General features: G+C 46.3%; 2 protein-coding genes and 2 pseudogenes across 2 annotated transcripts in view; 2 read left to right on the top strand and 2 right to left on the bottom strand.

Moving 5' to 3' along the window:
- Positions 1-9171: 9171 nt before the first annotated feature.
- Positions 9172-14014, bottom strand: LOC147268783 (axonemal dynein light intermediate polypeptide 1 pseudogene; annotated as a pseudogene).
- A 9432-nt stretch (positions 14015-23446) lies between these two features.
- On the top strand, positions 23447-30227 carry LOC147268782 (uncharacterized). Its single transcript, XM_086192946.1, has 9 exons — positions 23447-23530; positions 26389-26513; positions 27891-27979; positions 28234-28336; positions 28497-28629; positions 28722-28873; positions 28959-29161; positions 29343-29489; positions 29665-30227. Exons 1-9 carry the CDS (start codon positions 23515-23517, stop codon positions 29999-30001), a joined length of 1305 nt encoding a protein of 434 aa, XP_086049072.1. The 5' UTR covers positions 23447-23514; the 3' UTR covers positions 30002-30227.
- A 12855-nt stretch (positions 30228-43082) lies between these two features.
- On the bottom strand, positions 43083-47704 carry LOC147268781 (axonemal dynein light intermediate polypeptide 1 pseudogene; annotated as a pseudogene).
- A 9702-nt stretch (positions 47705-57406) lies between these two features.
- The window catches only part of LOC147268780 (uncharacterized), a 6780-nt gene continuing 1995 nt past the window's right edge, over positions 57407-62191 (top strand). Inside the window, exons 1-3 of the mRNA XM_086192921.1 lie at positions 57407-57490; positions 60349-60473; positions 61850-61938. Of these exons, the coding sequence (XP_086049047.1) occupies positions 57475-57490; positions 60349-60473; positions 61850-61938 (230 nt within the window). The 5' untranslated portion in view covers positions 57407-57474. The remainder of the gene's footprint in view (positions 57491-60348; positions 60474-61849; positions 61939-62191) is intronic.

The raw sequence follows: 62191 nt of genomic DNA, 5'->3' as shown, positions 1-62191 counted from the left end.
CTGTACAACCACCAGAATGACCTGTATCCATACCTGCACCTGGAGGGGGCGGGGCTTCACCTGGAAATGGGTGGGAGTTAAACCAGATGTGGGTGCAGCTTAACATGGAGGAATGTGTTATTTGTTGAATTGCTTTCAAGAAATGAAGTCACTGATCAGAAGTTGCTGCATTTATTGTTTCTTTGAAAATTGTTTCAAAACCCTCAGGTTCAGCTTCAGATGTTTTGATCAGAAGACTAAATTAACTTTTTCCATAACAGTGTCAGATTGAGCTTCTAGTGCCACTGACTTGATGCTGGCTGACTGGAACGTAGAGCAGCTGACTGCTGGTTGGAGTCACTGGCACACAAGTTACACTCTGAATCACTCGTTGTCCTGAGTAGAGAAGAGTTCCAGATCAAATGAAAAGACAAGAAGAGAGAGAGAGAGAGAGAGAGTGTGTGTGTGTGTGTGTGTGTGTGTGTGTGCAGGTGACGTCAACAGACAGACATCTGCATAGGACAGACATTAAGGGGGAGTAGAATTTCTTCTTAAAGACCTTTTAATGATAGAGACTGGATCTGAAGAATTGAAGTTGAATGTATTTTCTTGTAAAGAGGGAGTGTTTTACAATGCAACACACACGTGAAGTTCTCAAAGAAAAGGCTGACTTTGGAGCGCTAACAGTTGAGTTTATGTCCCTCACACCTGGGCGTTTCTGCCTCCTCCTGTTTCCTCACACACTCCACAGACATCATCACACATCTTTCCAGTCCTCCCAGTAACGGCCAGCTTCAGGTCTTTGAATCAAGGTGACATCTTCCAGACTGTCTCTAGACCCTTTATTCCCTTATGACCCCGCTAACTGATGCAATGCTGGCCTCCCACCATGAATCTTATCTGTTCTTACTGTCTATGCAAACTGCAGGACGAACCAGAACCTTCATCATGGCTGTGAAGAAGCACACACTCAGTCTGATTCTGAGACATCTCATCACAATAGAATCCTAATTCTTCTAAGAGTGGTATTTCTTTGAGGCCCGATGACGGTTGGGTTTAGTTGATTCCTGTTTGAATGACCTGACAGTGGGACTGGTGATCTGGGGACGCTGCAGTTCTTGCTGTGACTTTGAAGGAAGCACCTGGTCTACGTTTCTATCGATCTGCAGCCTGACGGTGATCCGATGGAGAAGAAAATAAAGCCCAGCTTCATTCAGCCGTGTCCAAGCACCGGATCAGCTGACCTGCAGCTGTCTGCTGATTTGTTCCTTTCCCAACAGAAGCAGGTTGATGGAGGAAGAAATCCTAAACAGTGAACAAACAGCAATGACAGAAGTGAATCCTGGACATAGAGAAGTTGCGTCTGCGCTTGGCAACGAGGAAACGCGTCTTTCCTCTGCGTGATGACAGTCTGATTGAAATCTGCAGTCGCCTGTCATGTGGAGAAGTTATTTCTGCGTTTGTGTCTCCTCATCACTACGTGAATGAGTTCAGAATCTAATCTTGGGGTTTGTCTTTGTATACTTGGTTTCTTCTGATGTTTACGGGCTCTTATGATGTGTTTGGTCGTCTCCACTTTGTCTTTGCAGGTTTTCAACCATCCCATCATCTGCCATGGTCACTGCCGACCTTCAACCTTTACAAGCATTAGCGTCATGTCATCTGCATTAATCGGGATCGATGGCTTCCTCCAGTGACAGAGTGTTGGGTTGGTGTACAATCGTCTCCCTCTGTCAGAACCTTTGGTTGCAGTTCCAGCTGGCATCCACAAGGTGGAGGCAGGGGACCATTTTATGACTGTCCTGACTTCACGCCAACCCTGAGCAGCTCTCCTTCACTGCCACTGTTGTACTGTATATTGTATTAGTTCAGATCAGATCCAAAAGATAAAATATGTCCAGTTTGGAGGACGGCACCAGAATACAAAGGGGTTTACACAGATTTACAGGATTTTGATCAGAAACAACCACAAGTTTACATTTTTGTTTTCCCCGTTGTTTTCCTCTGTTCTCTCCCTCCCCTCATGTGTGTTCCACATTGAGACAGACACCATCAGCGCGTTAGAAGTGGAAGGCACTTGACCTGATACCCCCTTCACCCCTGGAACACATTATGTAACTGGTGCAGCTTTCTGATGATCATTTTGAGCCTCCTTGTTGTTGAGTAATCCTGCATTTATTCTCAGGATTACAACAAACAGGAAGAGCTCCTGTCAGGCTTTGCCACATTTTAATGAAGTGTTTACTGTTCGCTGCAGCTTGCACATCAGATTAGAATGGACCACACTCACTAACTCAGGGCCGGGGCCATGTGGAGTCACACGGAGGAGCAATTCTGGTCCAATAAATCCAACCTGACACAAAACCTGACTGGTTTAGTAGCCATGCTACTACACATGGCTCAGACTTGTTGCTAAAGAAACGTCGTAAACCTTCTCTTACCAGTTCCTGTCCTTCACTTGTGTCTCTGTGTCTGTTTGTGTGTGTGTGTGTGTGTGTGTGTGTGTGTGTGTGTGTGTGTGTGTGAGTGACTTTGACAACACATACTGATAAACAAAAAAACAACAACCCAGTAATGGGTTTTTATGAAGATGATGGGGGGCCCGTAGTGCACCGGTCCTCCCATCTGAGTCCATCTGAGTGCGGCCGCCACTGAGTGAATGATGTCAAATTTGAATCAAAGTGAATCCGCTCAGGCTTGATATTGGTCAGAAAATCAGCTTCAGTTTGAGAAGGTTTAGGATTTGTTTGTCTGATAATATTTGATGCTGCATTGAAAACCCTTCATAATCATTAAAAGGCCTAAATTAAACCAATGAACCTCAGCAGCTGCTACCTACAGGAGCAGAAGCTCTCAGTCTGTTGTCATTTCAACTCCATCTATAAACCAAGCAGACGCAGGACAGAAACAAAACCTGGAATCTTCAAAACCTCCACTTTGAATGCCTCCAATGAAGGAACTCCAGCAACTTAAAACTTGGAAGTTTGTAAAAGTGCTTTTCTCAGCTGAAAATCTTGGCTTCCGGTGTCCTTCGTGTTGCGTTCATGTGCAGTAAAAAGATCCCTCCATTTTCTATGCTGCTTATCCGTTTGAGGGGAAGAAAAAGATTTCCTGGGTGAATCAATAAAGATGAGATCCATCTTTTCATCATCAGAGGTCCTCCAGGTTGGGTTCTTCATTGATGGCTGCTGATTTGATGTTGCTCCAAGTTTTGATTGCTGCAGTTCTCTGGTCTGTTTTCTGCTGCATGTTGGATTAAAGAAAAGCTCAGCTTTACTGACTGGATGTTGTCATCAATAAATCTGAAACTCACAAAAATGTTGAACAGTTTAGAGGAAAGAGAAAGGAGCCGTGGAAGAAACAATAGATTTCATCTGGTGTTGTGCAGGTAGAAAGGAATCCATTTTCTGAGAGGATTTTTGGTTCTGAACAAAGATGCTCCTCTTGATGTGCTGTGTTTCTGAAGAAGGGTTTGATGAGCTGTTGAGCCTGGTTTGTCATGTCTGCATCAAAGTGAGTGGAAAAACTAGGATTGAGTTTGGAAATTCCTACTTGAAGGAAAAGATGGGCTTTGAAGCAGCAAATGAGTTCTTGGTCAGACGTTCCAGGACATGTTGCTGTCAGCAAGTGGAGAAACTGGGGTTTGGTTCCTCTCAGAATCACATGATCAGAACAGGAAGTGGATCAACTTGACTTGGACTCTGGGTCGGTCCACAGGACCAAAGACATCTCTGGTTGATGTTGTTCTTTAGATGTGTTGATTCTCTACCAAGTCAATAAAAACAGGATCTCCGTTCTCCACCAATCAAGACTTTTCTTTCTTAGGATTTCCAGTCTTGAACCACTGATCATTACTCACATTGTCTGGTGCAGGCAAGACTGATGTTCCCAGTTTAACTGACATTTGATCACATTATTATTACTATTATTATTATTAATAATAATAATAATAGTAATAATATTGTTATTATTATTATTGTTATTATTAATAATATTGCTATTATTATTATTGATATTGTTGTTGTTATTATTATTGCTATTACTATTATTATTACTACTATTATTATTAATAATAATAATAGTAATAATATTGTTATTATTATGATTACTATTATTGTTATTATTATTACTATTATTATTACTATTATTCTTGTTATTATTATAATTATTATTATTGTTATTATTGTTATTATTATTATTATTATTATTATTATTATTATTATTATTATTATTAATGTCATCATTAGAATTCCTGTTGTATTTGTCTAAATGTCTCCATAGTCGTTCATGGATTATTACCATTATTATTATTCTTCCTCCCACTCCTTGTCTATTTTCCACTCCTCCCACTCATCCACTTCATCTCCCTCCTACCATTCTTTCATCCCCACCTCCCATTCATTATCCTTTCTCCATCACCTGTTCTCCCTCGTCCTACCCCTCCACCTCCTCCTACTCTTCATCTATTTTTTTCCTCCTCCCATTCTTCCACCACCTACCCACTTATCCTCCTTGTTCTCCTCCCAATCTTCCTCCTCATCCCATTCCCCCTGCTTCCTTTCTTCCACCTCCTCCCATCTTTCCCTTTCCTGACTCTTCTGCTCCTCTCATCTCCTCCTCTTCCCTCTCTCTCTTCTTCCCACCCTCCTGCTCAATACCTGTCCACTGCTCTCCTTCCACTTCCCCCTCCTCCCACTCTTCATTCTGTTTCTCCTCCTCCCCATTCTTCTGTCCTCATCCTCTCCCTCCTGCCCTTCTTCCACCCCCTCCTCCAGTTTATCATCCTTCTTTCTCCTCCACCCATTCTTCCTCATTATGTCCCTCCAACTCCTTACACTCTTCATCTATTTTATCCTCCTCCCATTCTTCCACCTCCTCCAATTGTCCTCCACTTTTTTCTCCTCCTAATCTTCCTCCCCATCCCACTTCCCCTGCTTCCTATTTCCTCCTCCTCCTCTGACCTCCTTCTCTACCTCTTCTGCTCCACTAATATTCTCCTCTGTCCTCCCCACTACTCAACTCATCCTCTTTTCTCCCCTTCCTCCTCCTTCTCCCTTTCCTCTGACTCTTCCTCCTCCTGCTCAACTCAGCCCCCCTTTTCCCCTCCCTCTTCATCACTTTCAGCTCCTCTCCTTCTCTCGTCTCCTCACTACGCCCCATCCTCCTTTTCCCCTTCTTCCTCCAGCTCCTAATCCTCCCATTCTTCCTCCTCCTCCTGTTCATCATCTCCTTTCTCCTCCTCCTCCCATTCTTCCTTCTCATCCACCTCTTCCCACTCCCCCTCTTCCAGCTTCTCCTTCTCTCTCCTCCTGCAGCTTCTCCCTTTCCTCTCTCTATTTCTGTTCTCTAGGTTTCGTTTCCTGCAGTCCAACAGCATTTCAATCAAACATGTTGCTCTCCCCAAACTCCAACCTCCAACTCTGATTCTAAGATGATCCTCACTGACCAACATTTCTTCCACCTCCATCATAATAGAACACACTACCACTCAGATGCTGTTGCGACTGCAGGTTTTGCTTTCCCTTCCATGTGGTGTCAAAAAGCAAAAACAGACACTGGTCATGGTGCTCCTGGTTTACTGGGATGGGGTTCGATTCCCTACAGTGTCCTGCTGACTGTTTGGCATTGACATGAAAGAGCACAGTTCTCCTTCATCATTGTACCAACTGTTACTGACTCCAGTGTTGGCTCACGTTTCTACTCTTAGAAAAATCTACACATCTGATCAGGTTCCAACTTGATCAGTGAGAACTAACAATTTCTACATATTAACCAGTCGTTCCAGTGATGAAACTCTCAAGGTGCCACATCCACAAGCAGCCATCCTGGTGAATCCCATTCTATGATGCTACGTGTGATGGTGAGAAAGACCTGATGAAATATTCAGCAGACTTTATCAGGAGGGTTGGACTCCATCGTCTCAAAGTTCAAGGAAATGATGGAATAATTGGGGCTCACAACAAGCACCAGGTAATAAATGTTGTTGTCATGTAGGACAACATCAGCAGCTGTGACAGCAAAGATGGGAAGCTGATGGGATGTGACATCAGCTGGGCTCATATTATGATGAGCAGCTGGAAATTCCTCATCTAATCAGTTGTCTTCCCTGTTCAAATCCAATCCATTTGATTGAAGCAGCACGACTGAAACAAACACAAGGGTTCCAAAGTGCAGTACAGCCAGATAAAAATACATGAAGTAACACAACGGAAGCACAATAAAACAATGAAGTCAGTAGGATGAAACAGAATGAAAGAAGATCAAACAAAAAGTCAAATCGATGAGATAAAAATAAAGAGAGAGAAAACACTGTACAATCAAATAAAAGCAAATAGAATCCATAAACTAAAAGGTAGTCAACCTCCTCCTGAGTGTTAAAAGCCAAGGAGAAGAGGTGGGTCTTTAGATGGGATTGAAGAACAGACAGAGAACAGGCCTGTCTGATATGCTGAGTCAGCTTATTCCAGAGTTTGGGCAAGGCAAGGCAAGGCAAGGCAATTTTATTTGTATAGCCCGTTTTCACAAACAGTTTGTCTCAAAGGGCTACACATGGCATCATAACAACATCCTCTGCCCTTAGACCCTCACATCGACTGAGGAAAAACTCCATAGAAAACCCTTTTAACAGGGAAAAATCTGAGAAACCTCAGGGTGAGCAACAGAGGAGGGATCCCTCACCCAGGACGGACAGACGTGCAGTAGATGTTGCTACATACAAGAAAACAGTTTACAATACAAAATGTGGGAAACACGGAAATGTTAATAACAGCTGAAGAAGGAAGCTTCTGGTAGGGGAGGCAGGGAGAGCAAGCCAGCTTGATGGGGGACTGGATGGCAGACTTGTTCATGGAAGGGGAGCGCAGGCCGGTGTAACAGTAGGGAATAAGGGGGGGGGGGGGGCGATGCAGGCGGCGGTTGGGGCTCTGGTGGATCTGTGGAAACACAGAGAGACTGCGAGACACCAAGGCCAAACTACAAAGTGCAACAAGTAATGGTAATGACAGTTCCAAAAATGTGCAGGGAGGAGAGGAGGAGAGAGGGGGAGAGGAGAGGAGAGGAGGGAAGGGCTCCATGTAACCTGATGTGTCCCCCAGCAGTCTAAGCCTATAGCAGCATAGCTATCAATGGTTCAGAGCTACCTGAACCAGTCCTAACTGAAGGCTCTGTCATAGAGGAAGGTCTTAAGCCTGGACTTAAACGTAGTTAAAGTGTCTGCCTCTCTGACCCATGGAGAGATGCTGGTTCCACAGTAAAGGAGCCCGGTAACTAAAAGCTCTACCTCCCAGTCTGTTTGTATTGATACTGGGAGTCACTAAAAGACCTGCATTCTGGGAGCGGAGTGCTCTGGTCGGACAGTAGGGACTAATGAGCTCTTTCAAATAGGATGGAGCTTTATCATTGAGAGCCTTATAAGTCAGCAGAAGGACTTTGAAGTCGATTCTAGATCCTACAGGAAGCCAGTGGAGAGAAGCTAAAGTGGGAGAGATGTGTTCTCTCTTCTTAACTCCCGTCAAAACCCTCGCTGCAGCGTTCTGGACCAGCTGGAGACTCTTTAGAGAGTATTTAGGACATCCTGACAAGAGAGAGTTGCAGAAGTCCAGCCGAGAAGTGATAAATGCATGCACCAGTTTTTCAGCATCACTCTGGGAAAGGATATTCCTAATCTTAGCGATACTTCGCAGATGGAAGAAGGCGGTCCTAGTCACATGCTTTATGTGGGAGCTGAAGGAAAGGTCCTGGTCAAAAATGACCCCAAGGTTCCTTGCAGTTGTACTCGAAGTTAGGGTGATGCCATCTAGAGTAGAGATCCGATTCAAGAGTGTGTCCCTGTGGTGTTTAGGTCCAAAAATGATTACCTCAGTTTTATCTGAATTGAGCATTAAGAAGTTAGAAGACATCCAGGATTTAATGTCTTTCAGGCAGTCTTGCAGATGAGTAAACTGGCTTGTGTCGTCTGGCTCCATCGACAAGTAAAGTTGTGTGTCATCTGCATAACAGTGGAAGTTGATCGAGTGCTTCCGGATTATGTCACCTAATGGGAGCATGTAAAGAGTGAAGAGAATCGGTCCTAAAACTGAACCCTGTGGTACACCATATGTAACTCTGCTATACTCCGAATGGTCATTATTAACATTAACAAACTGAAACCTGTCAGATAAGTAGGACTTAAACCATTTTAGGGCAGTTCCTTTAATCCCAATGTCATGGTCTAGTCTCTGTAGCAGGATGCTGTGGTCGATGGTGTCAAATGCAGCACTGAGGTCCAAAAGGACAAGCACAGAGACAAGACCTCTGTCTGAAGCTATAAGAAGATCATTCGAGACTCTGACCAGTGCTGTTTCAGTGCTATGGTGTTCCCTGAATCCAGACTGGAAGGCTTCAAAGAGCTCGTTGCTGTGCAGATGTTCATGTAACTGCTCCAGGACAACCTTCTCAAGGATCTTGGAGATGTAGGGGAGGTTGGATATCGGTCTATAGTTGGCTAACACATCTGGGTCAAGAGAAGGTTTTTTAAGTAAAGGGTTGATGACAGCCACCTTAAAGGCCTGTGGCACATAACCTGTGACTAAGGAAAGATTAATTTGATTTAATATAGAAGTGTTGACTAGAGGGAAGGCATCCTTAAGGAGGCTTGTTGGGATGGGATCCAGCAGACAAGTGGCTGACTTGGAGGAACCGACTGCAGAAGTTAATTCTGACAGGTCAATGGGGGCGAAGCTGTCCAAGTATGCACCAAGTCTGGGAGGTGCTTCTATGGGGACTGTAGTCTGTCCTCCATTACTGGCAATCTTCGTTCTAATATTCACAATCTTTTCAGTAAAGAAAGAAAGGAAGTCGTTACTGCTGAGAGTTTGGGGCTGCAACAGCAAAGGCACGATCCCCTCTGAGCTTCCGTTCTCTCCAAATGCTGCCTAGAGAGAACCGGTTTTATTTTAGCTGCCTCCAGTGGTAGAAACTGGATTTAATGACAGAAGCGATCTGGCTGCCAAGTTGAGGTCAGGGTCCATCTTTACCCCCAGGTTTGTGATGGACGCTTTCATGTCCTGGTGTTTCTGATGTGAGTGAATGGACATTTGCCCTGAAAGCCTGAGCTGAGTCCTTTAACTGGACACTCCAATGGATTCTAGACATCATTTACATGTGAATGGTGCCACATACATGAGATTATTAAACTGGGACTGACATACATGGGTGGATATTGTGGATACACACACACACACACACACACATCTATACACACTAAGGTACTCATAAAATGAGCCTATTTTTTGCAGGCAGTCTTGGCAAAGGCAGCACGTCTGCAGCGAGGGGTCAGGATCTCACACTTGGTTTGCTCCTTCTTCTTCTTTCCAAGAAGACGTATTGGTTTGTAGCCAACAGCATGGAGTTTCTGGAGCTGCAATGACACAGTTTTGTATAGTCAGTTGAAAAGAAATGTACTAATGACAACAAAACGAACTAAACACTGATTGTTGGCAAAAATGTGACATTCCTGTGGACAGCATCCATGCTAGCAGCCTGTAGGAGGATGGAACTTCATGGTGAGTTTCCCTTTTGTAGAAAAATGAACGGATGTGCAAACAGGAACAGTTGATGAAGAGGAAGCAGAGAAGAAAACCTTCAGGCAAACAGCAACAGTCAGGCTACAACATGAATCCCATTTGTGACGCTGGTTTTTCTTTTAGAGAAGCAAAAACTGGAGCGTCAACAATGACGATTTCTAAATGATCAAAACAGAGAGAAACCTTTGTGATTCAGTGACTGCATGGGTGAATGCTGCCACCGCATTGATGCTTGGCAGTGAATACGTTTTCAGCTCTGCAGTGTGAATGCAGTCCATTTGTTCTCTGAACTCTCCACTGCTGTGTTAGGCTGGTATTTTGTTCTGAACACAGAAACACTTGAGGCTCACAGGATTTTCCATGTGGACCACAGAACTGATGTCCAACATTATCTGAGCAGTTTAATGTCATTTTAAACCACCACCCATGAGGGTGGCTTCATCCTTGATGGATGCCACGTTGTGGTTCTTCTTGCAGCCAAAGGTTTAAAACCTCAATGCAACTCCATGAACCAGGATCTCCTCATCTTCTGAACGACTACAAAGGTCCCGTTTTTTTCTCCATCAGTACAGGAGGTTCCAGGGTGCCTGGTGAGACGTTCTGCCTCATCTTCTTGCACATCGCTGCGCTCGGCGGGAATCACTATTAGCTTACAGAGTTGACTTGAACTACCTGGACAAAGGTGAGAAGCTATTTTTCCCTCTCAAGTTAGAAGATCGGCTGCACGGTGGTGCAGTGGTCAGCACTGTGGCCTCACAGCAAGAAGGCTCTGAGTTTGAGTCCCGGATTGGGCACAGGATCTTTCTGTGTGAGTCTCCATGTTCTCCCTGTTTCTGTGTGGGTTCTCTCTGGTACTCCAGCTTCCTCCCACAGTCCAAAGACATCAAAAGGGGACGAGGCTGATTGATTCTCTAAATTAACCGTAGGTGTGAATGGTTGTCTGTCTCTATGTGTTGGCCCTGCCATGGACTGGTGACCTGTCCAGGGTGAACCCTCCCTCTCACCCGTTGCCGCTGGGATAGGCTCCACCCCCCGCGACCCTTAACAAGAATGAGCGGAAGACAATGGATGGAAGTGAGAAGGTTGTTTTTGTAGCTGTGCGTTTAATAATGAAACCGTTGTTAATCATTGCTTTAAGGTGTAAACCATGTGAATTATGTCAAGGTGAGGCATCAGATCACCAAACACCCAGCAGAAACACATCTTAGCTGGAGAGGAGTTAGCGCCTAAGAGACGAATCTGCTTCTGACAGCAGGAGAAACACTTTCAAAATAAGAGAAGAAGAAAGAAACCGTACGAACGGCATTGGCAAATAACGTAGTGGTGCCTCCCTTCAAAAACAAACACCAGAAAAAGATGGTGTTAACCTTGCTGTATCTAGGAAAAAGAAATGAGGACATTCTTGCTATATAGTACAGAGAAAAAGCAGGAAGCAGATATTAAAAACAAGCATTTAAAGAGTTTTCTAATCACAAAATGCCTGAATCCTGTGGCAAAAAGAATAAAAGCATTCAATGGTGAATGTGGGACGACGTGATGCAGCATAGAGTCAGGATTCTTCAACGTACAGGCACCAGAGCCCTTGGCAGGGAAGAGTCAAGGTTGCAGGTGTCAGAGCAATCCAGGTAAACAACAAAAGACATTTCAGTGATTGGCAGACGGTCTTTTAATTGGATTGAAACAAACATGAAAAATCTACCCCTCCTTAGTGCAGAATTATTTATTGATTTATTTATTTTTTTAAACCTGTCCTGTTCAGCAGCTGGGGCAAGCAGCATCAATGTTCCTGGTGCCTTGTTGTACTGAAGCAGTTTTATCCTGCATAGGAGGAATCTGATAAACTCCTCCTATTGCCATTTGTGTTTAACTTTATTAGGAATGGTACTGGTTCATTGATGAAGCGACCGGACTGAGGCTCAGGAGTGGATAGGAAGAGAGAACAAGGACAGGATAGGGAAGACAAGGGGGAGGGGGGAGACAAAGCAGCATGCTCACAGCATGAGCAGAGCCCAGGGGCACAGGGCCCCTCTGGCCCGAGATCCGACCAGAGCCCCCCAAGAGGTCCGCCAGCGGCAAGGCTGACACCCACCCACACCCCACACCCAGGCGGGGCAGCCACAGCCCACCACAACGACCCGGCCCACCGCCCCCGAACAGAGCTACCCCCCCCCCCAACCCACGATCCCCATCCCCTCTACTCATCCCCTGCTCTCCCCCTCCCCCCAGAGCAGGCGGGCTTCAGGCTATAGGGCACCACCAGCCACCCAGCCGGGACCCTCCACTCCCCCGAGAGGCCCAGCCCACCCGCCGGGGTGAGTCGAAGGGACGCACGCCCAGGACCGCCACCCCCGGACAAAACAATCATACTCTCATCTTCCTCCATACAGGGGGTGAGTAGTCCATAGATGCTGATACGGTCCAGGGCACCTCAGACTTAGTGAAACTGCCAGCGAGCGATCCACTGCACAACAGCAGGGCCCGTGACCAACCCCAGCCCAACCACCACGCCGGGAAGAGGACCAACACCCCCCCCCCCAAAAGAGCCCCGGCCTGGCCCCCAGGCCTGCAATGGTGCAGTTAGCAAAGGAGGCAGCACTGGACCCACTCCCTGTCCCAGCTGCCCCCCCCCCCCCCATCCCAACATGTGTGCAGGGTGCGTGTCGTGCATGGGAATGTAGATGTGATGATGTGGATGACTAGAATGTAGTTAAAATTGGCGGAGGCACCCAGGGCATGGGAGCCCCGCCGGTTGCAGACAGCAGTCTCCCAGTACATCCTCATGCACTCCCCCAAAGCCTAAATGTCTACGATGTGATTAAAATGAGGGGGTCCAGCCCCTCAAGGCCTAGTGACACATAAGATGTGATGTGATGGGACAGAGAGGCAATGAGAGGGGCTGAGGAATGGGCCAGACATGCAGGGGGCCAACTTCCAGACTGGCCCCGCTGACCACCCCGTCACCATTGCAACCAGCCGACAGGGAGTCTAGCCTCTCTGATCCAGGTGTCAGATTGGAGCACCAAGGGGCACTGTCTGGAGATCCGGGCAGAGGGCCCACCACCGTGCTGTGCGAGGGCAGGGAGGGCTCAGGCCCCCAGTGCACAGCGGAACCCCCAGCCAGCAGCCCGTGGTCAGGGCCCCAGTTCGATCAGTATCAAGGAGGTCAGCCCCCATCCCTCAGACGTCCCCCAGCATCCTCCCTTTGTCCGGAGTGGCGACAGTCCAGGACACTGTGCCAGGGCCCAGCCCGCCCGAGGATGGGCCGAGGTTAGCAAACCCCACCCATATGTGGGTGCGACCCCCTGGGGGAGCAGCAGGGCCCCAGGAACATACTTAAAGGAACACACCGACTTCTTGGGAAATCCCCTTGTTGTGTATCAGGTTGACAGCTGGACCAGCAGGTAGAGACCCTCACCAGGTGTCTGATTCTGACGTTACAGCGTCTCCAGCGCCTCCTTATTTCATGTGAATTTCAACATCAAATATGGAGCACAGCTCTGGTTCTTGGGAGCTCTTTGACGCTCTGTGACATCATCGATTTGTCAGAGTGACTTCTTTGGAAGAATGATCTTGAACAGTTGGGCCTTGATCTGCTCATTGGACTCCTTCAGGAGCTGAATCTCCTTTGCACGCCTCTCTGCTTCTCCCAGACGTCTTTCATTTTCCCTCTTCTCATTTTCAGAGGACTGAGCTCTGAGTGTCTTTAGTTGCTCTGTCAGGTCCTGTTTCTCCTTCCGGAGCTCAGAGATTCTTTTCTCCAGGTCAGTGTTTTCTTGGTGAGCCTGCAGTTGTCTCCTGACTCCAAAGCTCACCAAGCTCTTGTGCAGCTTCTGGTAGGAGTCCACGGTTTTCTTGTTCTCCTCTCTGACCCGTGCCAGCAAGAGACCCCTCTCAACACAGCTGATGGTCACCTGCCTGATCAGCTCATCAAACAGCTGGCTGTACAGCTCCCTGCGGACAGGGCAGATGCCTGTTTGAGAGGCCTCCCCTTCCTTCAGCTTCCTGTCCAGTCGTTCCTGGAGGTTCACCACCTCTGCCTCCGTGCTGGGGTCAGCGGACACTTGCTGCACCAGCAGCTGCCCTCCGTCCATCCATTCCTTGGGAGGAAAGATGAAGTTGAGGTTCTCTTCGGTCGAGTCCACAGACACCTGGGAAGATCTGCTTCCTGATTTCCTATCAATCTTAAATTTACGATCATATTTCAGGAGAGAATCGGAAGGTGAAGCCATTGTCCTCTGCAGAGTAAACACGGTGGGAGATGGGTGGAGTCTAAAGAGGACCTGAAGTCTTTTACATGCTGAGTGTTCACTGATGTCAGTGACACAGAACACTGTCATTGATCTCAGCGGGTCCCCTCAGACCCTGGACCGGGCGTGTCCCCTCAGACCATGGACCAGGTGGTGCCACCTCACCTCAGCTCTGTGGCCATGGAGGGTCTGAAGCTGAAGGTCAGACATCAGACGACTCCCAGCTGGGCTTTGTCAGTGCAGCAGTGATCAGCAGCAGCCAGTGAGATGCTCTCTGCATGTCTGCTGTCATTTGTCAGCTGTCTCACCAAAGCTTTAATCAGGGGTTCACTTCTGCTCAGTGGAGTTTGATGAGGGAGTCAAATGTTCCTCCTCAACAAAACCTCAGTTCTTTCTCTCCTTCAGCATCGTTTCAAAAAGGCTCTTGTTCTTCCTAAAACTGTGCTGGGCTCTGAGTGGTCCTACATTTGCTCTCTCAGGCACCTCTGAGTTCTGAGGGTTCTACTGTTCCCATCATAGTGGATGATGTCATGGTTTCAGAGCATCTCCTTCATGCTGGCTTGGAGCTGGACAGACAGGAGAAAAAATACATTCGTCCATGTTCAGTTCTTTCTTCTCCTGATCGACTTGTTTTGGGTTTTTTTTGCTCATTTTGAGAGTGACATGACTCCAGTGTCACCTGGCTGCTGACATTGTCATGTGATCACAAAAGCACAGGAACAGCTGAAGCCACCAAGTGACACCATGAGCACGCCACGACCATCTGTTGTGTCTATATCACTGGTGCGCGCGCACACACACACACACACACACACACACACACACACACACACACACACACACACAATGACCCTTGTATCTTTATGAGGACCTGCATTGATGTGCCTCCCCTCGTCTCTCACTCTCACCACCACGACTGCTTACCTGACCCCGACCACAACTGAATTCTAACTCTGACCCAAAACCAAGTTTTCAAACTGCCTTCTTAAGGTGGAGGACCACCCTCACACTGTTGCTTCAATTCAACATCCACCCTGTCCACTAGGACATCAGCTGGTGAGTTGACTCACTTCAGCAGTTCCAGATTAACCCTTTCACGCATGAATGACCACAAACTCAATCAGGATGTGTTTTTCTGTTGTTTTTGTGACAAGAAACAAGTTTCAAACTTCTTTTAAACACTGATTGTTCACTTGTTCACTCCTTCATACATACAGATCAGCCACTCAGGTACACTTTGCAAGTATTGTGTCGCCGTGCCGCCCTCGATTAAAATTCTAATTAAAAAAAAAAGATAAATCATTGGTGCACAGCTGATGTAGTTAAAACCACAGCAGCGTCATCAACAGCCGAGCCAATCAAATTGATTGATGGCGACCCATCCAGGGTGAACCCCGCCTCTTGCTGAGGGTAGCGGGGATAGACTCCAGCTCCCCCTCCACCTCGTTGTGGTGCCTGGCTTGGACCTGGGAACAACAAGAACACTGTTAGAAAACTGTCACTGGAACTGAGCCACAATTGGAGAACTGGGCTTAAGATCTCTGTCTCTAAAAGCAAGGGATTTCTTCATGGGTTTTCTCAAAGGTCTCAACCATTCATGCCATCTGTGTCAAACTTGCCGTTTGCCAATCATCGCACAACCCATGGCCACACCCCCTCCACACGTGGTGATGGAAGCAGTCAGAGACTAAAGTCAGAAGCTAGAGCTCAAAGTCAGAACCCCCAAATTAGCACTGGGTATGAGACAGAGATTCAAATCAGATAAGAGAAGCCCAAGTGAGAACTCTGAGGTCCAGCCAGAGAGGCGGTGGGCCGAGGGCAGGTTTTGTGTATTTAGACGATCCCCACCGAGGGAGAAGCTCATTTTTGTGGACAACGTCTTCATTTTTCAACAAATGAAGCAAAAAATTGTTGGCACTCTTACCTCTTGCACATTTTATGTTTATCAGTAACTTTGTCTGAGTTGCTGGGCCTGGCAAACCGAGCGGGCAGCTCTACTCGGGGTCCTACATGGATAACGTCATTGTAGTTACTGTCCAATGACAAGCCTCGAAATTTGCCAGCTTTTTTTCCTGTCTTAGCCCAGCCACTGCAGCCAGCGATACAGGAGTACAGCATCAAACAGAGACATTCATGTGTTCATGTCTCTGTAGGATGAAGTCAAATGAATCAAAGGGTCTACAAACTTGGTCATGAAGCTGGAGGGAAGGAGGGAAATGTAGCATGTAGATGGAGTCTTGTCATCCCTTCTTTGGAAACCTCAGTCTTCTGGAACATCAACGCTGTCCTCAATGTCATTGGGAATTTTCCACTCAATAAATATCCCTGATTTCCAACATTTGAGGTCTGGTGAGTTTTTCTTTCACCTGTCAATCATGACAAAAATGAGCATGACCTCGCAAAAAATGAGCACATCCATGGCCCCTGTGTGGTTGGAAGTGTTTGCTAGCAGATCCACAACAGTGGAGTGCTGGAAGCAGATTTTAGAAAGCCATGGTCCTGAACCCCGTTTACATCCACAGGATGGAGGGATTGATTTCTGCTGTTTTTTGGTGGAAAGACCTTGGGACTAGAGAGGCTGTTGAGGCAGAAGAGGCAGTGCAGAGATTGAAGCTAACAACCAGGGTTTGTTGTCCCACTATATAACCAATGGATGATGTGGATGACTTGAACTTGCCAAGAGACTGAAAATGGAAATTAGCTTTGACTAAATGTGTTCATTGGTTGTCTTTTGAAGTCACTGACTGTCATCACTGTGAACCTCCCAGTTCAGGAAGCTGCTGTGATTCCAGCAAACAGTGGCTGTCACAGAGACGCTACAGCCACTTTCCAAATGGAACAGACAGAAAAGGAGGCCAGAAAAGACGTGGAAAGGAGCCTTTATTTCAGAAAGAGGCTGAACAAGAGGAGAAGAAAGAGGGAAGAAAAGAAGCTCACGTCAATGTAGATCTTCAACTTCAGCTGTTAATCTGAGAGGGAGGAGAACAGAAATCAGCATCAAAACACAGTAACATCATGCATATTACATTTGTGTGTGTGTGTGGGGGCGGGGGGGCGTCATAGCAACTGTCTTGCTGGATGTTTCCCCTTCAGCCCCCTGCAGCAAACAGATTTCCCACATCAGATCATTTATTCTATTGAAAATCTGTCATTTTGTCTTCTTTTCCAGTTGCTTCCCACTGTTCAATCACCACTCACTGGCCACCCCATCAGGTCCACCTGGACCATCTAACCTGATCCCTTTAGCGCTGCCATCAATTCTGCCTTTGTCAAGACGATAAAGTTGATGTTTGATTGACACTGTCACAAGTAGTGATTTAATCATGTTCATTGTTGGGAGTGTACGAAGTTTGCAGTGGTGTTGAACCAGACTGCATTGTTTTGAGAGGTGTTTGTGATTTCCATCCAAGATGGGGCCAGAATGCAACTGAGCTGCCACTGAATCTGTTACCAATGGAAGCCAAGCCTAAGTGTGTTGTCTGCTTCTTGTTTTTTAGTGCCGGGGGTAGAAACAGAGGCTGGTGAGGAAACTGCAGCAAAGACTGGGCTCTAAGATCCCACACCTCTGACCTCCGCACATCCAAGCGGCACCACACCTTCTGCCAGTACAATGCTTCATCTACAGAGTGAGAAATACAAACATGAATCATACACCTGCAAAAGGATTGAAGAAAAACAGAGTCATGGTGAAACACTCACAGCTGGGAAGTTGCTTCTTGCAGCCGAAGGAAGAAAAGAGGAGAGTCTGCTTCTGCACATTGGGGACAGGGACTTGGTGGCCAGTGAAGCAAGATGTCACTGCACCTGCTTCTGAAACTCTACTCAGTAGCTTTCTAAAAAGATGAAGGACACCACAGAGTGACACCTGTATGAAAATGGGTCCAAGTGTTTCTGTGAGACTGGGATTGAGGAGAGGCTTTTGAGAAGAGCACAGGTGCTACAACTTCATAGGCTGAATCTGCTTTTTAAAGAGGCTGGAAGACAAAGGGAGGGACTCCCCACATCAACCTACAAGACACATCGTCTGAAGACCAGACTTCAGAAGACGCATCCTTTCTTGAGATCTAAGACGCTTCAACAACACACCGTACTTTGTATCTGTTCACTCAACAAAGAACTTGTTCTCAGAATGAATAAACTTCTGGAAATGATTTCCAGCTCAATAAAATGATCTCATTTCACAAGAAACAACTCTGTGGAGTGACCTGAATGTAAATCTGTTGAATTAACATGATGAATGAGTGTCGCTGCTCCTCAGTTACCAGGATGACGTCCAGCTCCATTTTGAAGGCTCCATGTAGCATATTAGCAGAATGTCCTTCCAACTTGGGACAAACATGTTGGATCAACACCCTGTATTTGTGTTCCTGTTCCACCGTTTCTAGGATCAAGTCCAGATGGAACTTTCTTACAACTTTGGACTCCCAACTGAAAACACTGGAAATGTTTGTCTTGTTCATCAACACCACCTGCATGAGTTGGGTTCAGAACAACTTTGATTTCTCCCCAAAACATGAAACATACAGAACAGAACTGTCATGGAGGGACAGCCTTTGTTTACTTCAACAACTTTCTACTCAACCCTTCTTCACTGAGGTCTTAATATGACAGAACTTCTTTACATTTCCAGCTTCAGTGCATTTAGAATTCTTGAGATGTTTTCAAACCACTTTTCCTGCTCAGTCCGATCCACACAACTACTAACAAAACCATCAGAACAATGAGTGCATGGTTAAACACATCTCGGAGGAAAACAATGAAATGTCTACTTAAAGTTCAGTCACACATCAATTCACTAAAAGGAGCACATGTCTCCTATGTAATTATGGTATCGGATACGTACATTGGCACCGGTACCTGCACAGTTTAGAGGAAGCAACTGCTGCCTTACAGCACTCAACAATTTTCTCAGCTCAACTGTCAAGAGTGGCAGTTTTAAGTCCAACGTCTGGATTCAATAAAGTTCCAATTTCTTTGAATGCTGCATTCGCCTCGTCCAGCTGAGGCTGACAATCACATGGGAATCAGGGAACAAGAAAAACAACAGGCCATCCAGAAGACCTTGAAGGGCTGGACCCCCGCGGAGATGAAAAAACAGTGGTGGGACCTGAGATTGGCTGAAGTTCCCTTCATCACCAGTTTTGTTGATCATCATGTTCATACATCTGGACCTCTTCTAGTGAGGGGAAGAACGAGTCCCCATGGACTGGGGGTTCCATGGAGTAAAAATATGAACAAGATCATTAACCTGGAAATGTATTTAAGACAATAAAAACCAAAGTCATTCAGATAATTCCTCTAGAAATGTAAATAAAACACAATCAAGACCCAAATCACTTCTGATACAGAACCATGAAACAGGACTGGAGGCCATCATTTTACAGGATCCATTTTTAATGATCAAAAATAAATATAAACAAAATGTAAAATACAAAAATAGACAGAGACAAAGACAGAGGTCATTGCTTGATGAACTCTTTGATACCGTACCAGGCGATCATGAACCGTGTCATGATACCAAACTGCCAACTTACAATGTGAATGAAGATTATTTTACTCTGTCTCCTTGTCCAGGTTCCAGTAGGCAGGTCTCCCACAGTGCAGGTTAACATCAACATCTCTGAAGATGTACTTGCGGATAAATCTGGGCTGCCGGTGTTCCTCAACAGGTCTGGGTGGTTCCCTAGACCCAGATGATGAGAGGGACATCTGGCTCTCATGACCTGTCTCTGGTGAGGCGTCTGCTGTCCTCCTTTCTGTACTCTGTCTTTGGTTATCAGGGTCTGGACAGTCGTTTCACTCGACTGGGACCTCTGGATATTCGGTTGAATCCTGAAGCACAAGACAAAAGTATAAAAGGTTCATCAGAGCTCAGAAATGTCTGAGTTCTATTCAGCTTTCTTCAATGTTCCAAGCTTCACGTGTCAAAATGCGTGTATTTAAAAATACAGAGATTTGTAAAAACACTCAGCATGATTCAACGTTCAAGCTTTAGAAAATAAAAATGCACGTCTCTAAAAAAATGCACGTGTTCCAATGATTTGAATCACTTACTGATTTGCCAGAGTTCCCGGAGTCCCTCCAGGCTCAGGCCCCAACAAGAGGGTCCTCGCCCCGGAGTACCTCCAGGCTCAGGCCCCAATAATAGGGTCTTCACCCCGGAGTACCTCCAGGCTCAGGCCCCAATAATAGGGTCTTCGCCCCAGAGTACCTCCAGGCTCAGGCCCCAATAATAGGGTCTTCGCCCCAGAGTACCTCCAGGCTCAGGCCCCAATAAGAGGGTCTTCGCCCCAGAGTACCTCCAGGCTCAGGCCCCAATAATAGGGTCTTCGCCCCAGAGTACCTCCAGGCTCAGGCCCCAATAATAGGGTCTTCACCCCAGAGTACCTCCAGGCTCAGGCCCGAGTAAAAAAAAAAAAAAGCAAAAACAGTTTGTCACTTTTCCCCTTGTTGATCGAAGCGAAGTAAAATCTGGTCAACTGGACGTAAGTTTATCTTGAAGACGTTTCACCTCTCATCCGAGAGGCTTCTTCAGTTCTAGTGAAGAGTGTGGAAGCTCCAGCTTATAAACCTATGTGGGAGTGGTCAGTGCTATTGTGGTGGAAACGACCCTCCCGAGACTCACCTGGCCTCCCCAAACGACAGTCGTTGTGCGGTGTCAGGGAGTTTCAGGGGTGGTCGTTAGGGAGTTTCACCGACCACTCAGATGCTAATGGGCTGTGCTGGCATCAGCCGTTCCACATGGGTCTTTCAGCTGAACTCTTTGGGGAAGCTTTGAAAGGACTTGGTTGTAAATAGGTGAAAGGAAATGTCGCAGTCCACCTCCTCTGTTCAAAGATGGTTTCTCTATCCTGACGTGGATGGCTTCTTTAACTCCTCTTTCAAACCATCTGTCCTCTCTGTCGAGGATTTGGACACGGTCGTCCTGGAAAGAGTGGCTTTCTTCCTTGAGGTGGAGGAAAACCGCTGAGTCCTGTCCTCCAGAGTTGGCTCTTCTATGTTGGGCCATGCGCTTGTTGAGGGGCTGTTTGGTTTCCCCTATGTAGAGATCCGTGCAGGCCTCACTGCATCTGACAGCGTGTACCAGATTGCTTTTCTGGCTGTGAGGGGTGGGATCTTTGGGGTGAACCAGTCTTTGTCTCAGAGTGTTGTCTGGTTTAAAAGACACAGGGATGCGGTGCTTATTATAGATTCTCCTTAATTTCTCAGAAACCCCTGCCACATAGGGGATCACTATGTTTTTTCTCCTGCCTTCTTCATCTTCCCTCCTCCTGGAGCTCTCCTCCTTTCTGGACCTGGAAGAGGATTTTACAAAGGTCCAGTCAGGGAAGCCACAAGTTTTAAGTGCTCTTTTCAGATGCTGCTGTTCTTTTTTTTCCGGCCTTGGACGCTGGTGGGGATGGTCTCCGCTCGGTGTTGCAGCGTCCTGATGACACCTAACTTGTGCTCCAGAGGATGGTGAGAGTCAAAAAGCAAGTATTGGTCAGTGTGGGTGGGTTTCCTGTACACATCCACCCTCAGGCTCCTGTCCTCTTGAATGTAGACGTCGCAGTCCAAAAAGGGCAGATGGTTGTCTTTCACATCCTCTCTGGTGAACTTGATGTTGATGTCTACCGAGTTGATGTGTGCTGTAAACGGTTGTACCTCCTGAACCTTAATCTTCACCCAGGTGTCATCAACGTATCGGAACCAGTGGGTGGGGGAGGGTCCACTGAAGGAAGTCAGGGCCCTCTGTTCCACCTCTTCCATGTATAGGTTGGCCACGATAGGAGATACGGGAGAACCCATGGCACAGCCGTGTTTTTGCCTGAAAAACTTCCCTCTGTACTGGAAGTAAGTTGTGTTCAGGCAAAGGTCCAGAAGTTGGCAGATTTGGTCCGGATTGAGGTTGGTCCTGTTGCTGAGGGTGTTGTCCAGCTGTAGGCGTTTCTTCACTGTTTCCACAGCCTCCACGGTAGGGACGCAGGTGAACAAGGAGGTCACATCGTAGGACACCACGGTCTCATCTGGGTCCAGCTTGAGTTCTCTAATCTTGTTCACGAAGTCCATGGAATTCTGGACGTGGTGGGGGGTTTTCCCTACCAAAGGGGCTAAGATGGTGGCGACGTGTTTGGCGATGTTGTACGTCACGGAGTTTATGCTGCTGACAATGGGTTGGAGCGGGTCACCTTCCTTGTGGATTTTGGGGAGGCCGTTCCTTCAGTGGACCCTCCCCCACCCACTGGTTCCGATACGTTGATGACACCTGGGTGAAGATTAAGGTTCAGGAGGTACAACCGTTTACAGCACACATCAACTCGGTAGACGTCAACATCAAGTTCACCAGAGAGGATGTGAAAGACAACCATCTGCCCTTTTTGGACTGCGACGTCTACATTCAAGAGGACAGGAGCCTGAGGGTGGATGTGTACAGGAAACCCACCCACACTGACCAATACTTGCTTTTTGACTCTCACCATCCTCTGGAGCACAAGTTAGGTGTCATCAGGACGCTGCAACACCGAGCGGAGACCATCCCCACCAGCGTCCAAGGCCGGAAAAAAGAACAGCAGCATCTGAAAAGAGCACTTAAAACTTGTGGCTTCCCAGACTGGACCTTTGTAAAATCCTCTTCCAGGTCCAGAAAGGAGGAGAGCTCCAGGAGGAGGGAAGATGAAGAAGGCAGGAGAAAAAACATAGCGATCCCCTATGTGGCAGGGGTTTCTGAGAAATTAAGGAGAATCTATAATAAGCACCACATCCCTGTGTCTTTTAAACCAGACAACACTCTGAGACAAAGACTGGTTCACCCCAAAGATCCCACCCCTCACAGCCAGAAAAGCAATCTGGTATACGCTGTCAGATGCAGTGAGGCCTGCACGGATCTCTACATAGGGGAAACCAAACAGCCCCTCAACAAGCGCATGGCCCAACATAGAAGAGCCAACTCTGGAGGACAGGACTCAGCGGTTTTCCTCCACCTCAAGGAGGAAAGCCACTCCTTCCAGGACGACCATGTCCAAATACTCGACAGAGAGGACAGATGGTTTGAAAGAGGAGTTAAAGAAGCCATCCACGTCAGGATAGAGAAACCATCTTTGAACAGAGGAGGTGGACTGCGACATTTCCTTTCACCTATTTACAACCAAGTCCTTTCAAAACTTCCCCAAAGAGCTCAGCTGAAAGACCCATGTGGAACGGCTGATGCCAGCACAGCCCATTAGCATCTGAGTGGTCGGTGAAACTCCCTACCGACCACCCCTGAAACTCCCTGACACCTCACAACGACTGTCATTTGGGGAGGCCAGGTGAGTCTCGGGAGGGTCGTTTCCACCACAATAGCACTGACCACTCCCACATAGGTTTATAAGCTGGAGTTTCCACACTCTTCACTAGAACTGAAGAAGCCTCTCGGATGAGAGGTGAAACGTCTTCAAGATAAACTTACGTCCAGTTGACCAGATTTTACTTCGCTTCGATCTAATGAGACTTTTCAAAGTAAACAGACTCAGAAATAAAGCTTTCCATCTACAATCTACAAACACTGGTCTGCCCAACAAATGTTTCCCATTGTTGTCCCAAATAGGATTTTCTATGTCACACAGCAAAGGTTTTTCAGGTTTGAGCAGATTTTCTGAGTTGAGTGGGGAACCCACGTGAAACGCCACAGATACCTGAGGAGCGCATGCGCACACGTGTCTGAACAGGTCCCGGAGCCGAGCGAAGTCTGCTGCTGGATAATCAGGATGACGGCGCCCTCAGGTACAGTTAAGCTAATTAACTTGAATGTGTGGTCGGGGTCTGGCGCTCTTTTGATATGTTTGAATATCATCCTTGTGTAGAGACATGATGTTGACTCATGGAAGCTAACGCTACGAGGGCTTCCATGGGCGTTGACTTTTGAAGTAGAATCGCGGACATAAGCGCCAATTAGCTTGCATGTTGTTTTATCCGGTGCTGCAGTTCTGTTTCGTCCCTGCTGACCGCCAGAGGGCGGTGCTTAAAGCACTGCATGTTCCCTTCACGCACGCGCAATCCGAGCACTAACACCAACAACGTCACCTGTGACACCCGGATGACCCGGAAGAGGCAACAATATCTTCCGGTGTCATCAGAGTTTTTTTTTTTCCTTTATTGAAATATACAAACAAACGAGGCACAAAGTGTCACTCAACGTCACATACATTTTGCCTGGGGTTGAGCATTTTCAATGTACATCTCAAACTTAAAATGATACTCATAAACAAAGACAACTAAAATAAAATCAATAAATCTCAGGGGCCATCTCATAATAACTGAAATGTTTCTATTAAGAAAATAATTTAAGGGCTCTCTTTTCTTTGAACTTCAAATTAACAGTATTTCTCTTCTTAATTCTTCTTGCTGAGATGGGGAAGGAAATGGTTAAATGGTAAATGGACTCAATTTTATATCACACTTTTCTACCTCAGCAGCACTCAAAGCACTTTACAGTGTCATCTCATTCACCCATTCACACACACACACTCACACACTGATGGTGGAGGCTGCCATGCAAGGCGCCAACCTACTCATCAGGAGCAATTATGGGTTCAGTATCTTGCTCAAGGACACTTCGACATGGTCACCGGGGTCGGGGATCGAACCAGCGACCCTTTGGTTCTGGACGGCCACGCTACCCCTGAACCATGCTGCCCATGCTGGAAAAAGCAGGGTAAATGAGTCTGGACAGACGATCCATTCTGGATGATAAAACTCTCCCAAAAATTGAGACGTCTCTCTGCAGCCACCTGTTCAGAATTGCCTCACACTTGGCCACGTTGCTGCAAATATTCATATTTTCAGTTGTTGTTTTATCCTCAGAGACAGCGATCCCCAAATATTGACTCTCTTTTTTAATCTTTATGTTATACAGATCTGGCCGCCTCTAATTTGGCGCAATCTCGTGCTGGGGCCCTGACCGGTCCGTGACGGTCCCTGCTCGGCAGTAGGCAGGTCCGTGACTGTAATGAGATCCCCCGCGATGACGTCATTGGCGCGGGGCCGAGTCGTAACGCCCCTAAGTGCCGTTTGTGGAAATTACCTGCACTGCTTTATCAGTCCACCAGGAGGAGCAGTCATTATAAGTGGTTACCGTGTGTGAAGACAGCGGCTCTACTGTCATGCCTGCAGCATTTAATGTATACATTAACCTCTTCATGTATTTTCAAGTCCTATCAATAGTTTCTACTCAAACAAACTGAATTTGTGTTACTGAAACGTGTCTTTTCTTTACATTCATTATGAAGTCTGAGTAAAGTGTACTTTTTAATAGCCTATTTTATTGTACTCATGTGATTGAGCTCAGACAAGTCAGTATCCTCACATTTTGTTCAGATTCAACTGTCAGCCAGAGGCTTTTGAGAATTGATTGATGGACTGCAGTGCTGAGGGAAGTTGATCTTCATTTTGTAGAAACAAAGTTGTGTCATCTGCCAGTTGACTTGTTCCAGTTTGTCCGTCCATACCACTCAACCCTTCAGTGGGACTACTTTTGATGAGAAGAGAGAATATTTCAGCAACCATTATGAACAATCATGGGGAGCTGCCGCACCCCTGCCGGATGCCCCTCTTAATCTCAAATCTGGGACAAGTGCCATGACCTCAAGCTACAGAACTGTTGATTCCATGATGTAACATCCCAATCATATCTAGAAATCTTCTTCCAAAACCCAAATGAGATCATGCTTTTAAAATAAATGTGTGCTCAACAGAATCAAGCGCTTCATCAAAATCCTCAAATCAAATAAAGCCCCTGTCTTGAACCATGTGACTGTCATCAAGCAGCTCCAGTTCAAGTCTGATGTTCTTGTGAATGAAGCTGCCTTTCAGGAAGCTGGATTGGGTCTCACTCATTCTAGAAGAGATGCCTTCTTCCAGCCAGCAGCAGCAGCACCTTGAAGAATCTTATAGTCTGTATGAAGCAGAGGGATCGGTCGAAGATGATCTCATCTTGGTTTGTCTTTTCCAGGTTTAGGGGTCAAAGTGATGAACCCCTGTTTCATGGTTGACATGAAGTGTTTTTCTCTAAACATTCTTTTAAGGCTTCAAATAGTCGACATCTTACATCCCTCCAAAAGCATTGCTAACAGTTGGTTGTGAGCCCATCTGTCCCTGGGGTTTGTTGAAGGCCATTTTCCAAAGAACTGTGTCCAGCTCCTCCATTGTGAGGTCCAACTCACACAGATCTCTAAAGGAGTCGTCAACACAAGGGAGAAAGTTCTCCATCTTATCAAACAGGATATCAGCATCGACTGCAGAGGAACTAGAGAATACAGATGGCAAGAAAAGGAGAAGACCTCTTTTTCTGTACTCCTCAAATCTTGGTTTTCTGTCCCATTAATCATTAGACTTGGAAGAGAATTTCTCTGCTGTCTGCTTTGTTCCAGATGACAAAAACATGAGGAATTGTTTTCTCCTGCTTCAATGCACTTGGCTCTTGAGCTGATGAAGGCTCCCTGAGCTCTCAAGATAAAGATCGTCTCATTCAAGTTGGAATTCCATGAATTTATTCTTCTCTTGAGAGTGGAGCTCTGCTTTATTACAACATATATTTATTTCCCAAAGTAAATGACTTTCATATTCTCTTTTTTCTTGTTTAGTTCTTCCACCAGCTTTTAGCTGGGTTACATTGAAGCCAAAAACCCCCACTGAGCCCCAGGGGGTCCCTCTCACCCATCCCAAACCAGTGCCAAATCTCATCCCACTGCGGCAAAATCCCAGACCAGTAAGACCCATTTATTGCCTTTGAATATTTCCGTCCAATTAGATGTGTACATGTACTTCTCTCTCATTGCTCAGCCAACACGTACATGCCATGACCACATGCTAGATTCTGAAAGGTGAAGCACAGTTATCAGTGTCATTCTCCAGCTGTCCAGTCAGCAGCCACAGCTGTGCAGGGAGGAAACCCAGCACTCATGTGTTCACCTCCTATTGAGGGCTCAGGATTTCACCATTTCATGAATGGCTGAAAGTGTCCTTTCTCCTCGCTCACCATTGTGTGGGTTGTTTAGGAATTCTACGTTTTTACAGTGTGTTGCTTTTCATGGGTAAAAATGCCAGTCATACGGTAAAAGAGCCTGCATGAGACTGTATATTAGTAGACGCTGTATTTGATACACCATTCAAAAGATTTGGGTTTCCTAGATACTAAAAAGCCAGAACAATGTTTCAAACGAGCTTGAGATGCTACAGAAGATCAACAAGCACAACTGTCAAAAGAAGAAAGTACAACTCAGCTTATTATCATCCCCTTTTATTATCCCCTACAAAAATTATGATATCTGAAAGGCTTGAATGATTGTCAAGAGATCCTGTGAGACAGAAACATGGAGCTCAAGAGCTGAAATATGTACATACACGCACGTGTGCTTTGACATCAGAGTCACTGCGTCAATCACTGTGCTTTCACGCTCGCTCTTGATTCACAAATGACCAGATTCTGAACTGCGTCAGGGTCATTCATCCATCCATCCATCCATCTTCTTCCACTTATCCTGTTAAGGCTCACGGGGGAGGGGGCTGGAGCCTATCCCAGCAGCTTTCAGGGCTGAGGCGGGTTTACCCTGGACAGGTCAGATCAGAGTCATGCAATTGACAAATTGTGGTTGGAATGAGTTTGACCTCTTTGGTAATTTAGCATTTTCTGATGAAGACCTTATTAATATGTCAATATCAGTTGGGTTTTTAGTTCATTTTGGTTAAGTAGTTTATTTTGAAAATATTTGAAAACACCAAAATGAGAACATGTACATATATGAACAGGCAAAAAAAACTACATCCTTGCCAAAGCTCAAGCAAATCAAAAACCAGTAATTCTGAAAAAGTGAAAAATGGATTTAATGTTCAAAGAGATGAAGGAAGAAGTAAAAAAAAAAAAGAAAATTGTAGTCTGACAGGTAAAGGTGACAGGTTGAGCCTCAAGCAACCATATTGGCATTGGTTATATTTCTACCTGTGGGCCTGCAGGTCCACTGGTTGCTGGGTTTGTATTGTGCAGGGCTTGGACTCTCCTCATACCTGCTCCCACTACGTAATTTCTTTCCTCAGTATGATAACTGTTCCCATGCATCAGTTAACCAAAAAGGTCTGATTCCTTTAGAGAGGCAGCAACACCTTAAAGACCACCAAAGCAGACACCCTGAGAAAAGAGGTGATCGAGAACCGTCAGGCAGAAGAGGAATTCCAGAGGTATGGCATGTAGTTTACCTTCAACCTGTTTGAGGAGGCTCCTCAATATGATCAGAGTTCTCTACAGGACACTGCTGGACTGAGCTGAAGCCTGTGATTTGTCTGAGGGAATTCTACATGCTGGCTGGTCCAATAATACCAGTAATGGATGGGATGGCCAGTGTGGATGCTGCTATGTGGAACTGAATTGTCTGGTTTTGAGATTTCTGTAAACCACTCTGTGTTAAGAGTAATTTCTCTGTGTGTTGACCCAGAATTCAGTGCCTGTTGGAGGGGGCAGGTGATCATAATCGAGGGCACATCACCACCAAGGAGCCATTTAGGGACCAGAAGGCTCCTCAACTCCAGGAAAAAGAGGTGGGTAAAGACCAGTAGACAGTTGGTGAAAATGAAGGTTACACAACACAAATACAAGGAGGATTAGCCAGAACATTTCTGCTCTCTGAACACCTTTTTAAAACAAGGGATTTTCATGTAAAAATGTGCTCCTTGTGTTTGTCTCTTTTTGGCTGCTCAGTTGATGCAGAAATACACAAAGAAATGGCTGCAGGAGGAAAGAGGAAGGAGAGACTTGGTGCGACAGGTGGCAGAGCGCCAAAAGAACTACAGAGTGGCAGAGGAGAAGTTGACAAAATCAAAGCAAAGTATTGGTAAGCTGCTAGACTTCACGTAGTATGAACAAGTATGATCATTTGTTGAAGAGATCCTTTTCATTCAAAGAATTTCTATGCAAATACCACAGTGAAAGAAGTCACTAAGAAAAATCAAGAGCTACTTCGTCAAGCACTGGAGGAGGCACAAGCAGAGCTCATCCTGAAATTTAGAGTAATTGGTGAAATCCTCACTATTAGTTCACTTCCCCAGAAGAGACTGAAGGCTCTTGATGGCACTGAGGTAAGTGAAAGAAAGGATTGGTGTCTTCTCACAGTTCACACACTTCCTTCCATGTGTCATGGTTTTCCCTTGTGTCCCATGCCAGCCTGCAGGCCAGGATCTCATGGAAGAGATGTCCCTGTCCGAGCTGCGGAAGCGGCTGTTCCACCTGAAGGAACAACAGAAAAAAGATGAGATAGAGAAAAACGAGCGTCTCAGGCAGAAGCTGAAGAAAGAAAAGCAGCAGGAGCAGGAGAGGTTGAAGAATATGACGCGCAAGAGAGAAGTGGCAAAGGCTGCTCCAGCCAGGTCAGGATAATAACATGGAACATGAATATTGCCATTCCTAGGGTCAGAGCCCATGTGGGCTGGGAGGGACCCATATGAGGAAGAGCTGTTCTGATTGCAATGTGTCAGATGCTTTCATTTGAGGAGGGTGAGCTCTGAGAGATCCAGCACCACAAAGTCATGGTTGTTTCGCATGTTCCAGGAAAGTGGAGGAGAAAGCCAGAGAGGAAGCGATGAAGCAGAAGCTGCAGAAAGAGAAGCAGCAGCAGCAGCAGCAGCAGCAGAAGAGCATCAAAAAGAGGGCCCTCGATGCCTGCAAGAGAGAAGAGGCAAAGGCTGCTGCAATCAGGTCAGGATGATACAGTCAAATATGAATGTACCCATGGCCAGAGGCCGAGTGGCCTGGGAGTGACCCATGTGAGGCCGAGTTGTTCCTGTTGCATTCAGACAGATATTTTGATTGGGAAAGGTTAAGCTCTGAGAGACCCAGCACCACAAAGTCATGGTAGTTTTGCATGTTGCAGGCAAGTGAAGGAGAAAGCCAGAGAGGAAAAAATGAAGCAGGATCAGAAGAAGAAATGTGTGGAGAAATTGCTGGTGAGTCAAAGGAAAAGGGAAATGGGTAGAGACAAAATCAAGCCAGCCCCCAGGCAGCATCAACAGTCTGATTCTAGAAAACAGCGCCAAGGGGCCAACGTTGCTGCCGACTCATTCCAACTGACACCGTGGGAAAATGGTGACCGTCTGTCACCAGGATTACAGTTCAGAATCTCCATCACCGACTCAAACCCAGGACCCATATTCTCCAGAAGACATTCATTTGATGGACTCGTGCTTTTACCCGGACGTGTTCCTCCTTGATACGGCTGCTTGTGATTGCCCTCCCTCTGCTGTGAGCAGATAAACACTGTGGGCTCCAGGTTGGAGGCCCTGGGTGTAAATGCCTGTGGCCTCCTTATTACTGGCTGCTACCATAGAATGGTTATCAATGGCCATCTGTGCACACAGAATTGCTGTTCCTATATGTTCCCGCTCAGAGACAGAGACGCTATTGCGCATGCGCGACTCTCGGCAGAGATTATAATCAAGTGAGATACCGTACTCTGTTGGAAAAACGCGTCTGGCGACAATAGTCGACGATGAATTCCATTGTCGACTATTTTGATTATTGATTTTTGTCGACAACGTCGACTAATCGTTGCAGTCCTATTCTGCAGTGGACCACAGGCCAAGGTCACATCCCACTCCTTCCATCAGAGAAGAAGGATTTTGCTGGAACAGTCAAGTTTCACCATGTCTGCAATGCAGGCTTTGGGCATCACAAAGTCTGTTCCCCTGTTGTGTCAGCATGTACCAAGACTGTTGTGCGACCTGTGAGGCATTTGAGGTCCGAGGACCAATTCAAAGAGCTTCTGAAGGAAGCTTTTCATCTCGGCCATGAATTCAACAATTTTAAATTCCATGAACTGCCTCTGTTTTCAGGGTTGAAGTTCAACTTAGAAGTTTAGCTCCAACTGCTACTGTGACTCCCTTCTCTTTTTAAAAACTACTACTGCCTCTTAGTAGTACTGCATGTGCATTCTAAGAGCTTGTCATAACTGTACTCCTGAACATACAAGACAAAAATTCAGGTTTGGAAGTAATTGGCCTCAACAAATAAACATTTAAAACCCATTTGTCAAATTTGTTGGTGTTCAACCGGTTAAACCCACAACGTTAGCATGTAGGATGGATGATTTAGTCTATAGGTCGACGCAGTAAAATAAATGTCTCGTCCGTGATGGTTTTGTAACATCAACAGCGGCCCTAAGGCCTGCCGTATCCTGCTCACTGAGGGCCCAATGAACAAGTGGAAGAATCCCTCCAGAACTGGTGGTGTCTGGCTCACTGGAAGTGTTGAAATCCAGATCCTCCACTTCCTACGTTAAAAAAAAGCAGATTTAAAAATCGGTTATAAAATCGGAGGACATGAAGTCAAACTACTAAGGCCAGCAGCTTCTGAGCTTCCTCCATGTGAACAGAGCTGATGCTATGCTGATGCATGAAGTATCGGCTCTTCTGTTTTCCCCCAACGTGGCCAAAGAGATGCAAGCCAAAACTTTTCAACTCTCTATCAAATATATTATGTAGAAGTCACCATGTTCAAAGTGCTGGTAGTTATATGCTGTGAATATATTGCATTTTAGTCATTTGAAGCATCACCTACCTAATTAAAAAAAAACTGTAATTAGCACCTCTGCCAGGTCTGGAGCATCAACAGCATTGTGGAGGAGTCCCATTGTCCACCGTTGTTGTGGGGACATATTTTGCTCTGTTCTGAGAGGGTGATGATCCCAACCCCCCTGAAGACATGGAGATCTCTCTGCAGACGTGGAAGACATACATGCTGGGCACAGAACAGGTGGATGCTGTCAGAAGGATCTAGTAGACCTTCATCCCCAAGGCTATGAAGAACCTGGTGGTACAGGTTTGAAACTGCCATCCCAACGTCTCTATTCTGTTAAAAACCCATCAAAATCCCCTCAAGTTTGTCCAGTATATTTGGACCTTGTGACTCTGTGGAAGGAACATCTGACATGATTAATTCTATTGAATGTTATTTTAAAAATGTATCCCTGTGATTCTGCACACTCTTTCCTGACAGGAAACTTCCCCGTCCACAGCCTCTTCTAGTAAACCTGCATCGCACTCTTCCCTCATTTTCCACTCCTTGGTCACCTCTCACTCTAAAATGATGGATCACACACAAGAACCACTTCAGAAGGTCACCCCCGGCCCTCCCAGTCAACGTACACCATGGGCACAATGAAGAGTGATAAACAACAACTACAGGAGCCTCAATGATCTGTTTTCTTATGACATCTGAAACGGTATTGGCGGTCGAGGTGGCAGCAGATGCACTGTCCATGGGCAACCTGCTTTTATTGTTGACCCACTCTTGGTGCCACTGCAGCCCAGGTTGCTGTGTCGGTGCAGAGACAGCGGCACACAGGTGGATGACCTCTTACAGGAGAGGAGACACCAGCTCGATGTCAGAGTTGGTGACCACCGTCGTGACTGAATCCATGCTTGGTCCAGAAAACCGTTGGATTTGCAAATAAAATTTTAAGATTGTTAGAAATTCATTTGACCTGCAATTTTTTTAAAAAAGTGATCAGATAAAATAGCTCAGTGTCTGGGGAAGCAAACCCTTTCAAATAGCAAACTGTCTCAGATTTATGTGGGACCCAAAAGCAGCCAAGGGGAGGACAACAAAAGTCTTTAATTCAAAATGGTGAAGTACAACACAACACTGGGAGTTCAAAGGAAGGAGAAAACAAAGTATCAACAAAAAGGGTCAACAGGCTGAAGTCCTGGACGAGTTCAAAGGACAAACCAAACAAAGTTCTACACAGGACTGAAAACTAAGGCCTTAGGGGAGACGTGGAGAACGACCATGACGCCGACTAAGACAATGAAGCCAGCAGAGACAACAGGAAACACAGAGGTGAAATACATGAAGTAAGGACACAGGTGGTGCAATCATACAGGTGAGACAATGAGGCGGTCACAGCAGGGAGCACACAGGAAGACAAGACCTGAACTTCAGATTAAAACAGGAACTAAAGGCAGACCAAGACAAAAAGGGAACGCACAGGAAGACAGGACACAAACCACAAAATAAAACAGGAAATCAAGACACGGACCGAGACACAAACAAAACATGGTGGACTCCTGCAAAGGTTTTGAATTTGCAAACTATGTGCAAACAAACCTTTGAGATCATCACATTCCAATTTTATATGCGATAAAAACATGATTGCAGTGAGGAAAGTCTTGCCCTTCAAAGAGATTTTTCTCTTGATTTCATAACAAAGACACAAAGGACCTCATAGTTCTGTGATACAGTTGCAGAAACATGGCGCAACACAGGAGAGCCTCAACCACAGGCCAGGACTCAGCAGTCCACCTCCACCTCAAGGAGAAGGGGCACTCCTTTGAAGACCACAAGGTGTGTGTTCTAGCCAGGGAGGACAGATGGTTTGAAAGAGGGGTGAAAGAAGCCGTTCGTGTCAAACTAGAACGTCCATCTTTGAACAGCGGAGGGGGCCTCCGACTCACATCAAGAAGATCAAGGACCAGCTAGCAGAACAAGTGTACGCCATGAGAACGACCCCATCCATGGAGGTCAGGGGCTTCGAGAAGATGGGTCACCTGAGTGCAGGTCTCCTCAGACCTGCTGGCATCCAGGGGTCAGTGGAAACAGACTGAAACACCTTTCCAAAGAGAATCTTCTATTGCTGTTCCTTCTTGCTGCTCTGCTGCTGCTGGCTGCTGTCATATGGATTGTTGCACTTGGTTGGGCTGCTGGGTCCTCGTCCTCATCGTGTCCTTCCACGTTCTCAGAGTTGAAAAGTGACAGTGGTTTGGTGGACAGAATTCTGGAAGTCCCACATATGGAGACCGTTAGTTCTTCTAATGCTGAGGAGCATGAAGCTCTACTCCTGACTCAACCTTGCCTGAAACAAGTGAGTGACAGGCCTGTGGTTTGGATCCTCATGGTTCTGGACACCAACAACATCTCTGCTCCACCAAGCCTCAGTCATGAGACGCAGCCTGAAGGCTCCACCAGTCAAACCAGTAAACCAGTAAAAGAAGAGTTCCAGCCAAAGTCATCTGCTCCTCCCTCACTGGCTCTTCAGCCAACTGCTGAACTTTTCTCTGCACTTCCAAGATCATATATTCAGGAGCCTGAATAATCAGTAGGGGTGAGCGAGTCCAACACTGCCTGTATCTGTACAACCACCAGAATGACCTGTATCCATACCTGCACCTGGAGGGGGCGGGGCTTCACCTGGAAATGGGTGGGAGTTAAACCAGATGTGGGTGCAGCTTAACATGGAGGAATGTGTTATTTGTTGAATTGCTTTCAAGAAATGAAGTCACTGATCAGAAGTTGCTGCATTTATTGTTTCTTTGAAAATTGTTTCAAAACCCTCAGGTTCAGCTTCAGATGTTTTGATCAGAAGACTAAATTAACTTTTTCCATAACAGTGTCAGATTGAGCTTCTAGTGCCACTGACTTGATGCTGGCTGACTGGAACGTAGAGCAGCTGACTGCTGGTTGGAGTCACTGGCACACAAGTTACACTCTGAATCACTCGTTGTCCTGAGTAGAGAAGAGTTCCAGATCAAATGAAAAGACAAGAAGAGAGAGAGAGAGAGAGAGAGTGTGTGTGTGTGTGTGTGTGTGTGTGTGTGCAGGTGACGTCAACAGACAGACATCTGCATAGGACAGACATTAAGGGGGAGTAGAATTTCTTCTTAAAGACCTTTTAATGATAGAGACTGGATCTGAAGAATTGAAGTTGAATGTATTTTCTTGTAAAGAGGGAGTGTTTTACAATGCAACACACACGTGAAGTTCTCAAAGAAAAGGCTGACTTTGGAGCGCTAACAGTTGAGTTTATGTCCCTCACACCTGGGCGTTTCTGCCTCCTCCTGTTTCCTCACACACTCCACAGACATCATCACACATCTTTCCAGTCCTCCCAGTAACGGCCAGCTTCAGGTCTTTGAATCAAGGTGACATCTTCCAGACCGTCTCTAGACCCTTTATTCCCTTATGACCCCGCTAACTGATGCAATGCTGGCCTCCCACCATGAATCTTATCTGTTCTTACTGTCTATGCAAACTGCAGGACGAACCAGAACCTTCATCATGGCTGTGAAGAAGCACACACTCAGTCTGATTCTGAGACATCTCATCACAATAGAATCCTAATTCTTCTAAGAGTGGTATTTCTTTGAGGCCCGATGACGGTTGGGTTTAGTTGATTCCTGTTTGAATGACCTGACAGTGGGACTGGTGATCTGGGGACGCTGCAGTTCTTGCTGTGACTTTGAAGGAAGCACCTGGTCTACGTTTCTATCGATCTGCAGCCTGACGGTGATCCGATGGAGAAGAAAATAAAGCCCAGCTTCATTCAGCCGTGTCCAAGCACCGGATCAGCTGACCTGCAGCTGTCTGCTGATTTGTTCCTTTCCCAACAGAAGCAGGTTGATGGAGGAAGAAATCCTAAACAGTGAACAAACAGCAATGACAGAAGTGAATCCTGGACATAGAGAAGTTGCGTCTGCGCTTGGCAACGAGGAAACGCGTCTTTCCTCTGCGTGATGACAGTCTGATTGAAATCTGCAGTCGCCTGTCATGTGGAGAAGTTATTTCTGCGTTTGTGTCTCCTCATCACTACGTGAATGAGTTCAGAATCTAATCTTGGGGTTTGTCTTTGTATACTTGGTTTCTTCTGATGTTTACGGGCTCTTATGATGTGTTTGGTCGTCTCCACTTTGTCTTTGCAGGTTTTCAACCATCCCATCATCTGCCATGGTCACTGCCGACCTTCAACCTTTACAAGCATTAGCGTCATGTCATCTGCATTAATCGGGATCGATGGCTTCCTCCAGTGACAGAGTGTTGGGTTGGTGTACAATCGTCTCCCTCTGTCAGAACCTTTGGTTGCAGTTCCAGCTGGCATCCACAAGGTGGAGGCAGGGGACCATTTTATGACTGTCCTGACTTCACGCCAACCCTGAGCAGCTCTCCTTCACTGCCACTGTTGTACTGTATATTGTATTAGTTCAGATCAGATCCAAAAGATAAAATATGTCCAGTTTGGAGGACGGCACCAGAATACAAAGGGGTTTACACAGATTTACAGGATTTTGATCAGAAACAACCACAAGTTTACATTTTTGTTTTCCCCGTTGTTTTCCTCTGTTCTCTCCCTCCCCTCATGTGTGTTCCACATTGAGACAGACACCATCAGCGCGTTAGAAGTGGAAGGCACTTGACCTGATACCCCCTTCACCCCTGGAACACATTATGTAACTGGTGCAGCTTTCTGATGATCATTTTGAGCCTCCTTGTTGTTGAGTAATCCTGCATTTATTCTCAGGATTACAACAAACAGGAAGAGCTCCTGTCAGGCTTTGCCACATTTTAATGAAGTGTTTACTGTTCGCTGCAGCTTGCACATCAGATTAGAATGGACCACACTCACTAACTCAGGGCCGGGGCCATGTGGAGTCACACGGAGGAGCAATTCTGGTCCAATAAATCCAACCTGACACAAAACCTGACTGGTTTAGTAGCCATGCTACTACACATGGCTCAGACTTGTTGCTAAAGAAACGTCGTAAACCTTCTCTTACCAGTTCCTGTCCTTCACTTGTGTCTCTGTGTCTGTTTGTGTGTGTGTGTGTGTGTGTGTGTGTGTGTGTGTGTGTGTGTGTGTGAGTGACTTTGACAACACATACTGATAAACAAAAAAACAACAACCCAGTAATGGGTTTTTATGAAGATGATGGGGGGCCCGTAGTGCACCGGTCCTCCCATCTGAGTCCATCTGAGTGCGGCCGCCACTGAGTGAATGATGTCAAATTTGAATCAAAGTGAATCCGCTCAGGCTTGATATTGGTCAGAAAATCAGCTTCAGTTTGAGAAGGTTTAGGATTTGTTTGTCTGATAATATTTGATGCTGCATTGAAAACCCTTCATAATCATTAAAAGGCCTAAATTAAACCAATGAACCTCAGCAGCTGCTACCTACAGGAGCAGAAGCTCTCAGTCTGTTGTCATTTCAACTCCATCTATAAACCAAGCAGACGCAGGACAGAAACAAAACCTGGAATCTTCAAAACCTCCACTTTGAATGCCTCCAATGAAGGAACTCCAGCAACTTAAAACTTGGAAGTTTGTAAAAGTGCTTTTCTCAGCTGAAAATCTTGGCTTCCGGTGTCCTTCGTGTTGCGTTCATGTGCAGTAAAAAGATCCCTCCATTTTCTATGCTGCTTATCCGTTTGAGGGGAAGAAAAAGATTTCCTGGGTGAATCAATAAAGATGAGATCCATCTTTTCATCATCAGAGGTCCTCCAGGTTGGGTTCTTCATTGATGGCTGCTGATTTGATGTTGCTCCAAGTTTTGATTGCTGCAGTTCTCTGGTCTGTTTTCTGCTGCATGTTGGATTAAAGAAAAGCTCAGCTTTACTGACTGGATGTTGTCATCAATAAATCTGAAACTCACAAAAATGTTGAACAGTTTAGAGGAAAGAGAAAGGAGCCGTGGAAGAAACAATAGATTTCATCTGGTGTTGTGCAGGTAGAAAGGAATCCATTTTCTGAGAGGATTTTTGGTTCTGAACAAAGATGCTCCTCTTGATGTGCTGTGTTTCTGAAGAAGGGTTTGATGAGCTGTTGAGCCTGGTTTGTCATGTCTGCATCAAAGTGAGTGGAAAAACTAGGATTGAGTTTGGAAATTCCTACTTGAAGGAAAAGATGGGCTTTGAAGCAGCAAATGAGTTCTTGGTCAGACGTTCCAGGACATGTTGCTGTCAGCAAGTGGAGAAACTGGGGTTTGGTTCCTCTCAGAATCACATGATCAGAACAGGAAGTGGATCAACTTGACTTGGACTCTGGGTCGGTCCACAGGACCAAAGACATCTCTGGTTGATGTTGTTCTTTAGATGTGTTGATTCTCTACCAAGTCAATAAAAACAGGATCTCCGTTCTCCACCAATCAAGACTTTTCTTTCTTAGGATTTCCAGTCTTGAACCACTGATCATTACTCACATTGTCTGGTGCAGGCAAGACTGATGTTCCCAGTTTAACTGACATTTGATCACATTATTATTACTATTATTATTATTAATAATAATAATAATAGTAATAATATTGTTATTATTATTATTGTTATTATTAATAATATTGCTATTATTATTATTGATATTGTTGTTGTTATTATTATTGCTATTACTATTATTATTACTACTATTATTATTAATAATAATAATAGTAATAATATTGTTATTATTATGATTACTATTATTGTTATTATTATTACTATTATTATTACTATTATTCTTGTTATTATTATAATTATTATTATTGTTATTATTGTTATTATTATTATTATTATTATTATTATTATTATTATTATTATTAATGTCATCATTAGAATTCCTGTTGTATTTGTCTAAATGTCTCCATAGTCGTTCATGGATTATTACCATTATTATTATTCTTCCTCCCACTCCTTGTCTATTTTCCACTCCTCCCACTCATCCACTTCATCTCCCTCCTACCATTCTTTCATCCCCACCTCCCATTCATTATCCTTTCTCCATCACCTGTTCTCCCTCGTCCTACCCCTCCACCTCCTCCTACTCTTCATCTATTTTTTTCCTCCTCCCATTCTTCCACCACCTACCCACTTATCCTCCTTGTTCTCCTCCCAATCTTCCTCCTCATCCCATTCCCCCTGCTTCCTTTCTTCCACCTCCTCCCATCTTTCCCTTTCCTGACTCTTCTGCTCCTCTCATCTCCTCCTCTTCCCTCTCTCTCTTCTTCCCACCCTCCTGCTCAATACCTGTCCACTGCTCTCCTTCCACTTCCCCCTCCTCCCACTCTTCATTCTGTTTCTCCTCCTCCCCATTCTTCTGTCCTCATCCTCTCCCTCCTGCCCTTCTTCCACCCCCTCCTCCAGTTTATCATCCTTCTTTCTCCTCCACCCATTCTTCCTCATTATGTCCCTCCAACTCCTTACACTCTTCATCTATTTTATCCTCCTCCCATTCTTCCACCTCCTCCAATTGTCCTCCACTTTTTTCTCCTCCTAATCTTCCTCCCCATCCCACTTCCCCTGCTTCCTATTTCCTCCTCCTCCTCTGACCTCCTTCTCTACCTCTTCTGCTCCACTAATATTCTCCTCTGTCCTCCCCACTACTCAACTCATCCTCTTTTCTCCCCTTCCTCCTCCTTCTCCCTTTCCTCTGACTCTTCCTCCTCCTGCTCAACTCAGCCCCCCTTTTCCCCTCCCTCTTCATCACTTTCAGCTCCTCTCCTTCTCTCGTCTCCTCACTACGCCCCATCCTCCTTTTCCCCTTCTTCCTCCAGCTCCTAATCCTCCCATTCTTCCTCCTCCTCCTGTTCATCATCTCCTTTCTCCTCCTCCTCCCATTCTTCCTTCTCATCCACCTCTTCCCACTCCCCCTCTTCCAGCTTCTCCTTCTCTCTCCTCCTGCAGCTTCTCCCTTTCCTCTCTCTATTTCTGTTCTCTAGGTTTCGTTTCCTGCAGTCCAACAGCATTTCAATCAAACATGTTGCTCTCCCCAAACTCCAACCTCCAACTCTGATTCTAAGATGATCCTCACTGACCAACATTTCTTCCACCTCCATCATAATAGAACACACTACCACTCAGATGCTGTTGCGACTGCAGGTTTTGCTTTCCCTTCCATGTGGTGTCAAAAAGCAAAAACAGACACTGGTCATGGTGCTCCTGGTTTACTGGGATGGGGTTCGATTCCCTACAGTGTCCTGCTGACTGTTTGGCATTGACATGAAAGAGCACAGTTCTCCTTCATCATTGTACCAACTGTTACTGACTCCAGTGTTGGCTCACGTTTCTACTCTTAGAAAAATCTACACATCTGATCAGGTTCCAACTTGATCAGTGAGAACTAACAATTTCTACATATTAACCAGTCGTTCCAGTGATGAAACTCTCAAGGTGCCACATCCACAAGCAGCCATCCTGGTGAATCCCATTCTATGATGCTACGTGTGATGGTGAGAAAGACCTGATGAAATATTCAGCAGACTTTATCAGGAGGGTTGGACTCCATCGTCTCAAAGTTCAAGGAAATGATGGAATAATTGGGGCTCACAACAAGCACCAGGTAATAAATGTTGTTGTCATGTAGGACAACATCAGCAGCTGTGACAGCAAAGATGGGAAGCTGATGGGATGTGACATCAGCTGGGCTCATATTATGATGAGCAGCTGGAAATTCCTCATCTAATCAGTTGTCTTCCCTGTTCAAATCCAATCCATTTGATTGAAGCAGCACGACTGAAACAAACACAAGGGTTCCAAAGTGCAGTACAGCCAGATAAAAATACATGAAGTAACACAACGGAAGCACAATAAAACAATGAAGTCAGTAGGATGAAACAGAATGAAAGAAGATCAAACAAAAAGTCAAATCGATGAGATAAAAATAAAGAGAGAGAAAACACTGTACAATCAAATAAAAGCAAATAGAATCCATAAACTAAAAGGTAGTCAACCTCCTCCTGAGTGTTAAAAGCCAAGGAGAAGAGGTGGGTCTTTAGATGGGATTGAAGAACAGACAGAGAACAGGCCTGTCTGATATGCTGAGTCAGCTTATTCCAGAGTTTGGGCAAGGCAAGGCAAGGCAAGGCAATTTTATTTGTATAGCCCGTTTTCACAAACAGTTTGTCTCAAAGGGCTACACATGGCATCATAACAACATCCTCTGCCCTTAGACCCTCACATCGACTGAGGAAAAACTCCATAGAAAACCCTTTTAACAGGGAAAAATCTGAGAAACCTCAGGGTGAGCAACAGAGGAGGGATCCCTCACCCAGGACGGACAGACGTGCAGTAGATGTTGCTACATACAAGAAAACAGTTTACAATACAAAATGTGGGAAACACGGAAATGTTAATAACAGCTGAAGAAGGAAGCTTCTGGTAGGGGAGGCAGGGAGAGCAAGCCAGCTTGATGGGGGACTGGATGGCAGACTTGTTCATGGAAGGGGAGCGCAGGCCGGTGTAACAGTAGGGAATAAGGGGGGGGGGGGGGCGATGCAGGCGGCGGTTGGGGCTCTGGTGGATCTGTGGAAACACAGAGAGACTGCGAGACACCAAGGCCAAACTACAAAGTGCAACAAGTAATGGTAATGACAGTTCCAAAAATGTGCAGGGAGGAGAGGAGGAGAGAGGGGGAGAGGAGAGGAGAGGAGGGAAGGGCTCCATGTAACCTGATGTGTCCCCCAGCAGTCTAAGCCTATAGCAGCATAGCTATCAATGGTTCAGAGCTACCTGAACCAGTCCTAACTGAAGGCTCTGTCATAGAGGAAGGTCTTAAGCCTGGACTTAAACGTAGTTAAAGTGTCTGCCTCTCTGACCCATGGAGAGATGCTGGTTCCACAGTAAAGGAGCCCGGTAACTAAAAGCTCTACCTCCCAGTCTGTTTGTATTGATACTGGGAGTCACTAAAAGACCTGCATTCTGGGAGCGGAGTGCTCTGGTCGGACAGTAGGGACTAATGAGCTCTTTCAAATAGGATGGAGCTTTATCATTGAGAGCCTTATAAGTCAGCAGAAGGACTTTGAAGTCGATTCTAGATCCTACAGGAAGCCAGTGGAGAGAAGCTAAAGTGGGAGAGATGTGTTCTCTCTTCTTAACTCCCGTCAAAACCCTCGCTGCAGCGTTCTGGACCAGCTGGAGACTCTTTAGAGAGTATTTAGGACATCCTGACAAGAGAGAGTTGCAGAAGTCCAGCCGAGAAGTGATAAATGCATGCACCAGTTTTTCAGCATCACTCTGGGAAAGGATATTCCTAATCTTAGCGATACTTCGCAGATGGAAGAAGGCGGTCCTAGTCACATGCTTTATGTGGGAGCTGAAGGAAAGGTCCTGGTCAAAAATGACCCCAAGGTTCCTTGCAGTTGTACTCGAAGTTAGGGTGATGCCATCTAGAGTAGAGATCCGATTCAAGAGTGTGTCCCTGTGGTGTTTAGGTCCAAAAATGATTACCTCAGTTTTATCTGAATTGAGCATTAAGAAGTTAGAAGACATCCAGGATTTAATGTCTTTCAGGCAGTCTTGCAGATGAGTAAACTGGCTTGTGTCGTCTGGCTCCATCGACAAGTAAAGTTGTGTGTCATCTGCATAACAGTGGAAGTTGATCGAGTGCTTCCGGATTATGTCACCTAATGGGAGCATGTAAAGAGTGAAGAGAATCGGTCCTAAAACTGAACCCTGTGGTACACCATATGTAACTCTGCTATACTCCGAATGGTCATTATTAACATTAACAAACTGAAACCTGTCAGATAAGTAGGACTTAAACCATTTTAGGGCAGTTCCTTTAATCCCAATGTCATGGTCTAGTCTCTGTAGCAGGATGCTGTGGTCGATGGTGTCAAATGCAGCACTGAGGTCCAAAAGGACAAGCACAGAGACAAGACCTCTGTCTGAAGCTATAAGAAGATCATTCGAGACTCTGACCAGTGCTGTTTCAGTGCTATGGTGTTCCCTGAATCCAGACTGGAAGGCTTCAAAGAGCTCGTTGCTGTGCAGATGTTCATGTAACTGCTCCAGGACAACCTTCTCAAGGATCTTGGAGATGTAGGGGAGGTTGGATATCGGTCTATAGTTGGCTAACACATCTGGGTCAAGAGAAGGTTTTTTAAGTAAAGGGTTGATGACAGCCACCTTAAAGGCCTGTGGCACATAACCTGTGACTAAGGAAAGATTAATTTGATTTAATATAGAAGTGTTGACTAGAGGGAAGGCATCCTTAAGGAGGCTTGTTGGGATGGGATCCAGCAGACAAGTGGCTGACTTGGAGGAACCGACTGCAGAAGTTAATTCTGACAGGTCAATGGGGGCGAAGCTGTCCAAGTATGCACCAAGTCTGGGAGGTGCTTCTATGGGGACTGTAGTCTGTCCTCCATTACTGGCAATCTTCGTTCTAATATTCACAATCTTTTCAGTAAAGAAAGAAAGGAAGTCGTTACTGCTGAGAGTTTGGGGCTGCAACAGCAAAGGCACGATCCCCTCTGAGCTTCCGTTCTCTCCAAATGCTGCCTAGAGAGAACCGGTTTTATTTTAGCTGCCTCCAGTGGTAGAAACTGGATTTAATGACAGAAGCGATCTGGCTGCCAAGTTGAGGTCAGGGTCCATCTTTACCCCCAGGTTTGTGATGGACGCTTTCATGTCCTGGTGTTTCTGATGTGAGTGAATGGACATTTGCCCTGAAAGCCTGAGCTGAGTCCTTTAACTGGACACTCCAATGGATTCTAGACATCATTTACATGTGAATGGTGCCACATACATGAGATTATTAAACTGGGACTGACATACATGGGTGGATATTGTGGATACACACACACACACACACACACATCTATACACACTAAGGTACTCATAAAATGAGCCTATTTTTTGCAGGCAGTCTTGGCAAAGGCAGCACGTCTGCAGCGAGGGGTCAGGATCTCACACTTGGTTTGCTCCTTCTTCTTCTTTCCAAGAAGACGTATTGGTTTGTAGCCAACAGCATGGAGTTTCTGGAGCTGCAATGACACAGTTTTGTATAGTCAGTTGAAAAGAAATGTACTAATGACAACAAAACGAACTAAACACTGATTGTTGGCAAAAATGTGACATTCCTGTGGACAGCATCCATGCTAGCAGCCTGTAGGAGGATGGAACTTCATGGTGAGTTTCCCTTTTGTAGAAAAATGAACGGATGTGCAAACAGGAACAGTTGATGAAGAGGAAGCAGAGAAGAAAACCTTCAGGCAAACAGCAACAGTCAGGCTACAACATGAATCCCATTTGTGACGCTGGTTTTTCTTTTAGAGAAGCAAAAACTGGAGCGTCAACAATGACGATTTCTAAATGATCAAAACAGAGAGAAACCTTTGTGATTCAGTGACTGCATGGGTGAATGCTGCCACCGCATTGATGCTTGGCAGTGAATACGTTTTCAGCTCTGCAGTGTGAATGCAGTCCATTTGTTCTCTGAACTCTCCACTGCTGTGTTAGGCTGGTATTTTGTTCTGAACACAGAAACACTTGAGGCTCACAGGATTTTCCATGTGGACCACAGAACTGATGTCCAACATTATCTGAGCAGTTTAATGTCATTTTAAACCACCACCCATGAGGGTGGCTTCATCCTTGATGGATGCCACGTGGTGGTTCTTCTTGCAGCCAAAGGTTTAAAACCTCAATGCAACTCCATGAACCAGGATCTCCTCATCTTCTGAACGACTACAAAGGTCCCGTTTTTTTCTCCATCAGTACAGGAGGTTCCAGGGTGCCTGGTGAGACGTTCTGCCTCATCTTCTTGCACATCGCTGCGCTCGGCGGGAATCACTATTAGCTTACAGAGTTGACTTGAACTACCTGGACAAAGGTGAGAAGCTATTTTTCCCTCTCAAGTTAGAAGATCGGCTGCACGGTGGTGCAGTGGTCAGCACTGTGGCCTCACAGCAAGAAGGCTCTGAGTTTGAGTCCCGGATTGGGCACAGGATCTTTCTGTGTGAGTCTCCATGTTCTCCCTGTTTCTGTGTGGGTTCTCTCTGGTACTCCAGCTTCCTCCCACAGTCCAAAGACATCAAAAGGGGACGAGGCTGATTGATTCTCTAAATTAACCGTAGGTGTGAATGGTTGTCTGTCTCTATGTGTTGGCCCTGCCATGGACTGGTGACCTGTCCAGGGTGAACCCTCCCTCTCACCCGTTGCCGCTGGGATAGGCTCCACCCCCCGCGACCCTTAACAAGAATGAGCGGAAGACAATGGATGGAAGTGAGAAGGTTGTTTTTGTAGCTGTGCGTTTAATAATGAAACCGTTGTTAATCATTGCTTTAAGGTGTAAACCATGTGAATTATGTCAAGGTGAGGCATCAGATCACCAAACACCCAGCAGAAACACATCTTAGCTGGAGAGGAGTTAGCGCCTAAGAGACGAATCTGCTTCTGACAGCAGGAGAAACACTTTCAAAATAAGAGAAGAAGAAAGAAACCGTACGAACGGCATTGGCAAATAACGTAGTGGTGCCTCCCTTCAAAAACAAACACCAGAAAAAGATGGTGTTAACCTTGCTGTATCTAGGAAAAAGAAATGAGGACATTCTTGCTATATAGTACAGAGAAAAAGCAGGAAGCAGATATTAAAAACAAGCATTTAAAGAGTTTTCTAATCACAAAATGCCTGAATCCTGTGGCAAAAAGAATAAAAGCATTCAATGGTGAATGTGGGACGACGTGATGCAGCATAGAGTCAGGATTCTTCAACGTACAGGCACCAGAGCCCTTGGCAGGGAAGAGTCAAGGTTGCAGGTGTCAGAGCAATCCAGGTAAACAACAAAAGACATTTCAGTGATTGGCAGACGGTCTTTTAATTGGATTGAAACAAACATGAAAAATCTACCCCTCCTTAGTGCAGAATTATTTATTGATTTATTTATTTTTTTAAACCTGTCCTGTTCAGCAGCTGGGGCAAGCAGCATCAATGTTCCTGGTGCCTTGTTGTACTGAAGCAGTTTTATCCTGCATAGGAGGAATCTGATAAACTCCTCCTATTGCCATTTGTGTTTAACTTTATTAGGAATGGTACTGGTTCATTGATGAAGCGACCGGACTGAGGCTCAGGAGTGGATAGGAAGAGAGAACAAGGACAGGATAGGGAAGACAAGGGGGAGGGGGGAGACAAAGCAGCATGCTCACAGCATGAGCAGAGCCCAGGGGCACAGGGCCCCTCTGGCCCGAGATCCGACCAGAGCCCCCCAAGAGGTCCGCCAGCGGCAAGGCTGACACCCACCCACACCCCACACCCAGGCGGGGCAGCCACAGCCCACCACAACGACCCGGCCCACCGCCCCCGAACAGAGCTACCCCCCCCCCCAACCCACGATCCCCATCCCCTCTACTCATCCCCTGCTCTCCCCCTCCCCCCAGAGCAGGCGGGCTTCAGGCTATAGGGCACCACCAGCCACCCAGCCGGGACCCTCCACTCCCCCGAGAGGCCCAGCCCACCCGCCGGGGTGAGTCGAAGGGACGCACGCCCAGGACCGCCACCCCCGGACAAAACAATCATACTCTCATCTTCCTCCATACAGGGGGTGAGTAGTCCATAGATGCTGATACGGTCCAGGGCACCTCAGACTTAGTGAAACTGCCAGCGAGCGATCCACTGCACAACAGCAGGGCCCGTGACCAACCCCAGCCCAACCACCACGCCGGGAAGAGGACCAACACCCCCCCCCCCCAAAAGAGCCCCGGCCTGGCCCCCAGGCCTGCAATGGTGCAGTTAGCAAAGGAGGCAGCACTGGACCCACTCCCTGTCCCAGCTGCCCCCCCCCCCCCCATCCCAACATGTGTGCAGGGTGCGTGTCGTGCATGGGAATGTAGATGTGATGATGTGGATGACTAGAATGTAGTTAAAATTGGCGGAGGCACCCAGGGCATGGGAGCCCCGCCGGTTGCAGACAGCAGTCTCCCAGTACATCCTCATGCACTCCCCCAAAGCCTAAATGTCTACGATGTGATTAAAATGAGGGGGTCCAGCCCCTCAAGGCCTAGTGACACATAAGATGTGATGTGATGGGACAGAGAGGCAATGAGAGGGGCTGAGGAATGGGCCAGACATGCAGGGGGCCAACTTCCAGACTGGCCCCGCTGACCACCCCGTCACCATTGCAACCAGCCGACAGGGAGTCTAGCCTCTCTGATCCAGGTGTCAGATTGGAGCACCAAGGGGCACTGTCTGGAGATCCGGGCAGAGGGCCCACCACCGTGCTGTGCGAGGGCAGGGAGGGCTCAGGCCCCCAGTGCACAGCGGAACCCCCAGCCAGCAGCCCGTGGTCAGGGCCCCAGTTCGATCAGTATCAAGGAGGTCAGCCCCCATCCCTCAGACGTCCCCCAGCATCCTCCCTTTGTCCGGAGTGGCGACAGTCCAGGACACTGTGCCAGGGCCCAGCCCGCCCGAGGATGGGCCGAGGTTAGCAAACCCCACCCATATGTGGGTGCGACCCCCTGGGGGAGCAGCAGGGCCCCAGGAACATACTTAAAGGAACACACCGACTTCTTGGGAAATCCCCTTGTTGTGTATCAGGTTGACAGCTGGACCAGCAGGTAGAGACCCTCACCAGGTGTCTGATTCTGACGTTACAGCGTCTCCAGCGCCTCCTTATTTCATGTGAATTTCAACATCAAATATGGAGCACAGCTCTGGTTCTTGGGAGCTCTTTGACGCTCTGTGACATCATCGATTTGTCAGAGTGACTTCTTTGGAAGAATGATCTTGAACAGTTGGGCCTTGATCTGCTCATTGGACTCCTTCAGGAGCTGAATCTCCTTTGCACGCCTCTCTGCTTCTCCCAGACGTCTTTCATTTTCCCTCTTCTCATTTTCAGAGGACTGAGCTCTGAGTGTCTTTAGTTGCTCTGTCAGGTCCTGTTTCTCCTTCCGGAGCTCAGAGATTCTTTTCTCCAGGTCAGTGTTTTCTTGGTGAGCCTGCAGTTGTCTCCTGACTCCAAAGCTCACCAAGCTCTTGTGCAGCTTCTGGTAGGAGTCCACGGTTTTCTTGTTCTCCTCTCTGACCCGTGCCAGCAAGAGACCCCTCTCAACACAGCTGATGGTCACCTGCCTGATCAGCTCATCAAACAGCTGGCTGTACAGCTCCCTGCGGACAGGGCAGATGCCTGTTTGAGAGGCCTCCCCTTCCTTCAGCTTCCTGTCCAGTCGTTCCTGGAGGTTCACCACCTCTGCCTCCGTGCTGGGGTCAGCGGACACTTGCTGCACCAGCAGCTGCCCTCCGTCCATCCATTCCTTGGGAGGAAAGATGAAGTTGAGGTTCTCTTCGGTCGAGTCCACAGACACCTGGGAAGATCTGCTTCCTGATTTCCTATCAATCTTAAATTTACGATCATATTTCAGGAGAGAATCGGAAGGTGAAGCCATTGTCCTCTGCAGAGTAAACACGGTGGGAGATGGGTGGAGTCTAAAGAGGACCTGAAGTCTTTTACATGCTGAGTGTTCACTGATGTCAGTGACACAGAACACTGTCATTGATCTCAGCGGGTCCCCTCAGACCCTGGACCGGGCGTGTCCCCTCAGACCATGGACCAGGTGGTGCCACCTCACCTCAGCTCTGTGGCCATGGAGGGTCTGAAGCTGAAGGTCAGACATCAGACGACTCCCAGCTGGGCTTTGTCAGTGCAGCAGTGATCAGCAGCAGCCAGTGAGATGCTCTCTGCATGTCTGCTGTCATTTGTCAGCTGTCTCACCAAAGCTTTAATCAGGGGTTCACTTCTGCTCAGTGGAGTTTGATGAGGGACAAATGTTCCTCCTCAACAAAACCTCAGTTCTTTCTCTCCTTCAGCATCGTTTCAAAAAGGCTCTTGTTCTTCCTAAAACTGTGCTGGGCTCTGAGTGGTCCTACATTTGCTCTCTCAGGCACCTCTGAGTTCTGAGGGTTCTACTGTTCCCATCATAGTGGATGATGTCATGGTTTCAGAGCATCTCCTTCATGCTGGCTTGGAGCTGGACAGACAGGAGAAAAAATACATTCGTCCATGTTCAGTTCTTTCTTCTCCTGATCGACTTGTTTTGGGTTTTTTTTGCTCATTTTGAGAGTGACATGACTCCAGTGTCACCTGGCTGCTGACATTGTCATGTGATCACAAAAGCACAGGAACAGCTGAAGCCACCAAGTGACACCATGAGCACGCCACGACCATCTGTTGTGTCTATATCACTGGTGCGCGCGCACACACACACACACACACACACACACACACACACACACACACACACACACACACACACAATGACCCTTGTATCTTTATGAGGACCTGCATTGATGTGCCTCCCCTCGTCTCTCACTCTCACCACCACGACTGCTTACCTGACCCCGACCACAACTGAATTCTAACTCTGACCCAAAACCAAGTTTTCAAACTGCCTTCTTAAGGTGGAGGACCACCCTCACACTGTTGCTTCAATTCAACATCCACCCTGTCCACTAGGACATCAGCTGGTGAGTTGACTCACTTCAGCAGTTCCAGATTAACCCTTTCACGCATGAATGACCACAAACTCAATCAGGATGTGTTTTTCTGTTGTTTTTGTGACAAGAAACAAGTTTCAAACTTCTTTTAAACACTGATTGTTCACTTGTTCACTCCTTCATACATACAGATCAGCCACTCAGGTACACTTTGCAAGTATTGTGTCGCCGTGCCGCCCTCGATTAAAATTCTAATTAAAAAAAAAAGATAAATCATTGGTGCACAGCTGATGTAGTTAAAACCACAGCAGCGTCATCAACAGCCGAGCCAATCAAATTGATTGATGGCGACCCATCCAGGGTGAACCCCGCCTCTTGCTGAGGGTAGCGGGGATAGACTCCAGCTCCCCCTCCACCTCGTTGTGGTGCCTGGCTTGGACCTGGGAACAACAAGAACACTGTTAGAAAACTGTCACTGGAACTGAGCCACAATTGGAGAACTGGGCTTAAGATCTCTGTCTCTAAAAGCAAGGGATTTCTTCATGGGTTTTCTCAAAGGTCTCAACCATTCATGCCATCTGTGTCAAACTTGCCGTTTGCCAATCATCGCACAACCCATGGCCACACCCCCTCCACACGTGGTGATGGAAGCAGTCAGAGACTAAAGTCAGAAGCTAGAGCTCAAAGTCAGAACCCCCAAATTAGCACTGGGTATGAGACAGAGATTCAAATCAGATAAGAGAAGCCCAAGTGAGAACTCTGAGGTCCAGCCAGAGAGGCGGTGGGCCGAGGGCAGGTTTTGTGTATTTAGACGATCCCCACCGAGGGAGAAGCTCATTTTTGTGGACAACGTCTTCATTTTTCAACAAATGAAGCAAAAAATTGTTGGCACTCTTACCTCTTGCACATTTTATGTTTATCAGTAACTTTGTCTGAGTTGCTGGGCCTGGCAAACCGAGCGGGCAGCTCTACTCGGGGTCCTACATGGATAACGTCATTGTAGTTACTGTCCAATGACAAGCCTCGAAATTTGCCAGCTTTTTTTCCTGTCTTAGCCCAGCCACTGCAGCCAGCGATACAGGAGTACAGCATCAAACAGAGACATTCATGTGTTCATGTCTCTGTAGGATGAAGTCAAATGAATCAAAGGGTCTACAAACTTGGTCATGAAGCTGGAGGGAAGGAGGGAAATGTAGCATGTAGATGGAGTCTTGTCATCCCTTCTTTGGAAACCTCAGTCTTCTGGAACATCAACGCTGTCCTCAATGTCATTGGGAATTTTCCACTCAATAAATATCCCTGATTTCCAACATTTGAGGTCTGGTGAGTTTTTCTTTCACCTGTCAATCATGACAAAAATGAGCATGACCTCGCAAAAAATGAGCACATCCATGGCCCCTGTGTGGTTGGAAGTGTTTGCTAGCAGATCCACAACAGTGGAGTGCTGGAAGCAGATTTTAGAAAGCCATGGTCCTGAACCCCGTTTACATCCACAGGATGGAGGGATTGATTTCTGCTGTTTTTTGGTGGAAAGACCTTGGGACTAGAGAGGCTGTTGAGGCAGAAGAGGCAGTGCAGAGATTGAAGCTAACAACCAGGGTTTGTTGTCCCACTATATAACCAATGGATGATGTGGATGACTTGAACTTGCCAAGAGACTGAAAATGGAAATTAGCTTTGACTAAATGTGTTCATTGGTTGTCTTTTGAAGTCACTGACTGTCATCACTGTGAACCTCCCAGTTCAGGAAGCTGCTGTGATTCCAGCAAACAGTGGCTGTCACAGAGACGCTACAGCCACTTTCCAAATGGAACAGACAGAAAAGGAGGCCAGAAAAGACGTGGAAAGGAGCCTTTATTTCAGAAAGAGGCTGAACAAGAGGAGAAGAAAGAGGGAAGAAAAGAAGCTCACGTCAATGTAGATCTTCAACTTCAGCTGTTAATCTGAGAGGGAGGAGAACAGAAATCAGCATCAAAACACAGTAACATCATGCATATTACATTTGTGTGTGTGTGTGGGGGCGGGGGGGCGTCATAGCAACTGTCTTGCTGGATGTTTCCCCTTCAGCCCCCTGCAGCAAACAGATTTCCCACATCAGATCATTTATTCTATTGAAAATCTGTCATTTTGTCTTCTTTTCCAGTTGCTTCCCACTGTTCAATCACCACTCACTGGCCACCCCATCAGGTCCACCTGGACCATCTAACCTGATCCCTTTAGCGCTGCCATCAATTCTGCCTTTGTCAAGACGATAAAGTTGATGTTTGATTGACACTGTCACAAGTAGTGATTTAATCATGTTCATTGTTGGGAGTGTACGAAGTTTGCAGTGGTGTTGAACCAGACTGCATTGTTTTGAGAGGTGTTTGTGATTTCCATCCAAGATGGGGCCAGAATGCAACTGAGCTGCCACTGAATCTGTTACCAATGGAAGCCAAGCCTAAGTGTGTTGTCTGCTTCTTGTTTTTTAGTGCCGGGGGTAGAAACAGAGGCTGGTGAGGAAACTGCAGCAAAGACTGGGCTCTAAGATCCCACACCTCTGACCTCCGCACATCCAAGCGGCACCACACCTTCTGCCAGTACAATGCTTCATCTACAGAGTGAGAAATACAAACATGAATCATACACCTGCAAAAGGATTGAAGAAAAACAGAGTCATGGTGAAACACTCACAGCTGGGAAGTTGCTTCTTGCAGCCGAAGGAAGAAAAGAGGAGAGTCTGCTTCTGCACATTGGGGACAGGGACTTGGTGGCCAGTGAAGCAAGATGTCACTGCACCTGCTTCTGAAACTCTACTCAGTAGCTTTCTAAAAAGATGAAGGACACCACAGAGTGACACCTGTATGAAAATGGGTCCAAGTGTTTCTGTGAGACTGGGATTGAGGAGAGGCTTTTGAGAAGAGCACAGGTGCTACAACTTCATAGGCTGAATCTGCTTTTTAAAGAGGCTGGAAGACAAAGGGAGGGACTCCCCACATCAACCTACAAGACACATCGTCTGAAGACCAGACTTCAGAAGACGCATCCTTTCTTGAGATCTAAGACGCTTCAACAACACACCGTACTTTGTATCTGTTCACTCAACAAAGAACTTGTTCTCAGAATGAATAAACTTCTGGAAATGATTTCCAGCTCAATAAAATGATCTCATTTCACAAGAAACAACTCTGTGGAGTGACCTGAATGTAAATCTGTTGAATTAACATGATGAATGAGTGTCGCTGCTCCTCAGTTACCAGGATGACGTCCAGCTCCATTTTGAAGGCTCCATGTAGCATATTAGCAGAATGTCCTTCCAACTTGGGACAAACATGTTGGATCAACACCCTGTATTTGTGTTCCTGTTCCACCGTTTCTAGGATCAAGTCCAGATGGAACTTTCTTACAACTTTGGACTCCCAACTGAAAACACTGGAAATGTTTGTCTTGTTCATCAACACCACCTGCATGAGTTGGGTTCAGAACAACTTTGATTTCTCCCCAAAACATGAAACATACAGAACAGAACTGTCATGGAGGGACAGCCTTTGTTTACTTCAACAACTTTCTACTCAACCCTTCTTCACTGAGGTCTTAATATGACAGAACTTCTTTACATTTCCAGCTTCAGTGCATTTAGAATTCTTGAGATGTTTTCAAACCACTTTTCCTGCTCAGTCCGATCCACACAACTACTAACAAAACCATCAGAACAATGAGTGCATGGTTAAACACATCTCGGAGGAAAACAATGAAATGTCTACTTAAAGTTCAGTCACACATCAATTCACTAAAAGGAGCACATGTCTCCTATGTAATTATGGTATCGGATACGTACATTGGCACCGGTACCTGCACAGTTTAGAGGAAGCAACTGCTGCCTTACAGCACTCAACAATTTTCTCAGCTCAACTGTCAAGAGTGGCAGTTTTAAGTCCAACGTCTGGATTCAATAAAGTTCCAATTTCTTTGAATGCTGCATTCGCCTCGTCCAGCTGAGGCTGACAATCACATGGGAATCAGGGAACAAGAAAAACAACAGGCCATCCAGAAGACCTTGAAGGGCTGGACCCCCGCGGAGATGAAAAAACAGTGGTGGGACCTGAGATTGGCTGAAGTTCCCTTCATCACCAGTTTTGTTGATCATCATGTTCATACATCTGGACCTCTTCTAGTGAGGGGAAGAACGAGTCCCCATGGACTGGGGGTTCCATGGAGTAAAAATATGAACAAGATCATTAACCTGGAAATGTATTTAAGACAATAAAAACCAAAGTCATTCAGATAATTCCTCTAGAAATGTAAATAAAACACAATCAAGACCCAAATCACTTCTGATACAGAACCATGAAACAGGACTGGAGGCCATCATTTTACAGGATCCATTTTTAATGATCAAAAATAAATATAAACAAAATGTAAAATACAAAAATAGACAGAGACAAAGACAGAGGTCATTGCTTGATGAACTCTTTGATACCGTACCAGGCGATCATGAACCGTGTCATGATACCAAACTGCCAACTTACAATGTGAATGAAGATTATTTTACTCTGTCTCCTTGTCCAGGTTCCAGTAGGCAGGTCTCCCACAGTGCAGGTTAACATCAACATCTCTGAAGATGTACTTGCGGATAAATCTGGGCTGCCGGTGTTCCTCAACAGGTCTGGGTGGTTCCCTAGACCCAGATGATGAGAGGGACATCTGGCTCTCATGACCTGTCTCTGGTGAGGCGTCTGCTGTCCTCCTTTCTGTACTCTGTCTTTGGTTATCAGGGTCTGGACAGTCGTTTCACTCGACTGGGACCTCTGGATATTCGGTTGAATCCTGAAGCACAAGACAAAAGTATAAAAGGTTCATCAGAGCTCAGAAATGTCTGAGTTCTATTCAGCTTTCTTCAATGTTCCAAGCTTCACGTGTCAAAATGCGTGTATTTAAAAATACAGAGATTTGTAAAAACACTCAGCATGATTCAACGTTCAAGCTTTAGAAAATAAAAATGCACGTCTCTAAAAAAATGCACGTGTTCCAATGATTTGAATCACTTACTGATTTGCCAGAGTTCCCGGAGTCCCTCCAGGCTCAGGCCCCAACAAGAGGGTCCTCGCCCCGGAGTACCTCCAGGCTCAGGCCCCAATAATAGGGTCTTCACCCCGGAGTACCTCCAGGCTCAGGCCCCAATAATAGGGTCTTCGCCCCAGAGTACCTCCAGGCTCAGGCCCCAATAAGAGGGTCTTCGCCCCAGAGTACCTCCAGGCTCAGGCCCCAATAATAGGGTCTTCGCCCCAGAGTACCTCCAGGCTCAGGCCCCAATAAGAGGGTCTTCGCCCCAGAGTACCTCCAGGCTCAGGCCCCAATAATAGGGTCTTCGCCCCAGAGTACCTCCAGGCTCAGGCCCCAATAATAGGGTCTTCACCCCAGAGTACCTCCAGGCTCAGGCCCGAGTAAAAAAAAAAAAAAGCAAAAACAGTTTGTCACTTTTCCCCTTGTTGATCGAAGCGAAGTAAAATCTGGTCAACTGGACGTAAGTTTATCTTGAAGACGTTTCACCTCTCATCCGAGAGGCTTCTTCAGTTCTAGTGAAGAGTGTGGAAGCTCCAGCTTATAAACCTATGTGGGAGTGGTCAGTGCTATTGTGGTGGAAACGACCCTCCCGAGACTCACCTGGCCTCCCCAAACGACAGTCGTTGTGCGGTGTCAGGGAGTTTCAGGGGTGGTCGTTAGGGAGTTTCACCGACCACTCAGATGCTAATGGGCTGTGCTGGCATCAGCCGTTCCACATGGGTCTTTCAGCTGAACTCTTTGGGGAAGCTTTGAAAGGACTTGGTTGTAAATAGGTGAAAGGAAATGTCGCAGTCCACCTCCTCTGTTCAAAGATGGTTTCTCTATCCTGACGTGGATGGCTTCTTTAACTCCTCTTTCAAACCATCTGTCCTCTCTGTCGAGGATTTGGACACGGTCGTCCTGGAAAGAGTGGCTTTCTTCCTTGAGGTGGAGGAAAACCGCTGAGTCCTGTCCTCCAGAGTTGGCTCTTCTATGTTGGGCCATGCGCTTGTTGAGGGGCTGTTTGGTTTCCCCTATGTAGAGATCCGTGCAGGCCTCACTGCATCTGACAGCGTGTACCAGATTGCTTTTCTGGCTGTGAGGGGTGGGATCTTTGGGGTGAACCAGTCTTTGTCTCAGAGTGTTGTCTGGTTTAAAAGACACAGGGATGCGGTGCTTATTATAGATTCTCCTTAATTTCTCAGAAACCCCTGCCACATAGGGGATCACTATGTTTTTTCTCCTGCCTTCTTCATCTTCCCTCCTCCTGGAGCTCTCCTCCTTTCTGGACCTGGAAGAGGATTTTACAAAGGTCCAGTCAGGGAAGCCACAAGTTTTAAGTGCTCTTTTCAGATGCTGCTGTTCTTTTTTTTCCGGCCTTGGACGCTGGTGGGGATGGTCTCCGCTCGGTGTTGCAGCGTCCTGATGACACCTAACTTGTGCTCCAGAGGATGGTGAGAGTCAAAAAGCAAGTATTGGTCAGTGTGGGTGGGTTTCCTGTACACATCCACCCTCAGGCTCCTGTCCTCTTGAATGTAGACGTCGCAGTCCAAAAAGGGCAGATGGTTGTCTTTCACATCCTCTCTGGTGAACTTGATGTTGATGTCTACCGAGTTGATGTGTGCTGTAAACGGTTGTACCTCCTGAACCTTAATCTTCACCCAGGTGTCATCAACGTATCGGAACCAGTGGGTGGGGGAGGGTCCACTGAAGGAAGTCAGGGCCCTCTGTTCCACCTCTTCCATGTATAGGTTGGCCACGATAGGAGATACGGGAGAACCCATGGCACAGCCGTGTTTTTGCCTGAAAAACTTCCCTCTGTACTGGAAGTAAGTTGTGTTCAGGCAAAGGTCCAGAAGTTGGCAGATTTGGTCCGGATTGAGGTTGGTCCTGTTGCTGAGGGTGTTGTCCAGCTGTAGGCGTTTCTTCACTGTTTCCACAGCCTCCACGGTAGGGACGCAGGTGAACAAGGAGGTCACATCGTAGGACACCACGGTCTCATCTGGGTCCAGCTTGAGTTCTCTAATCTTGTTCACGAAGTCCATGGAATTCTGGACGTGGTGGGGGGTTTTCCCTACCAAAGGGGCTAAGATGGTGGCGACGTGTTTGGCGATGTTGTACGTCACGGAGTTTATGCTGCTGACAATGGGTTGGAGCGGGTCACCTTCCTTGTGGATTTTGGGGAGGCCGTTCCTTCAGTGGACCCTCCCCCACCCACTGGTTCCGATACGTTGATGACACCTGGGTGAAGATCAAGGTTCAGGAGGTACAACCGTTTACAGCACACATCAACTCGGTAGACGTCAACATCAAGTTCACCAGAGAGGATGTGAAAGACAACCATCTGCCCTTTTTGGACTGCGACGTCTACATTCAAGAGGACAGGAGCCTGAGGGTGGATGTGTACAGGAAACCCACCCACACTGACCAATACTTGCTTTTTGACTCTCACCATCCTCTGGAGCACAAGTTAGGTGTCATCAGGACGCTGCAACACCGAGCGGAGACCATCCCCACCAGCGTCCAAGGCCGGAAAAAAGAACAGCAGCATCTGAAAAGAGCACTTAAAACTTGTGGCTTCCCAGACTGGACCTTTGTAAAATCCTCTTCCAGGTCCAGAAAGGAGGAGAGCTCCAGGAGGAGGGAAGATGAAGAAGGCAGGAGAAAAAACATAGCGATCCCCTATGTGGCAGGGGTTTCTGAGAAATTAAGGAGAATCTATAATAAGCACCACATCCCTGTGTCTTTTAAACCAGACAACACTCTGAGACAAAGACTGGTTCACCCCAAAGATCCCACCCCTCACAGCCAGAAAAGCAATCTGGTATACGCTGTCAGATGCAGTGAGGCCTGCACGGATCTCTACATAGGGGAAACCAAACAGCCCCTCAACAAGCGCATGGCCCAACATAGAAGAGCCAACTCTGGAGGACAGGACTCAGCGGTTTTCCTCCACCTCAAGGAGGAAAGCCACTCCTTCCAGGACGACCATGTCCAAATACTCGACAGAGAGGACAGATGGTTTGAAAGAGGAGTTAAAGAAGCCATCCACGTCAGGATAGAGAAACCATCTTTGAACAGAGGAGGTGGACTGCGACATTTCCTTTCACCTATTTACAACCAAGTCCTTTCAAAACTTCCCCAAAGAGCTCAGCTGAAAGACCCATGTGGAACGGCTGATGCCAGCACAGCCCATTAGCATCTGAGTGGTCGGTGAAATTCCCTACCGACCACCCCTGAAACTCCCTGACACCTCACAACGACTGTCATTTGGGGAGGCCAGGTGAGTCTCGGGAGGGTCGTTTCCACCACAATAGCACTGACCACTCCCACATAGGTTTATAAGCTGGAGTTTCCACACTCTTCACTAGAACTGAAGAAGCCTCTCGGATGAGAGGTGAAACGTCTTCAAGATAAACTTACGTCCAGTTGACCAGATTTTACTTCGCTTCGATCTAATGAGACTTTTCAAAGTAAACAGACTCAGAAATAAAGCTTTCCATCTACAATCTACAAACACTGGTCTGCCCAACAAATGTTTCCCATTGTTGTCCCAAATAGGATTTTCTATGTCACACAGCAAAGGTTTTTCAGGTTTGAGCAGATTTTCTGAGTTGAGTGGGGAACCCACGTGAAACGCCACAGATACCTGAGGAGCGCATGCGCACACGTGTCTGAACAGGTCCCGGAGCCGAGCGAAGTCTGCTGCTGGATAATCAGGATGACGGCGCCCTCAGGTACAGTTAAGCTAATTAACTTGAATGTGTGGTCGGGGTCTGGCGCTCTTTTGATATGTTTGAATATCATCCTTGTGTAGAGACATGATGTTGACTCATGGAAGCTAACGCTACGAGGGCTTCCATGGGCGTTGACTTTTGAAGTAGAATCGCGGACATAAGCGCCAATTAGCTTGCATGTTGTTTTATCCGGTGCTGCAGTTCTGTTTCGTCCCTGCTGACCGCCAGAGGGCGGTGCTTAAAGCACTGCATGTTCCCTTCACGCACGCGCAATCCGAGCACTAACACCAACAACGTCACCTGTGACACCCGGATGACCCGGAAGAGGCAACAATATCTTCCGGTGTCATCAGAGTTTTTTTTTTTCCTTTATTGAAATATACAAACAAACGAGGCACAAAGTGTCACTCAACGTCACATACATTTTGCCTGGGGTTGAGCATTTTCAATGTACATCTCAAACTTAAAATGATACTCATAAACAAAGACAACTAAAATAAAATCAATAAATCTCAGGGGCCATCTCATAATAACTGAAATGTTTCTATTAAGAAAATAATTTAAGGGCTCTCTTTTCTTTGAACTTCAAATTAACAGTATTTCTCTTCTTAATTCTTCTTGCTGAGATGGGGAAGGAAATGGTTAAATGGTAAATGGACTCAATTTTATATCACACTTTTCTACCTCAGCAGCACTCAAAGCACTTTACAGTGTCATCTCATTCACCCATTCACACACACACACTCACACACTGATGGTGGAGGCTGCCATGCAAGGCGCCAACCTACTCATCAGGAGCAATTATGGGTTCAGTATCTTGCTCAAGGACACTTCGACATGGTCACCGGGGTCGGGGATCGAACCAGCGACCCTTTGGTTCTGGACGGCCACGCTACCCCTGAACCATGCTGCCCATGCTGGAAAAAGCAGGGTAAATGAGACTGGACAGACGATCCATTCTGGATGATAAAACTCTCCCAAAAATTGAGACGTCTCTCTGCAGCCACCTGTTCAGAATTGCCTCACACTTGGCCACGTTGCTGCAAATATTCATATTTTCAGTTGTTGTTTTATCCTCAGAGACAGCGATCCCCAAATATTGACTCTCTTTTTTAATCTTTATGTTATACAGATCTGGCCGCCTCTAATTTGGCGCAATCTCGTGCTGGGGCCCTGACCGGTCCGTGACGGTCCCTGCTCGGCAGTAGGCAGGTCCGTGACTGTAATGAGATCCCCCGCGATGACGTCATTGGCGCGGGGCCGAGTCGTAACGCCCCTAAGTGCCGTTTGTGGAAATTACCTGCACTGCTTTATCAGTCCACCAGGAGGAGCAGTCATTATAAGTGGTTACCGTGTGTGAAGACAGCGGCTCTACTGTCATGCCTGCAGCATTTAATGTATACATTAACCTCTTCATGTATTTTCAAGTCCTATCAATAGTTTCTACTCAAACAAACTGAATTTGTGTTACTGAAACGTGTCTTTTCTTTACATTCATTATGAAGTCTGAGTAAAGTGTACTTTTTAATAGCCTATTTTATTGTACTCATGTGATTGAGCTCAGACAAGTCAGTATCCTCACATTTTGTTCAGATTCAACTGTCAGCCAGAGGCTTTTGAGAATTGATTGATGGACTGCAGTGCTGAGGGAAGTTGATCTTCATTTTGTAGAAACAAAGTTGTGTCATCTGCCAGTTGACTTGTTCCAGTTTGTCCGTCCATACCACTCAACCCTTCAGTGGGACTACTTTTGATGAGAAGAGAGAATATTTCAGCAACCATTATGAACAATCATGGGGAGCTGCCGCACCCCTGCCGGATGCCCCTCTTAATCTCAAATCTGGGACAAGTGCCATGACCTCAAGCTACAGAACTGTTGATTCCATGATGTAACATCCCAATCATATCTAGAAATCTTCTTCCAAAACCCAAATGAGATCATGCTTTTAAAATAAATGTGTGCTCAACAGAATCAAGCGCTTCATCAAAATCCTCAAATCAAATAAAGCCCCTGTCTTGAACCATGTGACTGTCATCAAGCAGCTCCAGTTCAAGTCTGATGTTCTTGTGAATGAAGCTGCCTTTCAGGAAGCTGGATTGGGTCTCACTCATTCTAGAAGAGATGCCTTCTTCCAGCCAGCAGCAGCAGCACCTTGAAGAATCTTATAGTCTGTATGAAGCAGAGGGATCGGTCGAAGATGATCTCATCTTGGTTTGTCTTTTCCAGGTTTAGGGGTCAAAGTGATGAACCCCTGTTTCATGGTTGACATGAAGTGTTTTTCTCTAAACATTCTTTTAAGGCTTCAAATAGTCGACATCTTACATCCCTCCAAAAGCATTGCTAACAGTTGGTTGTGAGCCCATCTGTCCCTGGGGTTTGTTGAAGGCCATTTTCCAAAGAACTGTGTCCAGCTCCTCCATTGTGAGGTCCAACTCACACAGATCTCTAAAGGAGTCGTCAACACAAGGGAGAAAGTTCTCCATCTTATCAAACAGGATATCAGCATCGACTGCAGAGGAACTAGAGAATACAGATGGCAAGAAAAGGAGAAGACCTCTTTTTCTGTACTCCTCAAATCTTGGTTTTCTGTCCCATTAATCATTAGACTTGGAAGAGAATTTCTCTGCTGTCTGCTTTGTTCCAGATGACAAAAACATGAGGAATTGTTTTCTCCTGCTTCAATGCACTTGGCTCTTGAGCTGATGAAGGCTCCCTGAGCTCTCAAGATAAAGATCGTCTCATTCAAGTTGGAATTCCATGAATTTATTCTTCTCTTGAGAGTGGAGCTCTGCTTTATTACAACATATATTTATTTCCCAAAGTAAATGACTTTCATATTCTCTTTTTTCTTGTTTAGTTCTTCCACCAGCTTTTAGCTGGGTTACATTGAAGCCAAAAACCCCCACTGAGCCCCAGGGGGTCCCTCTCACCCATCCCAAACCAGTGCCAAATCTCATCCCACTGCGGCAAAATCCCAGACCAGTAAGACCCATTTATTGCCTTTGAATATTTCCGTCCAATTAGATGTGTACATGTACTTCTCTCTCATTGCTCAGCCAACACGTACATGCCATGACCACATGCTAGATTCTGAAAGGTGAAGCACAGTTATCAGTGTCATTCTCCAGCTGTCCAGTCAGCAGCCACAGCTGTGCAGGGAGGAAACCCAGCACTCATGTGTTCACCTCCTATTGAGGGCTCAGGATTTCACCATTTCATGAATGGCTGAAAGTGTCCTTTCTCCTCGCTCACCATTGTGTGGGTTGTTTAGGAATTCTACGTTTTTACAGTGTGTTGCTTTTCATGGGTAAAAATGCCAGTCATACGGTAAAAGAGCCTGCATGAGACTGTATATTAGTAGACGCTGTATTTGATACACCATTCAAAAGATTTGGGTTTCCTAGATACTAAAAAGCCAGAACAATGTTTCAAACGAGCTTGAGATGCTACAGAAGATCAACAAGCACAACTGTCAAAAGAAGAAAGTACAACTCAGCTTATTATCATCCCCTTTTATTATCCCCTACAAAAATTATGATATCTGAAAGGCTTGAATGATTGTCAAGAGATCCTGTGAGACAGAAACATGGAGCTCAAGAGCTGAAATATGTACATACACGCACGTGTGCTTTGACATCAGAGTCACTGCGTCAATCACTGTGCTTTCACGCTCGCTCTTGATTCACAAATGACCAGATTCTGAACTGCGTCAGGGTCATTCATCCATCCATCCATCCATCTTCTTCCACTTATCCTGTTAAGGCTCACGGGGGAGGGGGCTGGAGCCTATCCCAGCAGCTTTCAGGGCTGAGGCGGGTTTACCCTGGACAGGTCAGATCAGAGTCATGCAATTGACAAATTGTGGTTGGAATGAGTTTGACCTCTTTGGTAATTTAGCATTTTCTGATGAAGACCTTATTAATATGTCAATATCAGTTGGGTTTTTAGTTCATTTTGGTTAAGTAGTTTATTTTGAAAATATTTGAAAACACCAAAATGAGAACATGTACATATATGAACAGGCAAAAAAAACTACATCCTTGCCAAAGCTCAAGCAAATCAAAAACCAGTAATTCTGAAAAAGTGAAAAATGGATTTAATGTTCAAAGAGATGAAGGAAGAAGTAAAAAAAAAAAGAAAATTGTAGTCTGACAGGTAAAGGTGACAGGTTGAGCCTCAAGCAACCATATTGGCATTGGTTATATTTCTACCTGTGGGCCTGCAGGTCCACTGGTTGCTGGGTTTGTATTGTGCAGGGCTTGGACTCTCCTCATACCTGCTCCCACTACGTAATTTCTTTCCTCAGTATGATAACTGTTCCCATGCATCAGTTAACCAAAAAGGTCTGATTCCTTTAGAGAGGCAGCAACACCTTAAAGACCACCAAAGCAGACACCCTGAGAAAAGAGGTGATCGAGAACCGTCAGGCAGAAGAGGAATTCCAGAGGTATGGCATGTAGTTTACCTTCAACCTGTTTGAGGAGGCTCCTCAATATGATCAGAGTTCTCTACAGGACACTGCTGGACTGAGCTGAAGCCTGTGATTTGTCTGAGGGAATTCTACATGCTGGCTGGTCCAATAATACCAGTAATGGATGGGATGGCCAGTGTGGATGCTGCTATGTGGAACTGAATTGTCTGGTTTTGAGATTTCTGTAAACCACTCTGTGTTAAGAGTAATTTCTCTGTGTGTTGACCCA

Source organism: Aulostomus chinensis, chromosome 2 (genome assembly GCF_037954235.1).
Source record: "Aulostomus chinensis isolate RoL2024-O1b breed Wild chromosome 2, RoL_Achi_v1.0, whole genome shotgun sequence".
NCBI classification, from domain to species: Eukaryota; Metazoa; Chordata; class Actinopteri; order Syngnathiformes; family Aulostomidae; genus Aulostomus; species Aulostomus chinensis.
This window is presented reverse-complemented; position numbering and strand designations above follow the sequence as displayed.

Bases quoted from the DNA above. Each gene is read 5' to 3' on its own strand.
- LOC147268782 (XM_086192946.1), top strand. The intron at 28,630-28,721 runs GTAAGCTGCTAG...CAAATACCACAG, and splicing joins AAAATCAAAGCAAAGTATTG to TGAAAGAAGTCACTAAGAAA. The intron at 29,490-29,664 runs GTCAGGATGATA...TGCATGTTGCAG, and splicing joins GCAAAGGCTGCTGCAATCAG to GCAAGTGAAGGAGAAAGCCA.